The 72,089-nt window shown below is 45.3% G+C and overlaps 3 protein-coding genes across 4 annotated transcripts; all 3 read right to left on the minus strand.

Moving 5' to 3' along the window:
- Nucleotides 1–23,992: 23,992 nt before the first annotated feature.
- LOC123149171 (uncharacterized) lies at nucleotides 23,993–25,419 on the minus strand. Its single transcript, XM_044568731.1, has one exon. It carries the CDS (start codon nucleotides 25,175–25,177, stop codon nucleotides 24,260–24,262), a length of 918 nt encoding a protein of 305 aa, XP_044424666.1. The 5' UTR covers nucleotides 25,178–25,419; the 3' UTR covers nucleotides 23,993–24,259.
- Nucleotides 25,420–25,970: 551 nt separating this feature from the next.
- On the minus strand, nucleotides 25,971–27,579 carry LOC123149168 (metalloendoproteinase 2-MMP). Its single transcript, XM_044568728.1, has one exon. It carries the CDS (start codon nucleotides 27,295–27,297, stop codon nucleotides 26,194–26,196), a length of 1,104 nt encoding a protein of 367 aa, XP_044424663.1. The 5' UTR covers nucleotides 27,298–27,579; the 3' UTR covers nucleotides 25,971–26,193.
- A 285-nt stretch (nucleotides 27,580–27,864) lies between these two features.
- Nucleotides 27,865–38,193, minus strand: LOC123149170 (ribosomal RNA small subunit methyltransferase G). 2 transcript variants are annotated; one of them, XM_044568730.1, is made up of 8 exons: nucleotides 37,878–38,179; nucleotides 37,615–37,804; nucleotides 37,394–37,503; nucleotides 29,458–29,536; nucleotides 29,313–29,380; nucleotides 29,150–29,216; nucleotides 28,330–28,416; nucleotides 27,865–28,236 (listed from the first exon to the last, which is right to left on the minus strand). In XM_044568730.1, the coding sequence occupies exons 1-8, from the start codon at nucleotides 38,079–38,081 to the stop codon at nucleotides 28,211–28,213; spliced, it is 831 nt and encodes a 276-aa protein (XP_044424665.1). In that variant the 5' UTR covers nucleotides 38,082–38,179; the 3' UTR covers nucleotides 27,865–28,210. The 2 variants fall into 2 exon arrangements, with proteins under 2 accessions (XP_044424665.1, XP_044424664.1); XM_044568729.1 differs by lacking the exons at nucleotides 27,865–28,236; nucleotides 28,330–28,416; nucleotides 29,150–29,216; nucleotides 29,313–29,380; nucleotides 29,458–29,536 and adding an exon at nucleotides 32,093–36,272 and having other exon boundaries at nucleotides 37,878–38,193.
- Between the last annotated feature and the right edge of the window lie 33,896 nt (nucleotides 38,194–72,089).

The raw sequence follows: 72,089 nt of genomic DNA on the forward strand, positions 1-72,089 counted from the left end.
GAAACCAAGCGTGAGGAATAACTTTGAAAACCAGGGGTGTATAGGAGAGTTAGGTTTCGATCCTGTGGAGTTGTGGGTTATGGGCCCATCATGTGGGTTAGAGGTAGAAAGGGCGCTGACATCTTGTACGATCAGGTAAGAAAGGCAAGTCAGAGGATAGCCTACCAGTTATGTCAGCAACAACATCGGTACCGAGGGCGAGGGACGAAGAGAACCATTTTCCTGCTCGTTGAACGAGGCGGGCCATTAGGCAAAGTTCTCGTCCATCGGCGGTTATCGGAATGTCATCAACAGTACAAACAGGGTCTCACTGACAGAGTTGTACATCGAGGTGTTTACATAAGCAGTGAATTATTACTGCTTAGATTATATAGATCACAAGAAAAAGTCAAACAAACCAATGGAAAGGAAAATATGATTATCAGATTAAACAGAACAATGGAAAGGAAAATGTGTTGAAACACATATTTCAGGGGTATATCCTTCCCAAGGACAAGCAGAGCATGATATCCATGACAGGATATAACGTAGAAAACCCTTTTATGTAAGGGGAGACGAATTTCATGACATTACCCATACAACGGTGTTTGGATAATTGAGCAAGAATCATTTAGCATTGGGCTTCAAATGTTCTTGTTAAAAAAAATCAGAGTACCGCAGGCATGCTTCGAGATATCATTGACATGGTCTTCAAGCAAAGGTTGGACTTGGATATACAAAGGATTCATCAGGAACAACTTATAAAATAAGTCTTGCAATAGGTCCTCCAACTAGGTGTGCTAGGCATGACCTCACCTTACCGGGTCATATAAGACCAACGCTATAACTCTTGGATATATGTTCCAACCATCATATCTGACCAAGATTCAGATCTGATTGGTGTTAGGATAACTCAGATTCAGGATGCCTGAGAAGAAAGGTGCAACACAAATTGTCGAGATGACATTGTAAGGTTCTCAGGGAAATGAACTATGGAAACGAGTTCCAAACAAGGGTTCACCATTAAATCAAGGAGAGGTGAGGAGGTGACTGATTGACTCAGCGATAATTCAACGAGGTATCCAAAGAGATGCATCTTCCCAATTATGTGGATAAGGAGATAGCATTTGTCAGATCAAATGATATAATGAAGCATGCTCGAGGAAAACATACACAATTAAACATTGGTTGAAAGGTGCGCCTGAAATATGGGTTGGGCTGCACGACCAATGTCAGAATGGTGATTCAATAATCAATAGTCTAAGAATGAACGGCCGACCATTAACTTCAAAGCAATAGGGATGCTAGAAGGGCAGAATCCAAACAGCACCGTTAACTTGTTGGTACACCGGTTGGAATCAACAGGAGGATCAAGAAAGAATGGTGATGACGAGAAGCATCACTATACCAAGAATTATTAAGAGGTGGAGCAATTCTCACAACATCCACGACATAACAGATGGTGATACTCCAAGGTAGAACATATCATAAGCTAGATAGCAAGGAAATCAAGATACAACACAAAATATGAACAATTTTGTGTTGGGGGAAGGCAAGAATTGTTGTCGATGATAACACAATTCATTGAGGGGCAAGGATGGTACTTCTCATCCTGAATTTCGACACACAACTTGGAAGAAGTCAAATTGTTGACAATGATCACGACAAATTTGTCGAGAGGTTTTCAAGAAGATGTAATTGATTAATGATGACATCAAGTCAAAGGAATGATGAAAGCGAAAGGTTATTGGAACCACGGGTAGGACACAAACTCGAAATCAAGTTTGATGTTCAAGGAGAAGTGATATGACGAGGAAGATCGACGCAAGATTAGCTCACTGTCGAAATTTGTGCTCTAGGAAGAAGGACCAGGTAGCACAGTTAAAATTTAGCACGATAATGATATAGCCGATCATGCTTGGAATGACTTGAAGGATTATTAAACTCATAAGCAACGAAGATTAATTAGAGTTATCGAACCAGAGTGCGGAATCGGTTCACTTACCGGTGTTCTTGAGCGACTTAACAACTCAGAACCCATGAAAAATTAGAATTGGTGAGAAATAATAGCTGATGGAGACTCATAAGATGCAACACAGTTCTTAGATATACTCAAGATACCAGAGGGTAATACTCGACTGTAGATCAAGGTAGAGGTTGGACTGGTGTATTGACTTGCAAAAGACAAGTGCTTTAACTTGTCCGAGAAATGGGATCAAGAGAAAGTATGGTCGAAACCACGATTGTATAGGATCAGTTCACAGATACCAGATGATATTATATCAACAAAATAGTTATTATTACAAGAAGCTTCTATGGTAGGATCTACATCGTGTCCATGGGCATGAACACAAAGTTCAAGGTCGACTCCCACTTCTCCAATGCATAACCTTTCATTCACTTCTCGCCTTTGACGAAGTCGTAGTGTTCAAGTCTTATCTGACATAACAACAGTAGAGTATGACCTGTAATAGTTTCCGGGTTCACACAGATTCGAAAAGGCATAGGTTCAACCCTTAGGGGCATCTTGGGAACTTATACCACAAGATTCAATGGTAAATAACACAAGCTCGATAGTAGAGCATGGGTGACAAAACGAGAGGATACAATTTACCAAAGGCATTATGTATCCGAGGGAAGGCTCACAAGGTTATTGAATATGAAGGACGTTGTTGGATAACAGATGACAAAGGGTCTGGTGGTCCACAAGGGATCTGATGTGAGCATCGGTACCCAACCAGAGGGAGAAAGAATGCAAGGAGATCAGATTATAGAAACAACTGACTAATTCAAAGCTCAAATGTAAAGGAATTATGATTTCTCACCCAGGGACCAGAAGCAAACGCTCTGATTAAGAATGGATAAGTTGAATAGACTTAGGGGTACATTCAACGACAACTTGATTGGTCGAGATCCAACTCATGTTTAAAATGACGTCTAAGCCGAAAGGATAATTTTCAGGGAATAACTGATGATTGCGTGCATTCGCAACATATCGAATCAAGTGACTCAAAATGATAGTGACAAAGGATGCCGATAGAGATTACTAGAAGTATGGAATTAACCATAATGCAAGTAAGCAAGAATTTCAAGAGCAAAAGGCTCCTGAGGATTTTCGAAAGATCGAATGGTATTTCGATGACCATTGTGAAACACATTAACAACTAGGGGATGAGCGGATACTCGATAAGTGCGAGAATTATCCGTAGGGGTATTTAGGTGACAAAGAACAGCAAGGCAGTAAGCTCAAATGATTATCGAAACAACGACGAGTATTTCGGGGTATCTTGTAATAACAAGACCAACTGGGAATAAAAGTAAGAACGACAGGTGTAAGTATTTATCCATAGGGATTTTTCGGTGGTAGGGAGTTGCAAAAGCAATGGCACAAAGTTTCGGGAGAACATCGGAGAGTATTATCAGAATCTTCTGTTGAAGCAGTCGATCATCTGTAATGAAGGGCTCTCCGGGAGAAAGTGATAACGAGATCCTAATGTTAGATTTAGCAAAATTCATTTAACCCGAATAGAAGAGAGTTTAGAGTCCCAGAGTAAGGATCGAGGAGTAAAAGATCCTAATACCACCCAGATGGCGACCTGGGCCCGTAAGGCACACAGCCATGTTAGTAAAAGTTTAAGTAATGTCTAGACTCAACTTCGGCCAAGGAGTGTGGAAGGGGGATTCCTACAGGTAGTCGGCTCTAATACCAACTTGTGATGCCCCCGATTTGACCGTACACTAATCATACACGCAAACGTGTACGATCAAGATCAGGGACTCACGGGAAGATATCACAACACAACTCTACAAATAAAAATAAGTCATACAAGCATTATATTACAAGCCAGGGGCCTCGAGGGCTCGAATACAAGAGCTCGATCATAGAAGAGTCAGCGGAAGCAACAATATCTGAGTACAAACATAAGTTAAACAAGTTTGCCTTAAGAAGGCTAGCACAAACTGGGATACAGATCGAAAGAGGTGCAGGCCTCCTGCCTGGGATCCTCCTAAACTACTCCTGGTCGTCGTCAACGGCCTGCACGTAGTAGTAGGCACCTCCAGAGTAGTAGCAGTCATCATCGACGGTGGCGTCTGGCTCCTGGTCTCCATCGTCTGGCCGCAGCAATCGGATATAGAAAAGAAAAAAAAGGGAAGAAAAGCAACCGTGAGTACTCATCCAAAGTACTCGCAAGCAAGGAGCTACACTACATATGTATGCATTGGTATCAAATGGAATAAGGTTATCATATGTGGACTGAACTGCAGAATGCCGGAATAAGAGGGGGATAGCTAGTCCTGTCGAAGACTAAGCTTCTGGTAACCTCCATCTTGCAGCATGTAGAAGAGAGTAGACTGAAGTCCTCCAAGTAGCATCGCATAGCATAATCCTACCCGGCAATCCTCTCCTCGTCGCCCTGTTAGAGAGCGATCACCGGTTGTATCTGGCACTTGTAAGGGTGTGTTTTATTAAGTATCCGGTTCTAGTTGTCATAAGGTCAAGGTACAACTCCAAGTCATCCTGTTACCGAGGGACACGGCTATTCGAATAGATTAACTTCCCTGCAGGGGTGCACCACATAACCCAACACGCTCGATCCCATTTGGCTGGACACACTTTCCTGGGTCACGCCCGGCCTCGAAAGATCAACACGTCGTAGCCCTACCTAGGCACAACTGAGAGGTCAGCACGCCGGTCTAAATCCTATGGCGCAGGGGTCTGGGCCCATCGCCCATTGCACACCTGCACATTGCGTACGCGGCCGGTGAGCAGACCTAGCAACCTCCATTACAAAGGAAGCTGCGTTACGCGGTCCAACCCGGCGCGTGCCGCTCAGTCGCTGACGTCACGAAGGCTTCGGCTGATACCATGTTGTCGAGTGCCCATAATTGTCCCCGCATAGATGGTTAGTGCGTATAGGCCAGTAGCCAGACTCAGATCAAATACCAAGATCTCGTTAAACATGTTAAGTATCTGCGAACGCCGACCAGGGCCAGGCCCACCTCTCTCCTAGGTGGTCTCAACCTGCCCTGTCGCTCCGCCACAAAGTAGCAGTTGGGGGCCGTTGGGAACCCAGGTCCACCTCTACCGGGATGGAGCCACCTGCCCCTTTAGCCCCCATCTCCGTACAGTATCATGAGTAATGTAACAGTATAAAGTATATAGCATATGCCCGTGATCACCTCTCGAAGTGATCACGGCCCAGTAGTATAGCATGGCAGACGGACAAGAGTGTAAGGCCACTGATGGAACACTAGCATCCTATACTAAGCATTTAGGATTGCAGGTAAGGTATCAACAGTTGTAGCAGCAATGACAGGCTATGCATCAGAATAGGATTAACGGAAAGCAGTAACATGCTACACTACTCTAATGCAAGCAGTATAGAGGAGAGTAGGCGATATCTGGTGATCAAGGGGGGGGCTTGCCTGGTTGCTCTGGCAAGAGAGAGGGGTCGTCAACACTGTAGTCGTACTGGGTAGCAGTGGCGTCGGTCTCGACGTCTAGCGAGAGAAGAGGGGGAAGAAACAATAAATATAATGCAAACAAATGCATGACGATGCATGACATGACAAAGCACGATGCTAGGGTTGCCCTAACGCGGTATGTGGTGGTACCGGTGAAGGGGGGAAACATCCGGGAAAATATCCCCGGTGTTTCGTGTTTTTGGATAGATGAACTGGGGGGAAGTTGCATGTTCGCTATGCTAGGGACGTGTGGCGGACGGACGGAATGCGTATTCGGATTCATGTCGTCGTTCTGAGCAACTTTTATGTACAAAGTTTTCCCATCCGAGCTACGGTTTATTTTATATTAATTTTCAAAGTTTTATGTATTTTTTTGAATTTAATTTAATTCAAAAATAAATGTGAATTGCTAGGTGCACCCAACTCTGGTACACAGAAGTGTACTAGAGAGGCTGACATGTGGGACCAGGGGGACCCAGTTGACCAGTCAGACTTTGACTGGTCAACAGGGGTAGGACCCCCCTGTCATTGTCTGTCTAATATAACTAACAAATTAATTAGGCTAGTTTAGGTTTAGTTAATTAAATTAATTAACTAATTAATTAATGGGTCAATTCCATTTCTCCCCCTAACTTGAGCCACCACCTGGGATTTGCCCCTAGTTTTCATGTATGCTCAAAAATACCCCTCTTCCGTCTATGGCCCTTACAGAAATCCCCCTCCGGGCCGTTTTCGTCGGGTCAATGGTCTTTGACCGGTAACTGGGCGTCTGTTGGACATTTTGGCCCCTGGTTCTTACATGTGGGCCCGTATCAAAACGTTATCCACTCAGTCACTGTGTTTCTTCTCCCTCGCGACCACACACAGACTGGAGCAAGGTGATTCACCGGCGGCGCACGAACGACATCATTCTGGAGCTCAGGCAGTGAGGCCGCGTGGATGTGCACCTCACGCATGTCGTCCACAAGCTCTTCTGTCGCCATGGGGGTAGGTTATTCTTCTCTGATTTGTGTGCGCCCGCGGATTTATTGTTAGGGTTTGAACTAAAATTGGGGATTTGCTCTCCCATAGGTCGATGGAGTCGGCATAGTGCAGTTCTCCTCCGAGTTCTACATGCCGGATCCGAGTTATTGCGGCCTTGAGAAGCTTTCGAAGCATCGGTGCCCGGGGCACGGGCTCGTTCCCGCTCGCCGTGTCGCCTGGGGAGGAGCAAGCACGGGGAGACGTTTTCTTGGATGCACACTTGATGTAATTTGGTAGATTGTATCTGCTTTGCAACAAATTGGTGCCAAGATCGCATTTTGACGATATTTTTTATGTTGCAGATTCCTGATGAATGTGAATGGGCTGTGTGGGTTGACCCTCCTCCTCCAGATCTTGTTGGGCGTGCATTTGAGACACTACATGATGGACTAGAAGCAAGTTGGCTCAAAGCTCATCGTTTAGAGAAGAGGGTGACACATCTCAGAGAGAAAAATAAGAAGTTAAAGTTACAGTTGCAGAAGAAGCATGATTAGATGGAAACATGGGCATTTCTGATGATAATTGTTGGCATATGCATTCTATCATATTTGTTTGGTTCAAACAATGCATATTAGTCAGTGAAAATAAGCTAGTTTGGCACTAACTAGAAATTAGCTTGATGTTGTGAACTTTTTCATGATGCGAGTAGTTTCTGAGTTGTGTATCAGTTGGATCTTGTGAGACAAAGCAATTGAAAAGCATCAGTTGGATCTGTCTTATTGTTTGTGTTTGTACCTCTCCAATCCATATTACTCGTCGATCAAATGGTCCCAACGAAACATGATCGACGTCCATTTGAGCGACAAGTAATACATGCCGGAGGAAGTGATCGACAACATCAATGATCAATGATAATGCATCCTTGTGGTCACTCAAGATCAATGATCAATGATGAACAACAACAAGTTATGACCAGGATAAATTCCAAATAATACCAACAAAATGCCAACATCGACAACAAGGTATGACAATAGTAACATGAGACAACATGATCCATTACATAGGTTCACACAGCAACATGAGACAACATGATCCATTACATAGTTCACACAGCAACATCAACTAAATAATTCAAACAAACAGATGGTTCAAAGCTTCTGCTACATAGTTCAAACATGACTCAAATGACACGATCACACAGTGTTCACAGCAAGTTTCCCCTCTTGCTCCTAGTGTTGCATGCAGGATTAGAAGAGAGCCTGGACTTGCTCCTAGTTCTCCTAGTGCTCCTAGCATCAGTTGGCACCTTCTTAGGAGAGGCGGACCTGCTAAGCTGGTTGCTTCCAGTTACAGAACCACCAGTCATGAGCGTATCGCCTTTCGACTTCTTCTTTGGTGAAAGAGGTTGTCACCTCTTTCTGCTGGCCTTTTGTAATTTTTCCTTGGGCTGAAAAGTAACAACACAAGCTTTTATTAGTTAATAATGAAGTAATTTGATAGATAAATAGATTAGTTGTAGTTATAATAGCAGGTTACCTCACAGTAATTCCTGCAGCACTTGCTACAGTTGGTGCATCACTTCCAGGAATTGGTGCATCATCTTCAAGATCTGCTTGTGCTTCTGTTTCTTCTACTTCATCATCCTCATTTGTTGCTGCAGGTTCATCTGTATCAGACAATACATCATTGTGTTCAGGTGCATTGTCAGCACCCCAGTGCTCATCCTCTTCTCCAAAAGCTGGGTCAATTGACTCTTTGCACTTATTGCCATGGTGAGCAAGTCTGCCACATCTAGGGCATTTCTTTCTCCTGCCCCCAAGTCCTTTTCCTTCTGACGTTGCCCTAATCCTGGTCTTTCTAGGTCTACCAGGTGGCCTATTTTGAACTGGAGCACACAGTTTGAACCCAGGATCAACTACATCCCACTGTTGCTTCCCCTCCATTGCAGGCAAGTTGTCAGCATATGTTGCATTGAACATTTGTACTGAGTAATATGGGTGCACATATTGGTCAATCTCACTGGCTGGACCTCTCATTGATGTAATGAAGTATAGTGCATGTATGCAAGGTTGGCCTGTAATTTGCCACTTTCTGCAGCTACAAGTCCTAGCTTTCAAGTCTACAGGATATCTCCACTCCCTCTTTTCTCTGTCAACTGCAGTGACCTCTGCCTCATGTGTACTTCTTTTCACTACAGTCATGTCCAACCCCTTTGATTTTGCAAGCAACATTTTCATAACTTTTGGAATTATTACATGACCAACATATGTTGCTGCAGCAATGCTTTGCCTAATGTCAAATTTCTCCATTATGTATTGTCTTATTCTGTCAAGCAGATCAACAATGTGTAGCCCTTTCCACTTTCTAATCTTTGAATTAAAAGACTCTGCAAGATTATTGTTAACATAATCTAGCTTGCAAGTTTCATTGAAAAGAGCCCTTGCCCATAACTTAGTGTGGTGTTCCTCTATGTACTCTTGCACACCTTGCTTGCTATACAACTGAGTGAGATGGTACTTGTGCTTTTTCAAGCTGTAGGTCAAAGAACAGGGCCACAAGTTTTCATCAAAGAATTTTCCTCTAAACTTTTTACTAAAATTAGCTGCAAGATGCCTCATGCATTCCCTGTGCTCTACACCTGGGAAAACATCTTCTACAGCTGACTCAAGTCCCTTGCAGGCATCAGTGTGAATAACCAATCCATCTGGATGGCCTATTAGGTCTTTCAAGTTCTGGAAAAACCAAGTCCAACTCTCAATGTTCTCTGTCTCTAGCACTCCATATGCAACTGGAAAGATCCAGTTGCATGCATCTACAGCACAAGCACTAACAAGCTGTCCTCTAAACCTTCCATTTAGTGTTGTTGCATCTACTGCTAGATATGGTCTACAGCCAGCTAGAAAACCTTGCCAAGAGGCCTTAAATGATACAAAAACTCTCCTAAAGCACTCTTTGTACCTTTTCTGTCCATTGAGTTTAAACTCTACAGTGTGTCTATCAATATTAACCACACTACCAGGAGATGCCTTTTCTACTTCAGCTTTGAAAGTATACAAGAGTTGGAATGAATCAGTCCATTTACCATAGATGTTATCCAGTGCCATTTGCTTACCATAAAAAACTCTCATGTAAGGGAGTTGCACCCCATACTTCTTTTTCAAGTCTGTCTGCAGAGTTGGCACTGAAATATTTGAGTTCTCCCTCACCCAGTTCTTCACAGCATCTGCCACCCACCTACTCTTTGCAGACCTGAGCCTTTGCCTCCTTGTAACACTTGGGCATATGTGAGCTGTCTTGTTCACTTTGACCTGCAGCAAGTAATAGTTAGCAACAGTCCATACAATTATGAATGCACAGTTATTACTAAGCAAAGTTATTATTTACACTAACTATATTAGTCCTACAGTGTATTACCTGAAAAAGTGTGCTATTTCTCATTCTGGAGGCATGCATCCTCCACTTACACCTTTTGTAAGCACAGTGAACAGTTAGTCTACTGGGCTCACTCTTGTCAATTATAAATTCACTCTGGGTCTTGATTGAAAAGGTGGCAAGTGCATTCCTACAATCTATGACATCTGAAAATATAGTTCCTTCAGCTAAAGAAGGATCATCTCTGTTATACTGCACATCAGGCCTACCCTCATCCTCTGTCTCAGAATATCCCATGTCCCTGTCCTCCTCTCTTTCATCAGAGTCTGTCTCCTCAAATTGTGGGGGTGGAATGTAATCTTCACCATCATCATCATTCGGTGGTTTCCTAACAACAAACTCTGGGTGCATTCTTTCATCCTCATCGTCTGTGGGCACTTCATCAGGAAATTCTTCTTCTATGATTGGATCTGTTGTTGCTTTGCTATACTCAGGACATGGTTGACTAGGCAAGTTGGCACTTGGGGTTCCTGGTTGTTGTACTGTGCCGTGAGTTCCATTTCCTCTTCTAGCCTGACTGCTATCAGGCTCTGAAGTTGCAGCTGCTGATTTCCTTCCTCTAGATTCACACCTTTGAGACTGTGAACTAGTAGTTGCTGCCTTCCTTCTACTAGCTGCTGCTTTCCTTCTACTTGTTTGATTGCTTCTAGGTTGTGAAGGATTGAGTGCAGATCTTGCTACTCTGCTCTCTGTTTCCCCTCTTTTCCTTTGTATGACATTAATTTCCAGCTGCACTGAATTGCTCTCAGCATTTGTGGCAAACATAACCCCTAACTCATCATCATTTTGAACTGGCACCCATACAGTATTTTGCATGTCTCAATATCTAAATTCTACAGCATAAAAAATACCCCATGGATATTTATCACTTATAGCACCTCTAAATTGGACAAATTTTGATGTTTTGTCCACCACAAAAGGAAATGTGAAGCCTGTACCGGCTCCTTTTGTGCCACCATTGCCTATGATAGTGGTCTCCATTCTACAGTTGAGACGAAATGCTCTCTCTGGTTTCATCCTACGATAATTGCAATATAAATGACATTACAAGCATGTAGTAACCACTAAGAGCGCATTCAATCGGGGTAAATCTATGTACAATAACAGAACACAGATCTAGGTCAAGATTCAAAGAAACTTGGGACAAGAAACTTACCCTGCTGGAATTTGCATCCCTGTCGTCTGCGTCGTCTGCCTGGATGATTCTTTGGCACCACCACAATCACCGGCAGCCGCCATCGTCGACACGGCCTCCTTTGGCGCCGTAGCAGAGGGAAATAAACGATGGATAATCACCTCCCACCGCATCCCGACGCCCGCAGTCCTGCAGATCCGCCGCAGCTACTGGACCGACGGTGAGGGATTTAGGGTGACCTAGGTTTAGGGTTTCGGTCGCCAAGAGGGGAACGAGAGAAGAGGTGCGTCGCGAGGGAGAAGAAACAGAGTGAGCGAGTGGATAACATTTTGATACGGGCCCACATGTAAGAACCAGGGGCCAAAATGTCCAACAGACACCTAGTTACTGGTCAAAGACCATTGACCCGACGAAAACGGCCCGGAGGGGGATTTCTGTAAGGGCCACAGACGGAAGAGGGGTATTTTTGAGCATACCTGAAAACTAGGGGCAAATCCCAGGTGGTGGCTCAAGTTAGGGGGAGAAGTGTAATTGTCCCTTAATTAATTAGTTAATTATGCTTGAAATTATTATTATTATTTTAACAGGGACATGGCCCACTATTAGTGGCTAACTAGGAGGGGGTTAGTGCTAATCTAACTCCCAATTAGCGGGGGCCTGCCCAATCTGGCAGAGGCGCACCCGACAGCGGCTAGGCCCGCGCACAAACGCGGGGGGGGGGGGCGTTGCCGGTGCGGTAGGCCGGCCGACCGGAATGACGGCGAGCGGCGCGACATGGGAGCACAAAGGGCGGGCGCGGGGCTTCACGGTTGTGCAGGGATGGGCAAGCTCGCGCGGGGCTGTGGCCATGGCTGTCAGCGGCGGCAGCAGCGGTTGGGCGACAAGCACGAGCGAGTGCTAGCGGCTGTGTGAGAGCAGGCAACAGCGCAGGCGGAGGAAAAGGCCACGGCATCCTATGGAGGCAGCAGCAGTAGTAGCGCAAGAAGTTGTACAGCACGCAGAGCAAGCGGCGGCAGAAGCCGACAGCAACAGCAGCTCGTGGGTGCGTGCGCACAGGCAGGGCGGGGCCATCGCGCGGGCTGGGCACAGCCACAGGCAGAAACGAGAGGGGAGGGGGAGCGGCCAAGAGCGCGCGCGGAGCGCAGCACGCGTAGCCGGGCGTAGCCGGCGACGCGGGCAGGGGTCACGGCGGGAGCGGGCGAGTATGTGCGAGAGCGGAGCTCCGGCGGTTCGGCCACGACAGCCGAAGGGCGTGGCGGCGGCTAAACGGCGATGTAATGGTGAGTGAAAAGAGGGGAATCAAAGGAGGGGCTCACATAGAACGCGATGTTGAGCTCGAGGGAGCCGGGGATGCAGCGGTGGTGATGAATCGACGGTGAGGCAGTGGCGACCGAGGCGGAGGAGACGGCGATGGCGAGCGCACGGGCCGCGTCGTCTCTGTTTTGTGCTCAGGATGGATGAAGCTGGCCGTGGTGGATCTCCAGGATGTGTTCCCTCACGTCGGAGACGTCGGTGGCCGCGAAAACGCTGACGAGGTAGCGGTCACCGCATGATCTCATGAGATCGATTCGGTCCAGAGGGGAAGGGGGGCGATGGGGATCGAGGGGGGAATGTTTGAGACGGGGGTTAGGGTTTCGGTGGATGCCTTTATAGGCCGGGGGGAGGCGACGTGATGGCCATCCGGCCATGGCGCCATCGGATGGTTGCCACGCCATGGCCTCTGCCTCTTCCTGTACGTGAGGTGAGGTATAGAAAAGGCTGGTAGTGGGCTGGGCCACGTGCACTATGGCCACTAGGGTCCGGTGGCAACAGTGCAGTTTTCTGTTTTTTTTTAATTTATGTTTTATGCTGTCTCCTAAGTTTTGTATTTCCTTTTGCTATAAAATGATCTTTTTCTATATATGAAATTTGTCACATAAATGCTAGTCAACATTTTAGCTAGCACACAAGGTTTCAAGTCAATGTGAAAAACTAAAATATTTGTTTATTTTGCAAAGGCTATTTTATTTGTTGTTGGGTAACTTTATATTTTACTAGGGATTACTTGATGAGTCAAATGACTTTAGTTTCAACATGACAATTGATCAAGGGGATTTATGTTAAAATCCGAACATTTTAGTTTTATAGTTTGAGGAAAATTAGTAATTTGACTTGTCTTTTCAATTTGAATTTGAGGTTGGTTTCGAACAAAGTGATGATTAGCAAAAATTAATTATGATGATGTGGCATCATTACAGGAGTTTACTGTAGCATGACACCCGAGGTGTTACAGTGACTGATTACACAAACTCGGTGGGACCGATTTTGGTAATAAGCTAACCAGAGAGTTGGTCAGGCAAACTCGATGAGACCGATTACACAAACTCGGTGGGACCGATTTTGGTAATAAGCTAACCAGAGGGTTTGCATTGTAATCTCGGTAGTACAGATTGCTCAAACTCGGTGAGACCGATTTTGGTAATGGACATACACAGAGAGATTACAATCCCATCTCGGTGAGACCGAGATCCCTATCGGTGAAACCGATTTGCTAGGGTTTGTGGCAGTGTCTATGACATCTGAAACTCGGAGGCGCCGGATAGATAAAATCGGCGGGGCCGAGTTTGACTTTTGGTTTAGGTCATATGTGGATGTGGGAAGGTAGTTGAGGGTTTTGGAGCATATCACTAAGCACTTTGAGCAAGCAAGCCATTAAGCAACACCTCATCCCCTCTTGATAGTATTGGCTTTTCCTATAGACTCAATGTGATCTTGGATCACTAAAATAGAAAATGTAGAGTCTTGATCTTGAAGCTTGAGCCAATCCTTTGTCCTTAGCATCTTGAAGGGGTTCCACATCGTCTAGTCCTAATTACCAAAACCACCCAGGGAGCACTTGTGCTTTCAATCTCCCCCTTTTGGTAATTGATGACAACATACATCAAAGCTTTAGATAAAGATATAGAGAATAGCAAGTAAAGCTTTGGAAAGACATGTAACATGCATAGGCTCCCCCTACATGTATGCAATCATGTGAATATTGAATATAGGAGCATGTGAATGTGTAATCATGAAAGAGTAAGCAATGTGTTACATGTATCTTGGCTATATGCATCAGAGCAAATGATGTGAACGTGAGAAATGTACCTTCATGCTCATGAGTCCTTCTTGCAAACAGTATGTACATCAGCAAGAACTTCTCATTCACATGACTTTGATGCATATACTTACCTTGTGGTCTTGAGTTGGCTTAGGATGGGATGAACCTGCGCAAACAAGGTTAAATAACACAGATACACCTACTAACTAGAGCAAATCAGAGAAACCACAAGAGAACCAAGACTGGGATGACATGTAGAGTGAGTACTAAGTACCACATTAGATATAGACATGTCCCCAAAGGTAAAGATATGCAATAAAATCAGAGATTTCCTTCCCTTAGATGTCTTGCTCCCCCTGAATCTGCATGGGATATTGGGAGAAGATAGGAAATAGAAAATCAGAGCAACAAAAAAGAAACAACAGAGCTTGAGCTAAAGCAAGCAACCAAACATGTCTTTCCCCTCTTAAAGACATGTGACATCTCTCCTCTTGAATATCAAGCATCTGAGGTCTTTGATGATATTACTTTCTCCTAGTTGAGAAACTCTCTCCCCCTGAGTATTCTCTCTTTCTCCCCCTATAGGAAGGATTAAGCTTTGATGTGATCTCTCTCTCCCCCTTTGACATCAATTTCCAAGAAGGGCTCTTCTGGACATGTGATACAAATGGGTTGGTCCTCGAGTCACAGAGCAAAGCAGCATGTCTAATATGATGTTGGTAGAGGACAAGAATCATTGAGTGGAGCTGGAGCAAACAGAAATCAGGAATAAGTGGCAAGTTGGTTTTCCTGTGGTGGAATCGGTGACTCCGAGTTGTGTGCTTCGGTTGCATCGAAAGATTTCGGTTGGGCCGAAGAGAACAAACCGGTGTGACCGAGTTCATTAGAGTGAAACCACTTGTCACCTCAGCTCACTAGACAAGTAAGATCTCACAAGGATATGCAAGGAATTTATTGAAAGATTTGCAATGAATTGAATGCAGAAAATGCAGAACAAAAAGGAAAGAAAAGAAACTAAAAGTTCTAGATGAAGTTTTTTTTGAAAGGGGAAACAAATATGCAAGAGACAAAAGCACGGAGAGAAACACGAGAACTTCATCTAAAGATGGTCGGCGACAAAGTCAACTATGTTAGAGTATATTGACTTAGGAGTCAAGTGAGAGCACTTGATCATAGGTCATACTCATCGTTTAAGCTCAAAATGGGGTTACCATTTTTCATTTAAGCCTTTTGATGTATTCACATCTTGTCGAGTTGCTTTGACTCATGACTTGGAGTAAAGCTTCTCTAAGATGGAATAACATACCTTGGGTGGTGGTGTTGATCTTGCTCATGTAGTTGAACTTGTGCGGGTTGCTCAAGGTTGATGTAGTTCATCAAGGGTTGGGAGCACCACTTGGAGTTTGAGTCATCTACCTACATGGGTTAGCTTTGCAAGGAAGAGCACTTGTGTATCCAAAATGACAATCATGAGACTCAACATAGAATTTGCCAAAGGATATGTTTGAATGGTTTCGTGCTTCCTTGTCTTCAACCACCATTGTGTAGAGACTTGGTGATGTAGAGATTGCTCAAGATGTGAGTGAGTTGCAATCTCATAGATTTAGATTCAACCTAGTACCTACACAGGTTAGATAACATGCAAGGTACAAATATATCCAAGACATATGAATAGCATCATAAGAGAAATATCGAGGATTAGTCATAGGCTCATGCCCCGCATGTATCAAATGGAGTTCATACTCCAAGTTTGAAGCATCAATGATGTTCAATTCACCTCTCAACCTGCAAAACACTTTCTCATCAAGTGGTTTAGTGAATATATCCGCCAATTGCTTATCGGTGCGAACATGCTTAAGGTTAATGTCCCCTTTTGCAACATGATCTCGAATGAAATGATGACGAACTTCAATATGCTTAGTTCGAGAATGTTGCACGGGATTGTGAGCAATCTTAATAGCACTTTCATTGTCACATAGCAATGGAACATGTTTCACATATATCCCATAATCTTTAAGAGTTTGGGTCATCCAAAGTAATTGAGCACAACATGAACCAGCGGTAATGTATTCCGCTTCGGCGGTGGATAAGGATACCGAGTTTTGTTTCTTGGAAGACCAAGACACAAGAGATCTACCAAGGAATTGACAAGTACCCGAAGTGGATTTTCTATCAACCTTGTCTCCGGCATAGTCCGAATCAGAGTAGCCAACAAGATCAAAAGAGGACCTCTTAGGATACCAAATGCCAAAATTTGGTGTATGGATTAGGTATCTCACTATCCTTTTCACAGCCTTAAGATGACACTCTTTAGGAGCAGCTTGATATCGTGCACACATGCACACACTTAGCATAATATCGGGATGAGAGGCACATAGATATAACAATGAACCAATCATAGAGCGATAAACCTTTTGATCAACCGGTTCACCATCTTTGGTCAAATTAAGATGTCCACTAGTAGGCATGGGTGTAGTCATACCTTTGCATTCTTGCATATTGAACTTCTTGAATAAGTCCTTGGTGTACTTCGTTTGAGAGACAAAGGTACCTTCCTTAGTTTGCTTGATTTGCAACCCGAGAAAGAATTTGAGTTCACTCATCATAGACATCTTAAACTTCTCCAACATTAGCTTTCCAAACTTCTCACTAAAATGAGGGTTAGTTGAACCAAATATGATATCATCAACATAAATTTGGCACACAAATAGTTCTCCATTAACCCTTTTAGTAAAAAGAGTAGAATCAATTTTACCAATTTCAGAGCCTTTTTCAATAAGGAACTTGGTCAAGCATTTATACCATGCTCTAGGAGCTTGTTTAAAACCATAAAGGGCTTTGTGAAGTTTGTAAACATGATTAGGTTTCTTAGGATTGACGAAGCCGGGAGGTTGCTTAACATAAACTTCCTCCTCAATTTTGCCATTTAGAAAAGCACTTTTAATGTCCATTTGGTACAAGGTGATATCATGGTGATTAGCATAAGCAAGTAAGATGCGAATGGACTCAAGTCTAGCAACGGGAGCATATGTCTCACCATAGATCATACCTTCAACTTGTGTGTAGCCTTGGGCGACGAGACGTGCTTTGTTGTGAACCACTTGTCCATATTCATCTTGCTTGTTGCGAAACACCCATTTGGTACCAATGATGTTGTGGTTGTTGTCGGGCTTCTCGACCAATGTCCACACTTGATTTCTCTCAACGTTGTGTAGCTCTTCATGCATAGCGTTTATCCAGTCCGGATCCTCCAATGCTTCTTCAACCTTCATAGGTTCAATGCTAGAGATGAATGAGTAATGTTCACAAAAGTTAGCTAAACGAGTTTTAGAGCGAGTGATTCTCCCGGTTTGGATATCATTGTAGATTTGCTCGACGGGATGATCCTTAGCAATTCTTGCTCGAACTCGTGAAAGCTTTTGCTTGGTTCGGGGTGGAACATCCTCTTCATCTTGTGCTTCTTCATTGTTGACGTTGTCATTCTCTTGTCGTGGTGGAGAAGGAGGTTGTTGATGTTCATCTTGGTGCGCTTCCTTGTTTTCTTCATCTTGGCGTGTCCCACTTGTGGATGCTTTCGTATCAACTCTTGGTTCACCTTGTCATGAGGTAGAAGCTTCCACTTGGACGAACGAGGTACTCTCCTTCACTTCCGTTGGACGAATCTTGCCAATGGACAAGTCTTGAATTGCTTCCGAAGGGTCTTTGTCTCCTACATCAATTGGCAATTGCTCTACTTGCGAGCCGTTAGATTCATCAAACTTCACATCTACCGTCTCTTCAACCTTTCGGGTGAAATTGTTGTAGACACGGTAAGTGTGAGAGTTTGAGCCATAACCAAGTAGGAAACCTTCATGAGATTTAGGAGCAAATTTAGAACGACGATGCTTATCAAGAATGTAGCACTTTGAGCCGAATACTCGAAAGTATCCAACTTGGGGTTTGTTACCGGTGAGGAGCTCGTATGCCGTCTTGCCGAGTAGTTTGTGAAGATACAAGCGATTTGTTGCATGACAAGCTGTCTCAACCGCTTCCGCCCAAAAGTGCTTTGGCGTTTTGTACTCATCAAGCATCGTTCTTGCCATCTCGATAAGAGTCCGGTTCTTCCTTTCAACAACTCCATTTTGTTGAGGTGTGTACGTAGCCGAGAACTCGTGTGAAATCCCTTCTTTGTCAAGAAAGGTGTCCACATTTGCGTTCTTGAACTCCGTTCCATTGTCGCTCCGAACCTTCTTGATCTTCACGTCAAACTGATTTTGGGCCTTCCTAGCGAAGTTTTTGAAGATCTTTTGGACCTGCGATTTGTCATCAAGAAAGAACACCCACGTAAATCTTGAAAAATCATCAATTATGACTAGACCAAATGAGTTACCACCGAGACTCTTGTAGGCATTTGGACCAAAGATATCCATGTGAAGTAGCTCTAGTGGTCTTCTTGTGGTCATGATGTTCTTCGTGCGGTGACTTCCTCCAACTTGTTTCCTTGCTTGACAAGCACTACAAAGTCTATCCTTGTCAAATATGACATCTTTTATTCCAAGAATATGATCACCTTTAATAAGCTTATCAAGATTTCGCATACCAACATGACCTAGTCTTCTATGCCACAACCAGCCTTTAGAAGATTTGGTAATTAAGCAAGTTCTAGGTTGAGCCTTTTTAGTGAAATCAACAATGTAAAGATCTTCTCTACGTATACCATTAAAGACCATTTTATGATTGTCTATACGAAACACTTGGCAATCTACTTCAGTGAATAAGACATTGAAACCGAAATCCGCAAGTCTAGAAACTGAAAGTAAATTGTATCCAAGGGATTCAACGAGCATGACATTTTGTATGGAGCTATCATGTGAGATGGCCACCTTACCAAGGCCAACCACCTTACCCTTTGATCACCAAAAGTGACATATTTTCGAGGGCCATCGTTTTCAGCAAGCTCACGGAACATATCTTTATCTCCGGTCATATGATCAGTACATCCACTATCAAGGACCCATTCCTTTCCTCCAGCCATGTAGCCGCGAAGATTTGCCATAAGACCAAAATTCCTCATTGCATCATCAAGATCATAGTCACTATCATCATCTTCATCATAGTATCCATGTTTAACATCATCTTGTGATTGATCAATTCCTAGAGAGGGTAATTCATTAGATAAATGATCATCACAATGGTTACCTTTATGAATTCTAATAGCTTCGGATATGATATCGCTAATGATTCCAACATTTCCTTTAGCACGCATGAGATTGGTAAGCTCAAATAGACAATCACCAAAGCTAGGATCACTAGAGTTCATCTTACTCAAGGCAATAGACTTATGGAGAATTTCGTCTAAATTTTTCAAGGAATAATCTGGAAATCGTTCCTCAAGAAATCTCCATATGGTGTAGGCACACTTGAGAGTAGGCAAACATCTAATCAAGTTTCTAGGCAAGCCTCTAATGATGAGCTCAACAGTTCTAAGATTGAGAATCATGTCAATATCTTCATCTAGGGTAGGGTGCAAAGGATCAACATGAGGTGCACAATGGCTAGTAATGTACTTGTTCAAATGATATTCATTGAAAATCTCAAGCATTTCATTTTTTCACTCATGAAAATACTCTCCATCAAGAATAGGCACTCTATGTCTAAGACTTCCCAAAGTAGACACATCCATCTTCCTCCAATGGTGTTTAAACCAAGGCAATGGAGACCAAAGCTCTGATACCAATTAAAAGGATCGAGAAGAGGTGTCTAGAGGGGGGGTGATTAGACACTAAGTGCCAAAAGTTGCAGTTTTTAATATTCTTAAGTTTAAGTGGAGTTTAAGCACAAGTTTAACAAAAACAATACATATCAAGCAAGCATGCAATGAGTATATGAGCAGCGGAAAGTAAAACATGCAACTTGCAAGAATGTAAAGAGAAGGGTTTGGAGTATTCAAACGCAATTGGAGACACGAATATTTTTGTCGTGGTTCCGATAGGTGATGCTATCGTACATCCACGTTGATGGAGACTTCAACCCACGGAGGGTAACGGTTGCGCGAGTCCACGGAGGGCTCCACCCACGAAGGGTCCATGAAGAAGCAACCTTGTCTATTCCATCACGGCCGTCGCCCACGAAGGACTTGCCTCACTAGCGGTAGATTTTCACGAAGTAGGCGATCTCCTTGCCCTTACAAACTCCTTGGTTCAACTCCACAATCTTGTTGGAGGCTCCCAAGTGACACCTAGCCAATCTAGGAGACACCACTCTCCAAGAAGTAACAAATGGTGTGTTGATGATGAACCCCTTGCTCTTGTGCTTCAAATGATAGTCTCCCCAACACTCAACTCTCTCTCACAGGATTTAGATTTGGTGGAAAGAAGATTTGAGTGGAAGCAACTTGGGAAAGGCTAAAGATCAAGGTTCATATGGTTGGAATGGAATATCTTGACCTCAACACAAGTGTAGGTGGTTTTCTCTCAGAAAATGTGTATTGGAAGTGTAGGTATGTTCTGATGGCTCTCTCCACAAATGAAGAGTGGGTGGAGGGGTATATATAGCCTCCACACAAAACCTAACCGTTACACACAATTTGCCAAACTCGGTGGAACCGAATGGTTAAACTCGGTCGGACCGATTCAGCAAACCTAGTGACCGTTAGGATTTTCGATGGGACTGAGAAGCAACTCGGTAGGACCGATATGGTTAGGTTTAGGGCATAACGTAATCTCGGTGTGACTGATTACACAAACTCGGTGGGACCGATTTTGGTAATAAGCTAACCAGAGAGTTGGTCAGGCAAACTCGATGAGACCGATTACACAAACTCGGTGGGACCGATTTTGGTAATAAGCTAACCAGAGGGTTTGCATTGTAATCTCGGTAGTACAGATTGCTCAAAGTCGGTGAGACCGATTTTGGTAATGGACATACACAGAGAGATTACAATCCCATCTCGGTGAGACCGAGATCCCTATCGGTGAAACCGATTTGCTAGGGTTTGTGGCAGTGGCTATGACATCTGAAACTCGGAGGCGCCGGATAGATAGAATCGGTGGGGCCGAGTTTGACTTTTGGTTTAGGTCATATGTGGATGTGGGAAGGTAGTTGAGGGTTTTGGAGCATATCACTAAGCACTTTGAGCAAGCAAGCCATTAAGCAACACCTCATCCCCTCTTGATAGTATTGGCTTTTCCTATAGACTCAATGTGATCTTGGATCACTAAAATAGAAAATGTAGAATCTTGATCTTGAAGCTTGAGCCAATCCTTTGTCCTTAGCATCTTGAAGGGGTTCCACATCCTCTAGTCCATGCCACTCCATTGTTGAACTTATCTGAAACATACTAAGTAAAAGTGTTAGTCCAACAAGAGATATGTTGACATTAATTACCAAAACCACCCAGGAGCACTTGTCCTTTCACTAGGGTTTCCTCTCGTCTGCTCTTCCCCCCCCCCCCCCCCCCCCCCCCCCCCTTTGTAAAATTCTCTTGTGTGGCGTCTTGATTGATGCTTGTAATCATCGGGGCTTTCAGGCCCCTCTGGTTAATATATTAAGGTGGGGGAAACTTGTTGTTGAATATGAGGGTCGGAGGAAAAACTTGACTGTATGTGTGGAATTATAAACACCAAACATATCCCTAGTCAGGCATCTGGACTACATCATGTATTGTTGATGGTGCTTGTTAAGCGAGCTCAGCTCCATGTCTAGCTTGATTCCTGAAAAAATAAGTAAACAGGAGGTCACTTGAAAAACTAGTCATGTGAGAACAAGCTACTCAAGAAAAGTGGAATGGGTACTAATCTTTGATCAGCGTTGTCTCTCAATTCAGGTACACTAGCATTCTAGCCTGCTGATTTTCCAAAGAAGCTACTGTTGATACAGCTTGCTGTTTGACAAGTAAATTGTACCCATGAAAGCTCCACATCTAAAGGTGCCACCACACTGCAAAAAGGAAGGGTTTTCCCCATTTCTGCAGGTTTATCTCCATTTCACTTAACATTAAACGATCAAACTGTAGTAGGAGTCAGACAACCTTTGCAAGGCAACTTGCAAAAGACCACAGCAGATAAGCCACATGACATACATTATAACTTGAAATCCTATTTGTCGCAGGACAGCGATGGTACAATGATGTCCCTGTAATTTAGGGAAATGAACAACAGATAAGCCACATGACTCATGGTACAACTGGGGTATCCTTTATTTCTATTTGTCGCAGGTCAGCAATATTGGTATCATGATGTCCCTGAAATTTATGGAATGAACTATCTTGGCGGCGATGATGAAGCATCAGACCTTGTTTCTCGGCTTCGGTGGAGGAACACGCATTCTGGAAAGTGGGCGAGGAAGGAGCCAAGAAAGAAAAAGAAGATGCATCCACTACCATTATAGCAAGGCATTATATTACTGTGACAATCGCGGATTTGTTTATAGGAATTGCACAGGAATATCACATGGAACAGTTAACCTTTACATGAATTGAGAAAAAGAAAGTATATCTTACAAACGGGTCCTAGCTAATTCAAGGCAAGAGAAAGAATAAAGTGGCCAGATGTTTCATAATTACCTTATCTATGGAGTACTCTTATGGTCAGGTTTTTTTCTTAAGATAAAGAGTTACATGTGAGAAAATGAAACTGCTGGCATACTGGGAGGCAATGTGTAGCATATTTGTCTTTTTAGAAAGTACGAGGGTAACTCTGCCAAATTAAATATTGAACAGCTACTGTTCACTTGGCTAATTCAGAACAAAAAATGTGACCAAGCAACTGTTGAGGATAGAGCTATTGCCAATGTGCTGCAAGAGATGTTAACTTGGTTACCCTTCCTCAACACCCAAAAATAATGCCATGCAGTAACCCACTGGACCTTTAAGGTAAAACATTAATTGATACCAAGGAAAAAGGATCTGAGCTAGTACAGTGGTTGAGGTGGTCTATTTATTAACCTGAAGTTTTCCAGGAATAGCCCCAAAGCATGTCCAATGTGGGGGGTACAGTTTGTTCGTTCGAATAGAAGTAGAAAAATGTGGTACTTGTATATGATCATGCCTCCAACCTACTCTACTTCTGTAAGGCATATGCTGAATGCAAAGAACAGTGATGCCCAGAGGATCATGTCATGCAGCACTGATTAGAGTTCATCACTTCATTTAACAACCTTGTCGATAATAACAAAAATGCATAATCACTTCAGTTTTGGTCCAGATTTCTAATAATGGATAGCAAGGATTGAAAATCCAGATTCAAGCGATGAAGCACATCGACGAAAGTTTCAGCAAAATATCTCAAGGTAATCATATTTGAACGATTTCTCAAAACAACTTCATAAACGAGGAATCACATACATGGTAAAAGAGCATGAGGAGTGAGAAGATAAGTGTGAATACTAAAAGAACTCCAAACAGCAGAAGAAAACCAGTTTGCAGCCCACTTTGCTGTTTTTAAAAGTTTGGTTGATGAGACGACCAGAAATGGATGCTAGATTGATGATAAAGACAACTTCATGTACTATGACAAAAATATTATCATCATTTGCAACTGTAGGGCAAAGGTAATCACCTCAACTATGAACATTGCAGGCAGTTCTGCCACAAATCTTTGCTCGGCATAACTGAATTACCAGCATTCCTCCTGTATTGAGTCAACCACCAAAAAAGGAACAATTAACCAAACAGACAGACATAGCAGTTGAACTTTTAAATGGCTAGCAATTTGTACATCCCTCCACCTTGCAGTCCAACGCCCGATGGTTTTACTTCCCAACTAATCTCCGAAGGCAAAACCCATCAGGACAGAACCACAGAAGACCTACTTAAGATAACAGGATGCACACTGCAATGCATTATTCAGCTCAATTACCCAAAATGCTTCTGAAACCAAAATTCAAATAACTACGACCTGACATGCTTATGCCACAGCTCAAGGGTAGTAGATATCAACTGGTCATATAGACACAGTACAGTAACAAGAGTTAACTTTATTCCTCAGAAAACTATCTGAATCGACGGTATTACAATATTGTACAAAGGCTAACTTTGATGTATGCAAATCAAATTGTGCACGCTCCTACACACACCTAAGGTGATCTCAATCAAGTATCGAAAAGAGGGTACCATACTGAAATGCAGTGGAAACACACAAACATGATGCCGGATCACTCTTCAGTTTCACTGTGATATTCACCTCCAATGAGCTATTCTACATCAAAAGCACCAAACTCCATCCCCGTCACTTGGGATCATCAGGTGTCTGCTCGGAGATCTGGCGATGTGAGTTCACCCCACTCGCCACCGGTGGCTCTGCGGTTGCGATCCCTTCATCTTCCTTCTCCTCATCCGAATCCAGGGTGAACTGAGATGTCAATGGCATGCCCTCCATCTGCACTTCCTTGCCCAGCATCCTGTAGCCGCTCGGTGGACTGCCGTTCCCTCTGGAGATGACAGCAGCGTACGTGGCCGCCCCGGCGAGCACGAGCAGCGCGAGGTGGCCGTTGAACTGCAGCGTGGCGACGGAGCGCGCGCGGTGGTAGTCCTCGTGGGTGCGGCACTTGATGGTGTAGTCCGCCCGGCTCTGCGCGTGGAGCGCGCAGCCGGCGGCGATGGCGTCGGTGAAGAAGGAGAAGCCCATCTGCAGCATCCAGGTGCCCTGCAGGGCGATCCCCGCGGCGCGGGCGAGGCGGGGCGGCGCGGCCCCCGGGCGGTGCGCGGCGAGCAGGGTGGCGCCGAGGCAGACGACGACGGGGACGAGGAAGAGGTCGAAGTAGCGGTTCTCGATGCCGGCGGCGGTGGAGGGGCGGCGGTGCGCGAAGAGCAGCAGCTCCTGCCCGAAGGCCGCGGCGAGGAGGAGGTCGAGCAGCGGCGGCGGTGGCGGGGCGGCGAGCCGCGCGAACGCGAACGGGGCGAGGGAGTGGAGCAGGAAGAGCGCGGAGGCGGCGAGCGTGGGCAGCGCGAGGTGGTGCGCGGAGAGCAGCGCCGAGAGGAGGCAGAGCGCGGAGAGCAGCGCGGCGAGGAGGTGACGGTGGTGCCGCGGCGTGGAGAGGCGGCGCGGGAGGAGCGGGAGCGGCCGGAGGCGCGGCTGGAGGGCCTCGAGCGCCGCCAGGGCCAGGAGGCCCAGCCCGGCGCCCGAGTAGGCGAGGAGCCCCGGCATGCGTGCCTCGGCCGGCGGCGGATCTGAGCTGGGGGCGGGAGGGGCTGGCGGCGAGCGACTGGTTGGTGGTTGTGTTGCGGGGTGATCGGATCGGCGCGGGAGTCAGCGGCGGTTGGTTGGGTTGGGCTGGGCTTGGCGGGTGGCGGGTGGCGACTGGAGGCCGGCACGGTCGACGAGCTGTGCGGGGATGTGTCACTGTCGTCGCCTCACACAACTCGTCCGGTCGTCCGGCCGCGGGAGGTACAAATTCCATGCATGGGAAGAGCACCAATTTAGTAAACGAAACTGATATGCACAGGAATTTCAGACCAAGGGACTACTCTATAGAGAAATTATCCTTTGTGCCATTTTTAAAAAAGATGGCCATCTCAGATTTCTTCAAGGTTTGTATGGAACGGGCAATTATCCCATAGAAAATTTGAAGAAAACAAAACACGAGGTAATGAGACATCGTTTTTCTTGGGTCTACAAATCATGTATCATCCAGACGACATTTCTGTACCACATTTTCTGTTCCCGTGTTTTTGTTTCTTTCCCCGTGTTTTTGGTTCTGATGAGTGGCACGACAGACTCATCAGACTCTAAACGGGTCAAGACGTAGTCTCACGTGGACTTATTCCCCTCGTCTGGATCGATGCCGTGAACCTACCAAACAACGCGTATGACGCGAGAACTGCCGTCCAAATGCCACATGGAACCCCCGGGACAAATCATGTGGTTCTCGCCTGCTCCGCTAGCTTCGTAGTGAACTCCTAGTGCGAAAAACAACAACGCACGTTCTGCAAAACTCATATGATACCACATGGCCACATGGGCGCACCATTTTCGTGTATTTTTTAACAGATGTCCTATATGATCCGCTCTATACATGCACTAACAATCACGTATCTACACTATCTTGCACACCCAATGACTACTAATGTTTATACAACAACACAAATCCTAGAGCAAAGTGAATGCCCGTTAAAAAAGGTAAAAACCAAAAAATGGTCGTGAATCGATCGACCCAAGAAGAACTAGCACGACAGAGCTAGTGCGAGCGCAGCCGCCACGGCCAGGCCGCTCCACGGCCCGGAGAGCGCGCTGGGGGCGGCGCTGTGGGTCTCCTCGCTGCTGGTGGCCGGCGGCGTGACGCCCTTGAAGTTAGGGTTGCCGCCGTAGAGGCTCTGGATGCCGTCGACGTCGTCCTTGGCCAGCTCCACCTTCTGCGTGCGCGACGTGATGGTCGGGTACATGATGGCGCCCTCCACCGACGAGTGGCCGAGCCCCAGCAGGTGGCCGATCTCGTGCACCGCCACCGACTCCAGGTCGACGGCGGCGTCCAGCGCCGCGCGCGACACGTCGCCGCCGGCCACCCACGCCTCCGACGCGTCCAGGTGGAACCGCCCATCGGTGGGCGAGAAGGCGTGCGCCAGCGTGCCCAGCGGCCCGTCGAACGCCTCGCCGTCGCCGTGGTCGCCCGAGTGGAACCCGATGGTGATGTCGGCGTCGGACGCCGACGCCGTCTCCGTGAAGTTGAGCGTGGTGGCCGCCGACCAGCGCGCGAAGGCGCTCGCGAAGACCTTGCTCAGCGTGGCCCGATCGATGGTCGTCTCGGTGGCCGCCGTGATGGCGTACCTGAGGCTCTTCTTGGAGCGCGGCCACGAGGGCGACCCCGGGAAGTAGGAGTAGAGGTTCCGGCCGTGGACCGTCTTGCCCATGGCGGAGGTGCCGTTGATGATGTCGGCGACGCCGCAGCGCGGGGACATCATCTTGGCGACGGTGGCCGCGTCCAGCTGGCCCGTGGCCTCCAGCCCGAAGTTGTGCTGGTAGGTCCGGATGGCCGACTCCATGTCGGCGTCGAACACGTCGTTGAACTTGGCCGGCGGCGCGGGGAGGTAGCCGAAGCGGCTGAGGTAGTCCTTGAGCCTCGCGAGGCCCTGCCGCTGGTCCCCGAACTGGCAGCCGGAGAGGTTCTGGAACGCCGACCACGGGTTGGACAGCAGCGGCTTGATGTCCGGGAGGCCCTCCGGCAAGCTCCGGGCGGACACGGGCGCAGACATCAACACGGCGAGCACCGTGGCCGCGGCGGCGAGCAGAGCGAGGAGGGGGGAGACGCTTCTTCTGATGGTGGCGGCCATTGTAGCTCTCGGCGAGATGGGTGGATGAATGAGGCTAGGGAACAAAACCGGCTCGGGTTATAAAGCTTGACGAGTCCAATGGAGGACTACTCGGTCAGCCGGCGGGTAGGGCAGGGGGAAGGAAGCAGGCGCCCGGAGCCGGCCAACACGCTTGGATTTGGATCTTTCCTTCTAGTAGCAGTATACAAATTATTGCGTACTGTGGATAATAGTATAACTTGCCGTTATGAATGTGCAGTTGGAATGAGTCCCGTGATTGTTGCATGTTGTAATGGTCGTCAGCAGTCTGGACTCTGCATCTGCTCTGTGGGAAGAAGGTAGGAGGGGAGAAGTTTCCCTCTCCTCGGTTGGAATAGTCTAATGCTGGCCTTGGCAAGCTGGTGGAAGGATGTTTTCAGAAAGTGATATGTGGCCATGTGTACGTGTTGAAAAGCGAGGATACGATAATGTCCGTTTTGCTTGTCAGATCAGAAAAATAGTTTCTCTCAACCGTGTTTAACTGCGTAGCAAGAAACCAACGGGAAGAGTCATTCAAGTGTGACAAGGACAACTTATTTCTAAGTCGAGTTGTGGCAGTTGAAGACTTTAGCTCAATCTTGCAGTATTATACATTTCCCCGTCCGACATTCTGTATCTGTTCTACATAAGAAATGCCGACGAGAATACCATAAACAGGGCAGCATCATGTACGTAGTATTCTCTAATGGAACATCTGCGACTTTTTGTTACAGATACATGGAGTGAAGCACCAGTTTCCTTGCAGACAACAAATACCTGCTGTCAGGGTGGTAGATTAATCCTTTCATGCTTTGAGAACAATCGTCGTCTCCCACTGGGTGACCATTTGGAGGGAGAGCATCCACGGATCATCTTTTGATCATTGTGTGTCTACCATATAAAGTCAGCATGCTTCTCATAATGGTGTCTTAGAAGGGGTACCTGGATGACATGAAATGCATGCTTGAGCTCTGAAGAATCATAATAAACTTATCGAACGATGTGCCTTTCCTAAAGGCGGCTAAGGATGATTACCTGGCTGCCGAGGGTACTTTTTTGGAGTAGTGCGTTCCTTGAGGTACAGAACTGCCGTTCGTTGACCATGAGGTCCCATTGATTCGACTGCAAACGAAGAGAGGCTTAAGATATCGGGAGTTTTATCCTTCTATGCTTATCCCGTTCTCAGGAATTAGTAAAGGGATCAGCTCGAAATTGTGTTACTGTTTGATCAACATGGATATAGCACGTAGTCATCAGTTGGCAAAAGTTGCATCTACTTTTTTCTATTATCATGGACATACATGGTCATGAATTAGTTAAGGGAACAGGTCAAACATTATCCCGCAAAAAAAAAACAGGTCAAACATTGCATCTACACATAAGTACACAAGGATACCGCAGAACAAATCAATAAGTGTGTCTGTTGATAAGCATGGACCGCATTCCACAGTTTATTGCAGGAGCGCGCGAGAAATCAAAAACATGCAAATTGCTAAGCTGATAAAATAACAAATGATATATTTCAGAAAAGCTTTAGCAAGGTCATAAGGGGATGGTAGCAAGTAGAAAAATAAAGATCCAGCTACTAGCTCTTTTGAAGAGAGTTACTAACTGAATACCATGAAGAGAAATAGTACCATGTGCCAACAAGTAAAAATGAAAAGAAAAAATATACCTTGACATGTAAAATGAGAACTATTTGTTACCAACCCTCTTTTTTTTCTATTTTCAGAAAGATACTGACTGAATACCATGTAAACTGACAATAATATTTAGAAAACTGTGTACTAACCTATCAAAATCTTCAAAGCTAATCCATAAAATAAATTCTTCAGAGCTAAAGAAGATAGTTTACCATTGCACAAATCTAGCATGGAGGCACCCAGTTTACCAACTGCAGCTTTTGCACTTCTTATTTCTTCCTGCCGGAAAACATAAGAAATTGAAGAAATGTTAGTTGCAGAAAGTATGTTGGTGAATTTAGCGGAATGCACAATACTCCAATAGCAAAGACTTACATGAGGATCGTGCCCTTTAGCAGCTATAAATAAACCACCAACACGAACCAATGGGAGGCAGTACTCAGCTGCAAAGGAGAAAACTAGGATTAATTGATATATATTGTCTAGTAAACCCCCAAAAACATGTTACATGATTAAATACCTAAAATTTTAAGTTCTGCGACAGCTCTTGCAGCTGCTACATCAAATGACTCTCTGAAATCATGACTTTGGCCAGCACTCTGTCCTATAAGTGAACATAAGCAAAATAGTCAAAATATAACAGTGATGACATTCACTAGGTTGGGAAATCATAGGTAATTTTATGATGATGCTTCAAATGTGTTCAGGAACAAATCTCTTGCACCTTGAAGATCATAAAAATGTCTTCAATTGAGAAATTTCCATGTTGTGATTTATTTGGTAAATTAGCAACTAGGCATACACTAAGCATACAATTCCTGTTAGATTTATCTCTTCCCACCCATTGGACCCTTGACCCACGCCTTGATCGGGGGCGTCCAGCCCAAGCAAGGCTGGTGGGCCCCTGTCACGCAGTGCCATGTAGAGGAGGTGGGGACCACGTCACAAGGTGCGAGGTTCGCCGCCGGCACTGTTCCCCACTCCTAACCCTAGTTCGATCGAGAGGGCGGCGCTGAAGGGATGGGAAGCGCCACCAGCCACTTCACCGTCGACCTCTACGCCGAGCTCCCTTCCGTTCACCACCGGCACCGGGAGCTCCTCGAGACAAGGAGCTCCCTCAGTTTCTCCCTTCTCCTGCAACAGAGAACGAGAGAGAGAGAGCAAAGAGGCGCAGCGGCTTTCCTGATGCGGCGGGTTGGGGCCACGCCGGCGACGGCGTCGAGCCGCGCCGCGCGAGCCTGCGTTTCCTTTTGCCCCTTCCCCCCTCCTCTCATCCTCCTCCTCCTGTGATAGAGAGGGCGAGAGAGAGGCGTGGCCGAGCCCTCTACTCCCCTACACGCCCGCTCCTCCTCTGCTTCGCTTGGAGGCGACGACGGTGGCGCCGTTGCCATCCCCTTTGCCGGCTGTGCATTCGCCTTGCGGTGAGCGCGTCGCCGTCGAACGGTTTGGCGGCGGTGCCCTTTGCCCCGGTCGGGGTAGAGTCCTTCTTCCCGAAACCTCGGCATGCCGATGCGAGTCGGAATCGAGAGGAACGACGCGGCCGTTGCGGCGGCGCTCTTTGCCGGCGAGCCCAAGGCTCTGCTCCGGTGCTTTTCTTTGCCCTGTCTAGGGTTCTTTGTGATGGGAAATTCTTCTGTGATTTCTTTGCTACGCTTTCTTTCTACTCGAAAAAATCTACCCAAAACAGGCTCTAAAACCATTGTTAGATCCTCTGGATCAGGTAGGTCAGATGATTCACGGTAGTTTACCGTAAGAAAGAGAAGAGGCCAGTGCGGCGCGGTGGCGCTCGTCGCCGTCGCCGGCGACCGGGCACGGCGCGGTGGCCCGGCAACCTGGACAGGGGCCGCCACCGCAGAGCAAGAAAGAGAGCGGGGGCGCGCGAGGGGAAAGGGCGAATGTGCCTAGGGTTTTTGTCGGGGGGGGGGGGGGGGGGGTTGCTCCTCTGAGTTTTGATCTAGCAAAAAGATCGCAGGACCATCCGATGCAAACGAACGGCCTAGATGCAAACCCTAATCCCCGCACTGGGCCAGTGGGCCGAAAGAGAGAAGGGTCAGGCTGCAGCTGGCGCGCTAGGCCAAGGCCAGCCGTCAGACCAGGCCGCTGGGCCTTTTGGGCCGGGAAGCGTTGTTGCACAGTTTTTTTTTTTCTATTCAAATTATTCAAAGAAATTTTTTGTTCAGAAAACAAAAAAGTAAAAGAAATACTTCTGAAAAGTAAAAAGTTCATGAATTTTTTATTCATGTTTTTTCGCTGCAAAGTAAAAGTTTTATCCTCCAATTAAATTGGAACCAACGGGAAAATTTAATTGGAAGAACTGTTCTTAGCAATGTTTTTCCCCTGTGGGTGAAATCAGATTCAGATAGCTTCCGCTATGACAAAAGAAAGATATTTGTTTTAAAATTAAAATATGGCGTTGTTATTTTCTAACCAACGTTGATGATAACAGTGCTATAGTTCTATGGGTCTTATGTTCAAAGCTTAAATCTCTGATAAATTCAGTATCAAAGTGAACAATTTTCAGAGAACAAATAAAGATCAAGAAATGCTCTTGAGCTAGAGAAATGTATATTTCTTGTTCCCGCTGCAATAAAGTTGATGATGATGATTATTTCTTAGCAAAGTTGTTTAATAGAAATACTATCATCACATTGTTTATGAGTTATATGCATTATTTCCATTTCCACCTTATTTCTTAGCAAAGTTGTTTAATAGAAATACTATCATCACATTGTTTATGAGTTATATGCATTATTTCCATTTCCGCCCAACGGTGATATGGAATTAATATAGAAGGATGTTGTTTTATTCTAATTCTACCACAACGGTGATTTAGAATATATAGAAGAAAGTTTTGAAAGCTTAATGTGCATATTTTTTAAGCAGACCAACATGGGGATATTTTTATGCTCATTATTGTTGATTATTGGCTAATTTTTCTGAGACTAAAAGTTTTCCATGCTTTCATTCGTGAAAGCGAATGGCTGGGTACTTGTGACCCGAAAGATGACCAAGAAAGGTCATAACGTGAGGGAGTATGTTCTCTCTAAAGAATGGCTTCAAATGAAAAGAGATAGATCATTGAGAGTCTTGGTTCACGAATGTCTTTCATGTACTCTCTATGAAGAAGATTTTTCAGAGAACATGATTTGAGATGAAACAAGCAACATGCGTGTTTAATTTGACCAACGTCGTATCAAGCATGTGTGTCAAAGAGCATTCAGATTTACTCCTAAATTTGATGATTGAATATGCAATCAAGAGCCAATTCTGGCATTTATGTCCCTTACAGGGAATTACCCGCATGGCGGGAAAAGTCTGGAAAAATACCTGCGTAACGGGGTAAAGTTGACATAATATTATGTCAAAAATCCCGTATGGCGGGAGAAATTATGGCAAAGGACTTATCCTGTATGACAGGAGAAAGATATGATGACTCATGTGCTTAGAAAAGTATGGAGTAGCTATTATACTTTCCTTGTATCGACCGTACACCTTATGTGTAACGGTCATTAAGCACTCAATAAATCCAAAGATAATAAAAGTTACAGACGAAGCTAAAGATAAGAATGATATGCAAGTGTGACTTGCAAAAGTACTAATGATAAAGAACTCTGTTGAGTTTCTGAAATGAAATGAGGAAAAAGTACTCCCATACCAGTTAACATATAACTTCATTTTGTATGAAGTAATCAGATAAATGAAGTAGATAATAGAAGTTTCCTCAATCCACAAGAGTCATGAATGGTTTTTCAAAATTGTGGCAGAAAAGTTCTTGCCATATTTCGAGGGGGGGAAAGAAATATGAGATAAATTAAGAATGCTGAAACTCCTCTATACTTTAGATAATGTGATGCACATTATGCATCTAAAGTGATCCATTAATGAAGAATGTGATCATCAGAGGGAGTACGACGGTCATAATAATACCCCTAAAGAAAAGAAATAGATGTATTCCTGGATCTTTTACATTCCGAAAGCAGACAAAGGAATACTAAGACGGTGCTTAAAGTGCCATAAAGAAAAAAGTTTTAACAAAATAAACCCAAATAATAAAGTTTAAAGATACGCCAATTTTAGTGAAGATGGAGTAATCTGGGGAACATGGTATGAAAATACCTAAGACTCGAATAGATTGTATCTGGGGGAGCATGTTGTATGACCTATACAACACCTGTTGTTAGCTCTATAAAGGATGAATGAGTAAACATGCATCTTATGAAACAGGTCCCTGTAAAACCTATTGCCTCTTGGAAATGAAAGACTATAATTAATTTGCCTCTTGGCAATGACAGAGCAACAACAACCCCATATGAAAGAAGTGCCAGTACCTGAGACACAGATGGTCTCAACGAATAAGAAAACCAGATACTTATGATTACTATAAAGTCTATGTTAGTGAAATTCAAATGGAGGTTGATCCCACCTCATTTAAAGCGCTCAATCAAGTTTTGAGAAGTGTGTTTTTTGTCTAAATGATGAGAGACTATGTGAGATCAAATAAAATTGGTGAATCCCGACGATGTTTGGGACTCATAAGTAATTTCCAACGGAGCCAAAACAGTAGGCTGTAAAGGGTCTACAAGGCCAATGTGACTCCAAAGGAAATATGTAAAGGTGTAAAGCGCGACTTAAATCGAAAGATTTTGTGCAAAGAGAATGAATAGATTACAATGAGTGTTAGTGGCACATCATGATCTGAGTTACATCAGATGAAAGTAAAGAACACAAGGGATACTGCTTCAAGAAGTCTTTTATGGACTAGAGCAAGTCTCTAGACAGTGGCATTTCAAGTTAAAAGAATCAGATGTTATTTTGGGTTAAAGAAAATGAGAGGACAATTGTATTCATGCAAAGTTATAGAATAGGAAATTCATTCTAAAAGTTGCCTAAAAGATGTTCCGACACTCAGAGGTGACAACTACACTGAGTGGAGGAAGAAAGTAGACATGGCATTTGTCTGTGCTGAGGTGGACTGGGTTGTGGATGAATCACAGCCGGTCAGACCTACAGCCAGTCAGAGAGGCCACTGATGATGATGATGCGTGGAAGAAAAAGAAAAAAGGATCATGTTTCAGTGGAGATGTTATATTCCATTGAAAACCAAAAGTGGGTCAATGCAAACAAAAAGTGCATGGCATTTATAAAGAATACAATTGAGAACGCCATCGTGGGCTCAATTGCAGAGTGCACTTCCGTAGGGGAGTTGCTTACAAAGATAAAGAGTCAGTTCACTGGTTCTTCAAAGACATATGCCACTTAGTTGATAAAGCAACTGGTGACAGAGAACTACACTGGCGGTGGTCATGGAATAAGAGAGCACATCCTCAGGATGAGCAACATGGCAGCAAAGCTCAAGCCCATGGATGCGGATCTGTAGATCCAACCAGCGCTCCTGGTCCACCTGGTCATGGCTTCACTATCAAAGGAGTTTGAAACCTTTGTTGTAAACTACAATATGTCACCTGGACATGGGACATTGAAAAGACAATAGCAATGTGTGTCCAAGAAGAGGACAGACTCAAAGCCTCACATGGTGGTTCACTCAACTATGTGAAGGATAACAAGAAAACGAATTACAATCAAAATAGCAAAGGTTCTCCTTCTAAGCCACATGGAAAAGCTCAACATCAGCATCTCAGTGGACAAAGACACATGTCTCCATTGTAAGAAGACTGGGCACTATAAGAAAGATTGCCCTGAAGACCATAATGGCAAAGAGAGGTAACAACATTGTTTCCTTTGTAAATGAATCCTTGTATACACAGTTTTCGAAATCTACTTGGTGGATTGAATCAGGAGCAACTGTTCGTGTTGCAAATTCGTTACAGGGATTCCATTCGACGCGGACTACGCAAAGACGCATTGAAGTGGCAAACGGAGTTGAAACAGAAGTTGTAGTTGTCGGCGACATCTCCCTGGAGTTAGCTGATGGATTCAAGCTTCAGCTTAGAGATGTTTTATATGTTCCATCATGTCATAGAAACTTGATTAGTGTTTCATGTTTGGACAAAGATAATTATGAATGTTATTTTGGACATGGCAATTGTGTCATGTGGTTTAATAATGCTTACATGGGTGATGCTTTACTACACGATGAGCTTTATTTATTATCACTACGTGGAAAAGTGCATTCTGTGTGTAATGGGAATGAGCATGTCGCATCGAATAAAGAACAAAAGAAAAGAAAGAGAACTCACGACTCATCGAAATTATGGCACTGTCGCTTGGGCCATATTTCCAAGGGGAGAATAGAAAGATTAGTCAAAAGTGAAATTCTTCCTCAGCTAGAGTTCTCAGACTTAGAACAATGCATAGATTGCATTAAAGGAAAGTATGTAAAACAAATTAAAAAGGGTGCAAACGGTAGCACAACAACATTAGAAATCATTCACACTGACATTTGTGGACCATTTCCGGTGAAAAGTGTGGATGGATATGACTCGTTCATAACATTCACAGATGATTACTCTCGCTATGGTTATATTTATCCAATCAAAGAAAGATCTGAAGCGTTGGATAAATTTAAGATATTCAAAGCTGAAGTTGAAAATCAGCATGATAAAAGAATAAAGATAGTAAGATCCGACCGTGGGGGAGAGTACTACGGTCATGCAAATTTATAGAATAGGAAATTCATTCTAATCCTGTGCATATGGATGACGTCCTACTTGCGAGTGGTCATAGCGAGAGTAATCATCTGTGAATGTTATGAACGAATCATATCCATCCACACTTTTCACCGAAAATGGTCCGAAAATGTCGGTGTGAATGATTTCTAGTGTTGTTGTGCTACGGTTGGCACCTTTTTAATTTGTTTTACATACTTTCCTTAATGCAATCTATGCATTGTTCTAAGTATGAGAACTCTAGCGGAGGAAGAATTTCACTTTTGACTAATCTTTCTATTCTCCCCTTGGAAATATGGCCCAAGCGACAGTGCCATAATTTCGATGAGTCGTGAGTTCTCTTTCTTTTCTTTTGTTCTTTATTCGATGCGACATGCTCATTCCCATTACACACAGAATGCACTTTTCCACGTAGTGATAATAAATAAAGCTCATCGTGTAGTAAAGCATCACCCACATAAGCATTATTAAACCATATGGCACACTTGTCATGTCCAAAATAACATTCATAATTATCTCTGTCCAAACATGAAACACTAACCAAGTTTCTATGACATAATGGAGCATATAGAACATCTTTAAGCAGAAGCTTGAATCCATCAGCTAACTCCAGGGAGATGTTGCCGACAACTGCAACTTCTGCTTCAACTCCGTTTGCCACTTCAATGCGTCTTTCGCTTCTTTGCGTAGTCCGCGTCGAATGGAATCCCTGTAACGAATTTGCAACATGGACAGTTGCTCCTGAGTCAATCCACCAAGTAGATTCCGAAAATTGTGTATACAAGGATTCATTTTCAAAGGAAACAATATTGTTACCTCTCTTTGCCATTATGGACTTCAGCCAATCAGGGCAATCTTTCTTATAGTGCCAAGTCTTATTACAATGGAGACATGTGTCTTTGTTCACTGGAAAAGACTTATGCTGATGTTGAGTTTTTCCATGTGGCTTAGAAGGAGAAACTTTGCTATTTTGATTGTAATTCTTTTTCTTGTTATCCTTCACATAGTTGAGTGAACCACCATGTGAGGCTTTGAGTATGTTCTCTTCTTGGTCACACATTGCTATTGTCTTTTCAATGTCCCATGTTCCAGGTGACATATTGTAGTTTACAACAAAGGTTTCAAACTCCTTTGGCAGTGAAGCCATGACCAGGTGGACCAGGAGCGCTGGTTTGATCTCCAGATCCGCATCCATGGGCTTGAGCTTTGTTGCCATGTTGCTCATCCTGAGAATGTGCTCTCTTATTCCATGACCACCGCCATTGTAGTTCTCTGTCACTAGTTGCTTTATCAACTGGGTGGCGTATGTTTTTGAAGAACCAGTGAACTGGTTATCTTTGTAAGCAACTCCCCTACGGAAGTGCACTCTGCAATTGAGCCCACAATGGCATTCTCAATTGTATTCTTTATAAATGCTATGCACTTTTTGTTTGCATTGACCCACTTTTGGTTTTCAATGGAATATAACATCTCCACTGGAACATGATCCTTTTTTTTTTCTCCCACGCAACATCATCGTCGGTGGCCTCTCTGACTGGCTCTGTAGGTCTGACCGGCTATGGTTCATCCACAACCCAGTCCACCTCAGCACAGACAAATGCCAGGTCTACTTTCTTCCTCCACTCAGTGTAGTTGTCAACTCTTAGTGTCGGAACATCTTCTAAACTACCGCGGATCATCTAACCTACTCGATCCAGAGGATCTAACAATTCCAACTCTTCTAAAACAAGAAAACCAGATTGTCGCAAATCCAATCAAATACACGAGAAAGTCAATCAATCAGATTATCAGAATGCATTGCATTATCTTAGCTGCTCAAAGACAGCTTACCTCAGCTCGGTCACACACCACATCCACATTTGACAGCTCCATGACCTCAACTGCGTGCTCCAAGAACGTGCACCGCTTCCGCATCGACTCCAACAGCGTAAACTTCCAGCCTGAAACAGAAAATATTAATTCAAATTGCAACAGGAAAGGTAAAAAAAAAGCACATAGTGTTTTCAGTGATTTCATGAAACACTAATCGTTGAACAGAGATGATTGATTACTTGGCCGCGCAACTGCAAGGATCAGCCCGGGGAGCCCCGCACCAGAGCCGACATCGACAAGGCTGATGCCAGAAATGTCGCCGCCGCGGGAGGTGTATGCGTGCTCTAGTGGAGGAAGCACGGCGAGCGAGTCAACCACGTGGCGCGTCATGACCTCGGACTCGTCGGTGACGGCGGTCAGGTTCATCCTCTGAACAGCGAAGAGAACATGTAAGCAACTGGGGTTTAGGGTGGGAGCCGGTGGCTGAGGTTTAGAGAGCGACCTGGTTCCAGTCGAGGAGGGCTTCCACGTAGAGGGAGACCTGGCGCTGCTGCTGCGTCGAGAGAGATGTGGCGGAGGACGAGGCGGCGGCGGTCGCGGTGGTGCGAAGGTGGAGGAGGGGGCGCCGGGCCTGGCGGCCCTGGCCGAGGAGGAGGCGCGAGAGGAGGAGGCGACGGCTCCCCGCGCTGCAGCAGCAGAGCGACATCCTGCAGCGGCGGCGGCGGCGGCGGAGCTTCGCGCGCGCCCGAGGCGGGGATGGGGATGGGGTTGGAACGTTGGACCGTTTGGGGCTGTGATATGTAAATGTGGTTTACGTGTCTGGACATCGTAAACGTCTAGAGTAATTTCGTGTTCCAGTGCAGAAAACATAAACTCTGACCTGTCTTTCGGGAGTAATAATTCTGTTGCGCGGCTGGTTTGAGACCAGTGGACTGAAGACGAACAAGGCTTAGTCGATTCATTTTCAGCCATCCGATGCAAAACCAACGGCGAGATCACTTCGTCTACCTCCGCCCCTCTCTCCACTGTTCATCTTCTGCCTCAAACTGCTGAGATACCACCAGCCTAACCGCCTGCTGCCGTCGACCGCGCAACTGCACCCAATGGCGAAGTCGGAACTTTTGTGAAGTATGGGCAAAACTGAGGCTAAGAATGTGTTTTGTTCGCGTCCACATTGTTACACCTTGTCTGGACGGTGCTTGTGATCTGTCTTGTACTTGTTTGCTTGATGTTCTCGTAAAAAAATGTATGCCAGGCCTGGTCACCCCAGTAGTGTGATTAGTCTGGCCCAACTAACAACAACAACAAACAACAACAATAACAACAAAGCCTTTAGTCTCAAACAAATTGGGATAGGCTAGAGATGAAACCCATAAGATCTCGCAACAACTCATGGCTCGCACATGGATAGCAAGATACTCCAATCTTCAGGTCTCTCTTAACGGACTCCTCCCATGTCAAATTCGGTCTACCCCGCCCTTACTTGACATTCTCCGCACGCTTTAGCCGTCTGCTATGCACTGAAGCTTCTGGAGGCATGCGCTGAATATGCCCAAACCATCTCAGACGATGTTGGACAAGCTTCTCTTCAATTAGTGCTACCCATATCTCATATATCATCATTCCGGACTCGATCCTTCCTCGTGTGGCCACACATCCATCTCAACATACGCATATATGCTACACCTAACTGTTGAACATGTCGTCTTTTAGTTGGCTAACACTCGGCGCCATACAACATTGCGGGTCGAACCGTCATCCTGTAAACTTGCCTTTTAGCTTTTGTGGCACTCTCTTGTCATGGAGAATGCCAGAAGCTTGGCGCCACTTCATCCATCCGGCTTTGATTCGATGGTTTACATCTTCATCAATACCCCCATCCTCCTGCAGCATTGACCTCAAATACCGGAAAGTGTCCTTCTGGGGTATCATCTGGCCATCAAGACTAATCTCCTCCTCACACTTAGTAGTACTGAAACCGCACAGCATGTCCCTATATCTCCCCATAAGTTGTTGTACCAAGAAAATGGCTTCCATGGTCGACCTCCCATGCATGAAACCAAACTGATTTTTTGCCACGCTTGTCATTCTTCTTAAACGGTGCTCAATGACTCTCTCCCATAACTTCATTATATGGCTCATCAGCTTAATTCCACGATAATTAGTACAACTCTAAACACCCCCCTTGTTCTTGAAGATTGGTACTAATATACTCCATCTCCATTCTTCTGGCATTTTGTTTGCCCGAAAAATGAGGTTGAAAAGCTTGGTTTGAAGGAAATATGCCCTAGAGGCAATAATAAAGTTGTTATTTATATTTTCTTATACCATGATAAATGTTTATTATTCATGATATAATTGTATTAACCAGAAACTTGATACATGTGTGGATACATAGATAAAACAAAGTGTCCCTAGTATGCCTCTACTTGACTAGCTCGTTAATCAAAGATGGTTAAGTTTCCTGACCATAGACATGTGTTGTCATTTGATGAACAGGATCACATCATTAGAGAATGATGTGATGGACAAGACCCATCAGTTAGCTTAGCATAATGATCGTTTAGTTTTATTGCTCTTGCTTTCTTCATGACTTATACATGTCCCTCTGACTATGAGATTATGCAACTCCCAAATACCGGAGAAACACTTTGTGTGCTATCAAACATCACAACGTAACTGGGTGATTATAAAGATGCTCTACAAGTGTCTCCGATGGTGTTTGTTCAGTTGGCATAGATCAAGATTAGGATTTGTCACTCCATGTATCGAAGAGGTATCTCTGGGCCCTCTCGGTAATGCTCATCACTATAAGCCTTGAAAGCGATATAACTAATGAGTTAGTTGCGGGATGATGCATTACGGAACGAGTAAAGAGATTTGCCGGTAACGAGATTGAACTAGGTATGATGATACCGACGATTGAATCTCGGGCAAGTAACATACCAATGACAAAGGGAATAACGTATGTTGTTATGCGGTTTGACCGATAAAGATCTTCGTAGGATATGTAGGAGCCAATATGAGCATCCATGTTCCACTATTGGTTATTGACCGGAGATGTGTCTCGGTCATGTCAACATAGTTCTCGAACCCGTAGGGTCCGCACGCTTAACGTTTGATGACGATTTGTATTATGAGTTATGTGATTTGATGACTGAAGATTGTTCAGAGTCCCGGATGAGATCACGGACATGACGAGAAGTCTCGAAATGGTCGAGAGGTAAAGATCTATATATTGGAAGGTTATATTCGGACACCAGAATGGTTCCGAAGTGTTTCCGGTATTTTCTGGAGTACCGAGAGGTTACCGGAACCCTCCGGGGAGTAATGGGCCTTAATGGGCTTTAGTGAAAAGGAGATGAGGGCCTCAAGGGGTGGTCACACGCCCCCCATGGGCTGGTCCGAATTGAACTAGGAGGGGGCGGCGCCCCCCTCTTTCCTTCTCCCCCCTTCTCCCTTCCCTTCCTTCTCCTAGTTGGAATAGGAGGGGGGCGAATCCTACTTGCACTGGTGCGCGTCGGTTCTAAACAAACGGTTTAAAACCCCTTTCCCTGGCGGCATCTGGAACCGTCGCCAAGTGAGTGTGGGCGATAGGGGGGTCCTTCCCACACGACCCAGAAACCATCGGGGATATGCCCTCCTGGCACACACGTTCGGCAAAATGAGGTCGTGTGCGACCGTTAAGCACTCAAATACGGAAATACGTACAATACAGCTAAAAAATACAATTATACGATGAAATTGTTTCCGGTTGCAAGTACATCCCACACAGTCAGTCCCCGCTAAACGTTTCCGTTCGTATGTACATCCCACACAGTTGCTCCAAGGAAAACGTTTCCGTTCATAGGTAAATCACACACAATTTTCCCCGTTAAATCGTTTGTGATAGTGTTGCCATTGCACACGATATTAATAATTTTATCGTTTGCGTTATTGAATGCATCACACGCGGTGCGTAGAAAGAAACTGTGTAGCAAAGGTTGTCCATCACACACACTTTTTATGTGATAAACGTTTGCGCAATGTGGCGTAACGCAAACAGTTTTTAAGAGAAAGTCGTGTGTGAAGTGGAGATTGATCACACACGTAGTGGATCCTAGAAACGTTTCTGATCTCCATGTATATCGTAGACGTTTCGCTTTCGCAAACCGTGTGTAGTGTAATCCCTATTTAATCCATAATTAATCCAATTAATCTCTAATTTAAAAATCACATGTTATGAATTTGAAAGTAGGCAATCACTTATTTCATATCCAACCATGTTTATTACAAATATAGGTTCAACCACGAATCCACAATTCAATGCACGGGTACATATACTGAAGAACTATAGAAGCACCAAGTAAAGAATGATGAACCACAGTTGTACTAAAGACTGTAAAAAGAGAGGCGAAAGACATTCTGATTGCTGGAGAAGGTGAAGCGGAATGCCCATATTGTGCCCTCCTTCATGCGTAAGACGCGCACGACTCTAGGCCAACCCCTTGTGATGGCTACCCGTCCATCCTTCACTTTCTTCATTAGGACTTCTCGATGCTCATTGTAGTCTGGATGAAATAATTTAACCTTCATTGTGTGTCCACCAATCATGTACTTTGCGAGGTAATCTTGAGTGAACTGCTTCAGGAACCACTGGGAACGAAAAAGATTCAGACATTGTTGTCTAACAACTCATTATGGGCAGTAAAAAGAGGAGGCTGCAGAGTTTGTAGTTACCATCCTACAGCTCACTGTTGTGTTGGATAGAGCATAAACAAATAATTTGCTTGCCACCATTCATATCTTTTTGCTAATAATCCTTATCAGTTTCCTCACTTGATGCTTGTTCATTAATATCTGATTGCCCCATACGCAAAAAGGGTCGGTGCGTGGATCCTTGTCAAGGGCATATGTACCTACAAGCAACAAGTCAATATTAGAAGCTAACTAGTGTCCAGGCCTGGATCTATATGCACCACACTATGGAACGACGGGGGGAGTACAAGCCGGGGGATGAAGCTAACCTCGGCGAAAAATGGTGGCCACTCCCGTTGTTATCCTGCATAAGTAGTGGAAAGACATGATAAGTACCGCAATCTTAACATCAAACAAATATAGCAAAGGTAAACAACATCATCTCCAAATGATAGCTTGAATGTGTTGGTTTCAGCATGCTGTTAAAGCAGATATAAAATGGAAGGCAATGTTACCGACAACAGGCTTAACAACCATCAAATATTACAATTCAAACTGGTATTGTTAAAAATGAATAGAACATAGGTAATGCTTAAACATCACACTGGATAAATGTGTAAAACTGAAATAAAGGGCATGTGTTAACTACACCAGGAATAACTGGAACCAAATATAGCTGTTCAAACTGGTATTGATGTAGTCGAGCGGCACAATTCCAACTTGCACATAATGAACCACACATTGTGAATGACTGAAATAGACAAGGCATAAATGACCAGTATAACAAACAAATATAGCCATTGAAAACTAGACAGAGTCTCACTGCAACCAACCTAACAAGCAAATACAGATAAACAGGGCATATGCTTGAAAACTGGACAAATGCTCACTGCAACCAACCTAACAAGCAGATAAAGATAAACAAGGCATCTGCTTGATAACTGGAGAAATGCTAAAAAAGTAACCTAACAACCAAATACAGATAAACAAGGCATCTGCTTGGTAACTAGACAAATGCTAAAAAAAGCAACCTAACAACCAAATACAGATAAACAAGGCATCTGCTTGATAACCGGACAAATACTCACTGCAACCAAACTAAGAACCAAATATAGATAAACAAGGCATCTGCTCGATAACTGGAAAAATGCTCACTCCAACCAACCTAACAACCAAATACAGATAAACAAGGCATCTACTCACTATAAACAACCAAATATAGCCATTCGTGAAACTAAAGTGGACAGTTCATACTTAAACATCACATAGACCTATTGAACAATACATTTTTGCATAACTGAAATAATTAAACACGACACAGTTAAAGCACCGCACGGAAAATGCTACTACAACAAAGGGTACGGGTTGGCAAGCTAGAAAAGGTATTTTTTGCTGATAGAATGTTGCCTCACATTTCATGGATGGGATCCTTCCAGTTGGAAGAGCACAGACCCATGGTGCGCTCTCTGATGTCACGGATGGGGCGTTTCACCTTGGAAGAATCTTCGTGGGTGCCCTCCTCGTGGTCGTGGTCGTGGTCGATGAGATCTGACTTGGCAATTGAGGATCCCAAGCCGCCGCCGTAGAACGTGTTCTTCAAAAGTGACAAAATGGGCTCGATGGCGTATAAAGCTCGCAAATCCTTGACTGCTTGGCGGAGGAGATCAGCAGCAGGGCCGTCGAAGAGATCGACGACGGTTGAACCAGAGGGGTTGGGATGGACCACTTAACCCGTGACATGGCGCACGTGAAGCCGTCGGTGTGGACAAGCTTGATGTCGTAGCCAGCTTTCCCGAGATACAGTAATACACTAGCCTGCTGACATGAAGCCTTCGGCATGGCAATGTAGTTAACGTCTTCGCCGGCTTCCGCGACTATGTGTTGCTCCGGGGTCGATAGGTCGGGGCGAACGACGACCACCTCGCCAACGTCCGCCGGAGAGGCCATGATAAACCTCTTCTTGGTCGAACTCTCGTCGGGCTCCCTGGGATATGTGGTCGAGTTTAGGCTGCGACATTCTGGAGCAAGGGATGTGGATCTGGCGGGGAGGGACACCACGGGCCTCATCTTAAAACTCAGGGGAGTGGGGCGATGGTATGAGAATCGCTGGATAACCTGAGCTTTATTATCTAAGCTAGGAGGAACAGGCAGACCGGCAGGGTTGCACTACAAAAAAAGACACATCCGTGACATTTTGGGTCGAACGAATTTTTTCTGTCATACATATGACACTTCTATGACGATAATTGTGACAAAACCCGGTATCACCATAGATGTGGTGTGCTCCTACTTCTGTGACAAAAAATCATGAAAGAAAATGGGCTTTTCGTCCTGGGCGGCCGGAGACGCAACTGCATGACATTCTTTGGGCTGTCCATGACGGAAAAAAACCATGGTAGAAGCGAGGGCGAGGAAAATTTCGGGGAGTTCCCGGTTATGGTGGGAGGTCAGGGGCCGAGCGATGCGTGTTTCTCTCGTACACGTACGCGCGTGTGTGCGAGGCGTTGGCTCTAACTGAACCCGAGCGAGGCGTTGGGCTCTAACTGAACCCGAGCGATTGCACTGCAGGCTACACGTTACTGAACCCTAGCGATCGATCGATGGCTGTTAACTGAACCCGATCGAGTGATTCCTTCGCTATTGCTGTTAACTGAAGCCGATCGATGCTGCCTCTGGGATGAACAGTGAGCGTTGGGGGGGGGGGGTTGGATGAACAGTGAGCGGTGCTGTTGCCTCTAGATGAACAGGACTCCGTGGTGTGGTGGAGGGCTGGATGAACAGTAGACGGTGGAGGGGTGCCCGTGGAGTGGTGGTTAAACAGGACCCCGTGGTGTGGAGGGCTGGATGAACAATAGACGATGGAGGGGTGCCCGTGGAGGGGTGGTTGAACAGTAGCCGGTGAAGTAGCGCGCGGTGGAGGCTGGATAAACAGGAGCCCGTGGAGGCTGGAGGAGGTCGACGGTAGCCCGTGGAGGTTGGAGGAGGTCGACGGTGGAGATGAATAGTATCTCGTGGAGTCCCGTTTTGCGGTACGTCACACCCCTACTGATGAACAGGACCCCCATTTCGACCGCAGGAGGTCCGTTTCGTCCGTTCTGCGGTACGCCACACCCCTCCCGATCAACAGGACCCCTGTTTCGACCGTAGGAGGTCCGTTTCGTTCGTTTTGCGGTATGCCACACCCCTCCCGATCAACAGGAACCCCGTTTCGACCGTAGGATGTCCGTTTCCTCCGTTTTGTGGTACGCCACACCCCTTCGATCAACATGACCCCCGTTTCGACCGTAGGAGGTCTGTTTCCTCTGTTTTGCGGCACACCACACTCCTCTCGATCAACAAGACCCCCGTCTGTTTCCTCCGTTTTGCGGTACGCCACACCCCTCCCCATGAACACGCCGCATTCTGTTGCCTCCCCATGAACACGACGCATTCTGTTGCCTCCCCATGAACACGATGACAACGTTGTTTCTCCGTTCCGACCTAGCCATGTACACGAGCCCTCGCCGTACGTATGCGCGAGTAGGCATTCGAGACCCTGCCCGTATGTACGTACGTGGCCGTATTTTCTTTCTTGCACCCTAGCCGCTGTACGTACGTGTACATGCTACGTGCGCGCCTCTACTACGACACGTACACGCCTCTACTACGACACGTGCACGCCTCTACATCGACCAGTATATATGTGCGTACACGTTCGTGACCAGAATGACAACTCTACGTACGCTTCGACCAGGTGGGTCCCGACTGTCAGGCACTTCCTTGCCTGCGAAGATGTAGCTGGTGGGTCCCAGCAGTCAGGGGGCGAATCGTTTTGGTTTTTTTTGCCCGGACGCACTTCCTTGTGTGCAAAGACGTAGCTGGTGGGTCCCAGCAGTCAGGGGGGCGAATCATTTTTTTGCTCGAACGCACTTCCTTGTGTGCGAAGGTGTAGCTGGTGGGTCCGAGTAGTCAGCGGGGAAATGTTTTTTTCACGAAATATGGTGGCCCGTCCGGTGGGTCCCTGCTGTTAGGTGGAGGAATCATTATTTTCCGCGTAATAAGGAGGCACTTCCTTGCTGCCGCCGTGGACCCAGCTGTCAGCCTCTCCACGTACAGTCCACGTCCGATGGAAGTCGTTCCTTGACCACGTTGACCACGCCGCGCCGAGAGCACCAGGGCGGTGGATGACAGCGAGGCCTAGGAAGGGGACGACACGGATCCGGTGAAGACGCGGCAGTGGATGCCCACGCGGAGAGGAGTATGAGGGTTCACTCATTCGACTGTGGTGTGAGGCTGCCATCGCCGCAGGGCCTGGCCAGCGGTGGGAATAGTAGGGGCGGTGAGGCCTCCGCGGCAGCACAGCCGGCCACGGGAGGCAGGAGCAGGCGGCACGACCGACGCTGCTTTGGGCGGCTGGAGCAAGAAGACCAGAGGTTGAAGAAGCACTACGGCCATTGGATGGACACCGTACGGTCACTGGAGCTAGAATCGCTCATATTGACTAAGTTGACAAAGCCCTCCTTCCCCGTCTGAAGGAAATATGCCCTAGAGGCAATAATAAAGTTATTATTTATTTCCTTATATCATGATAAATGTTTATTATTCATGCTAGAATTGTATTAACCGGAAACATAATACATGTGTGAATACATAGACAAACAGAGTGTCACAAGTATGCCTCTACTTGACTAGCTCATTGATCAAAGATGGTTATGTTTCCTAACCATAGACATGAGTTGTCATTTGATTAACGGGATCACATCATTGGGAGAATGATGTGATTGACATGACCCATTCTGTTAGCTTACCGCACGATCGTTTAGTTTGTTGCTACTGCTTTCTTCATGACTTATACATGTTCCTATGACTATGAGATTATGCAACTCCCGTTTACCGGAGGAACACTTTGTGTGCTACCAAACGTCACAACGTAACTGGGTGATTATAAAGGTGCTCTATAGGTGTCTCCGAAGGTACTTGTTGGGTTGGCGTATTTCGAGATTAGGATTTGTCACTCCGATTGTCGGAGAGGTATCTCTGGACCCTCTTAGTAATGCACATCACTTAAGCCTTGCAAGCATTGCAACTAATGAGTTAGTTGCGGGATGATGTATTACGGAACGAGTAAAGAGACTTGCCGGTAACGAGATTGAACTAGGTATTGAGATACCGGCGATCGAATCTCGGGCAAGTAACATACCGATGACAAAGGGAACAACGTATGTTGTTATGCGGTCTGGCCGATAAAGATCTTCGTAGAATATGTGGGAGCCAATATGAGCATCCAGGTTCCGCTATTGGTTATTGACCGGAGACGTGTCTCGGTCATGTCTACATAGTTCTCAAACCCGTAGGGTCCGCACGCTTAACGTTACGATGACAGTTTTATTACGAGTTTATGTGTTTTGATGTACCGAAGGTTGTTCGGAGTCCCGGATGTGATCACGAACAAGACGAGGAGTCTCGAAATGGTCGAGACATAAAGATTGATATATTAGACGACTATATTCAGACACCGGAAGTGTTCCAGAGAAGTTTTGGATAAAAATGGAGTGCCGGATGGTTATCGGAACCACCGGGGGAACTAACGGGCCTCGATGGGCCTTAGTGGAGAGAGAGAGAGAGGGGCGGCCAGGGCAGGCTGCGCGCCCCTCCCCCTTGAGTCCGAATTGGACAAGGAAGGGGGGGCGGCGCCCCCCTTTCCTTCTCCCTCTCCCTCTCCTTCCTTCCCCCTCTCTCCCTTTTGGCGGAAACCTACTAGGACTTGGAGTCCTAGTAGGATTCCCCTCTTGGGGGCGCGCCATAGAGGGCCGGCCGGCCTCCCCCTTGCTCCTTTATATACGGGGGCACGAGGGCACCCTAGAGACACAACAATTGATCATTGATCTCTTAGCCGTGTGCGGTGCCCCCCTCCACCATAGTCCACCTCGATAATACTGTAGCGGTGCTTAGGCGAAGCCCTGCGTCGGTAGAACATCAACATCGTCACCACGCCATCGTGCTGACGAAACTCTCCCTCAACACTCGGCTGGATCGGAGTTCGAGGGACGTCATCGGGCTGAACGTGTGCTGAACTCGGAGGTGCCGTGCGTTTGGTACTTGATTGGTCGGATCGTGAAGACGTACGACTACATCAACCGCGTTGTTCTAACGCTTCCGCTATCGGTCTACAAGGGTACGTAGATCACACTCTCCCCTCTCGTTGCTATGCATCACCATGATCTTGCGTGTGCGTAGGATTTTTTTTTGAAATTACTACGTTCCCCAACAGTGGCATCCAAGCCTAGGTTTTATGTGTTGATGTTATATGCACGAGTAGAACACAAGTGAGTTATGGGCGATATAAGTCATACTGCTTACCAGCATGTCATACTTTGGTTCGGCGGTATTGTTGGACGAAGCGTCCCGGACCGACATTACGCGTACGCTTACGCGAGACCGGTTCTCCCAACGTGCTTTGCACAAAGGTGGCTAGCGGGTGACATTTTCTCCAACTTTAGTTGAACCGAGTGTGGCTACGCCCGGTCCTTGCGAAGGTTAAAACAGCACCAACTTGACAAACTATCGTTGTGGTTTTGATGCGTAGGTAAGATTGGTTCTTGCTTAAGCCCGTAGCAGCCACGTAAAACTTGCAACAACAAAGTAGAGGACGTCTAACTTGTTTTTGCAGGGCATGTTGTGATGTGATATGGTCAAGACATGATGCTAAATTTTATTGTATGAGATGATCATGTTTTGTAACCGAGTTATCGGCAACTGGCAGGAGCCATATGGTTGTCGCTTTATTGTATGCAATGCAATCGCCCTGTAATGCTTTACTTTATCACTAAGCGGTAGCGATAGTCGTGGAAGCATAAGATTGGCGAGACGGCAACGATGCTACGATGGAGATCAAGGTGTCGCGCCAGTGACGATGGTGATCATGAAGGTGCTTCGGACATGGAGATCACAAGCACAAGATGATGATGGCCATATCATATCACTTATATTGATTGCATGTGATGCTTATCTTTTATGCATCTTATCTTGCTTTGATTGACAGTAGCATTATAAGATGATCTCTCACTAAATTTCAAGATAAAAGTGTTCTCCCTGAGTATGCACCGTTGCCAAAGTTCATCGTGCCCAGACACCATGTGATGATCGGGTGTGATAAGCTCACCGTCCATCTACAAAGGGTGCAAGCCAATTTTGCACACGCAGAATACCCGGGTTAAACTTGACGAGCCTAGCATATGAAGATATGGCCTCGGAACACTGAGACCGAAAGGTCGAGCGTGAATCATATAGTAGATATGATCAACATAGTGATGTTCACCATTGAAAACTACTCCATTTCACGTGATGATCGGTTATGGTTTAGTTGATTTGGATCACGTGATCACTTAGAAGATTAGAGGGATGTCTTTCTAAGTGGGGGTTCTTAAGTAATATGATCAATTGAACTTAAATTTATCATGAACTTAGTACCTGATAGTATCTTGCTTGTCTATGTTTGATTGTAGATAGATGGCATGTGCTGTTGTTCCATTGAATTTTAATGCGTTCCTTGAGAAAGCAAAGTTGAAAGATGATGGTAGCAATTACACGGACTGGGTCCGTAACTTGAGGATTATCCTCATTGCTGCACAGAAGAATTACGTCCTGGAAGCACCGCTGGGTGCCAGGCCTGCTGCAGGAGCAACGCCGGATGTTATGAACGTCTGGCAGAGCAAAGCTGATGACTACTCGATAGTTCAGTGTGCCATGCTTTACGGCTTAGAATCGGGACTTCAACGACGTTTTGAACGTCATGGAGCATATGAGATGTTCCAGGAGTTGAAGTTAATATTTCAAGCAAATGCCCGGATTGAGAGATATGAAGTCTCCAATAAGTTCTATAGCTGCAAGATGGAGGAGAATAGTTCTGTTAGTGAACATATACTCAAAATGTCTGGGTATCATAATCACTTGACTCAACTGGGAGTTAATCTTCCTGTTGATAGTGTCATTGACAGAGTTCTTCAATCACTGCCACCAAGCTACAAGAGCTTCATGATGAACTATAACATGCAAGGGATGGATAAGACGATTCCCGAGCTCTTCGCAATGCTAAAGGCTGCGGAGGTAGAAATCAAGAAGGAGCATCAAGTGTTGATGGTCAATAAGACCGCCAGTTTCAAGAAAAAGGGCAAAGGGAAGAAGAAGGGGAACTTCAAGAAGAACAACAAGCAAGTTGCTGCTCAGGAGAAGAAACCCAAGTCTGGACCTAAGCCTGAAACTGAGTGCTTCTACTGCAAGCAGACTGGTCACTGGAAGCGGAACTGCCCCAAGTATTTGGCGGATAAGAAGGATGACAAGGTGAACAAAGGTATAAGTGATATACATGTTATTGATGTGTACCTTACTAGAGCTTGCAGTAGCACCTGGGTATTTGATACTGGTTCTGTTGCTAATATTTGCAACTCGAAACAGGGACTACGGATTAAGCGAACACTGGCCAAGGACGAGGTGACGATGCGCGTGGGAAATGGTTCGAAAGTCGATGTGATCGTGGTCGGCACGCTACCTCTACATCTACCTTCGGGATTAGTTTTAGACCTAAATAATTGTTATTTGGTGCCAGCGTTGAGCATGAACATTATATCTGGATCTTGTTTGATGCGAGACGGTTATTCATTTAAATCAGAGAATAATGGTTGTTCTATTTATATGAGTAATATCTTTTATGGTCATGCACCCTTGAAGAGTGGTCTATTTTTAATGAATCTCGATAGTAGTGATACACATATTCATAATGTTGTAGCCAAAAGATGCAGAGTTGATAATGATAGTGCAACTTATTTGTGGCACTGCCCTTTAGGTCATATCGGTGTAAAGTGCATGAAGAAACTCCATACTAATGGACTTTTGGAACCACTTGATTATGAATCACTTGGTACTTGCGAACCGTGCCTCATGGGCAAGATGACTAAAACGCCGTTCTCCGGTACTATGGAGAGAGCAACAGATTTGTTGGAAATCATACATACAGATGTATGTGGTCCGATGAATGTTGAGGCTCGTGGCGGATATCGTTATTTTCTCACCTTCACATATGATTTATGCAGATATGGGTATATCTACTTGATGAAGCATAAGTCTGAAACATTTGAAAAGTTCAAAGAATTTCAGAGTGAAGTTGAAAATCATCGTAACAAGAAAATAAAGTTTCTACGATCTGATCGTGGAGGAGAATATTTGAGTTACGAGTTTGGTCTACATTTGAAACAATGCGGAATAGTTTCGCAACTCACGCCACCCGGAACACCACAGCGTAATGGTGTGTCCGAACGTCATAATCGTACTTTACTAGATATGGTGCGATCTATGATGTCTCTTATTGATTTACCGCTATCGTTTTGGGGTTATGCTTTAGAGACAGCCGCATTCACGTTAAATAGGGCACCATCAAAATCCGTTGAGACGACGCCTTATGAACTGTGGTTTGGCAACAACCCAAAGTTGTCGTTTCTTAAAGTTTGGGGCTGCGATGCTTATGTGAAAAAGCTTCAACCTGATAAGCTCGAACCCAAATCGGAGAAATGTGTCTTCATAGGATACCCAAAGGAGACTTTTGGGTACACCTTCTATCACAGATCCGAAGTCAAGACATTCGTTGCTAAGAATTGATCCTTTCTAGAGAAGGAGTTTCTCTCGAAAGAAGTGAGTGGGAGGAAAGTAGAACTTGATGAGGTAACTGTACCTGCTCCCTTATTGGAAAGTAACTCATCACAGAAATCTGTTCCTGTGACGTCTATACCAATTAGTGAGGAAATTAATGATGATGATCATGGAACTTCAGATCAAGTTGTTACTGAACCTCGTAGATCAACCAGAGTAAGATCTGCACCAGAGTGGTACGGTAATCCTGTTCTGGAAGTCATGCTACTAGATCATGATGAACCTACGAACTATGAAGAAGCGATGGTGAGCCCAGATTCCACAAAATGGCTTGAAGCCATTAAATCTGAGATGGGATCCATGTATGAGAACAAAGTGTGGACTTTGGTTGACTTGCTGAATGATCGGCAAGCAATTGAGAATAAATGGATCTTCAAGAAGAAGACTGACGCTGATGGTAATGTTACTGTCTACAAAGCTCGACTTGTTGCGAAAGGTTTTCGACAAGTTCAAGGGATTGACTACGATGAGGCCTTCTCACCAGTAGCGATGCTTAAGTCTGTCCGAATCATGTTAGCAATTGCCGCATTTTATGATTATGAATTTTGGCAAATGGATGTCAAAACTGCATTCCTGAATGGATTTCTGGAAGAAGAGTTGTATATGATGCAACCAGAAGGTTTTGTCGATCCAAAGGGAACTAACAAAGTGTGCAAGCTCCAGCGATCCATTTATGGACTGGTGCAAACCTCTCGGAGTTGGAATAAACGCTTTGATAGTGTGATCAAAGCATTTGGTTTTGTACAGACTTTTGGAGAAGCCTGTATTTACAAGAAAGTGAGTGGGAGCTCTGTAGCATTTCTGATATTATATGTGGATGACATATTACTGATTGGAAATTATATAGAATTTCTGGATAGCATAAAGGGATACTTGAATAAGAGTTTTTCAATGAAAGACCTCGGTGAAGCTGCTTATATATTAGGCATCAAAATCTATAGAGATAGATCAAGACGCTTAATTGGACTTTCACAAAGCACATACCTTGACAAAGTTTTGAAGAAGTTCAAAATGGATCAAGCAAAGAAAGGGTTCTTGCCTGTGTTACAAGGTGTGAAGTTGAGTAAGACTCAATGCCCGACCATTGTAAAAGATAGAGAGAAAATGAAAGATGTTCCCTATGCTTCAGCCATAGGATCTATCATGTATGCAATGCTGTGTACCAGACCTGATGTGTGCCTTGCTATAAGTTTAGCAGGGAGGTACCAAAGTAATCCAGGAGTGGATCACTGGACAGCGGTTAAGAACATCCTGAAATACCTGAAAAGGACTAAGGATATGTTTCTCGTTTATGGAGGTGACAAAGAGCTCATCGTAAATGGTTACGTTGATGCAAGCTTTGACACTGATCCGGACGATTCTAAATCGCAAACCGGGTACGTGTTTATATTGAATGGTGAAGCTTTCAGTTGGTGCATTTCTAAACAAAGTGTCGTGGCGGGATCTACGTGTGAAGCAGAGTACATAGCTGCTTCGGAAGCAGCAAATGAAGGAGTCTGGATGAAGGAGTTCATATCCGATCTAGGTGTCATACCTAGTGCATCGGGTCCAATGAAAATCTTTCGTGACAATACTGGAGCAATTGCCTTAGCGAAGGAATCCAGATTTCACAAGAGAACCAAGCACATCAAGAGATGCTTCAATTCCATCCGAGATTTAGTCTAGGTGGGAGACATAGAAATTTGCAAGATACATACGGATCTGAATGTTGCAGACCCGTTGACTAAGCGTCTTCCACGAGCAAAAAATGATCAGCACCAAGGCTCCATGGGTGTTAGAATCATTATAGTGTAATCTAGATTATTGACTCTAGTGCAAGTGGGAGACTGAAGGAAATATGCCCTAGAGGCAATAATAAAGTTATTATTTATTTCCTTATATCATGATAAATGTTTATTATTCATGCTAGAATTGTATTAACCGGAAACATAATACATGTGTGGATACATAGACAAACAGAGTGTCACTAGTATGCCTCTAATTGACTAGCTCGTTGATCAAAGATGGTTATGTTTCCTAACCATAGACATGAGTTGTCATTTGATTAACGGGATCACATCATTGGGAGAATGATGTGATTGACATGACCCATTCCGTTAGCTTAGCACACGATCATTTAGTTTGTTGCTATTGCTTTCTTCATGACTTATACATGTTCCTATGACTATGAGATTATGCAACTCCCGTTTACCGGAGGAACACTTTGTGTGCTACCAAACTTCATAACGTATCTGGGTGATTATAAAGGTGCTCTACAGGTGTCTCCAAAGGTACTTGTTGGGTTGGCGTATTTCGAGATTAGGATTTGTCACTCCGATTGTTGGAGAGGTATCTCTGGGCCCTCTCGGTAATGCACATCACTTAAGCCTTGCAAGCATTGCAACTAATGAGTTAGTTGCGGGATGATGTATTACGGAACGAGTAAAGAGACTTTCCTGTAACAAGATTGAACTAGGTATTGAGATACCGACGATCGAATCTCGGGCAAGTAACATACCGATGACAAAGGGAACAATGTATGTTGTTATGCGGTCTGGCCGATAAAGATCTTCGTAGAATATGTGGGAGCCAATATGAGCATCCAAGTTCCGCTATTGGTTATTGACCGGAGACGTGTCTCGGTCATGTCTACATAGTTCTCGAACCCGTAGGGTCCGCACGCTTAACATTACGATGACAGTTTTATTATGAGTTTATGTGTTTTGATGTACCGAAGGTTGTTCGGAGTCCCGGATGTGATCACGGACAAGACGAGGAGTCTCGATAATGGTCGAGACATAAAGATTGATATATTGGACGACTATATTCGGACACCGGAAGTGTTCCGGGGAAGTTTCGGATAAAACTGAGTGCCGGAGGGTTATCGGAACCACCGGGGGAACTAATGGGCCTCGATGGGCCTTAGTGGAGAGAGAGAGGGGCGGCCAAGGCAGGCCGCGCGCCCCCTCCCCCTTGAGTCCGAATTGGACAAGGAAGGGGGGGGGCCTCCCTTTCCTTCTCCTTCTCCCTCTCCTTCCTTCCCCCTCTCTCCCTTTTGGTGGAAACCTACTAGGACTTGGAGTCCTAGTAGGATTCCCCTCTTGGGGGCGCGCCATAGAGGGCCGGCCGGCCTCCCCCTTGCTCCTTTATATACGGGGGCAGGGGGGCACCCTAGAGACACAACAAGTGATCATTGATCTCTTAGCCATGTGCGGTGCCCCCCTCCACCATAGTCCACCTCGATAATACTATAGCGGTGCTTAGGCAAAGCCCTGCATCGGTAGAACATCAACATCATCACCACGCTTTCGTGCTGACGAAACTCTCCCTCAACACTCGGCTGTATCAGAGTTCGAGGGACGTCATCGGGCTGAAGGTGTGCTGAACTCGGAGGTGCCGTGCGTTCGGTACTTGATCGGTCGGATCGTGAAGACGTACGACTACATCAACCGCGTTGTGCTAACACTTCCGCTTTCGGTCTACGAGGGTACGTGGACAACACTCTCCCCTCTCGTTGCTATGCATCACCATGATCTTGCGTGTGCGTAGGTAATTTTTTGAAATTACTACGTTCCCCAACACCGTCAACTTATTAGGCCCACAAGTCTGCCTCCCACCAAGGTGGGTCCCAGCTAGCAGGGGGAGTATTCATTTCTTTGTGCATAATAAGGAGGCACTTCCGGTGGGTCCGAGCTGACAGCGGGAGGAACCTTTTTTCGCGAAATACGGTGGCCCATCCGGTGGGTCCCAGCAATCAGGGGGGAAACATTTTTTTGCAAAATAAGGTGGCCCGTCCGGTGGGTCCCTGCTGTCAGGTGGAGGAATAATTATTTTGCGCGTAATAAGAAGGCACTTCCTTGCGGCCGCCGTGGACCCAGCTGTCAGCCTCTCCACGTACAGTACTCTTCCGATGGAAGTCGATCGTTGACCATGTTGACCACGCCGCGCCGAGAGCACCAGGGCAGTGGACGACGGCGAGGCCTAGGAAGGGGACGACGCGGAGCCCGGGAAGACGCAGCGGTGGAAGCCCGCGCGGAGAGGAGTAGGAGGGTTCACTGGTTCGGCTGCGGTGTGAGGCTGCCATCGCCACAGAATAACAGGGGGTGTGGGTGAGTGGAGGGATGGCCTGGCCAGCGGTGGGAGTAGTATGGGGGCGGTGAGGCCTCCGCAGTAGCATAGCCGGCCACGGGAGGCAGGAGCAGGCGGCACGACCGGCGCTGCTTTGGGCGGCTGGACCAAGAAGACCAGAGGTTGAAGAAGCACTACGGCCGTTGGATGGACATCGTATGGTCACTGAAGCTAGAATTGTTTATATTGACTAAGTTGACAAAGCCCTTGGTACGCAACAACTTAGTAGGCCCACAGGTCAGCCTCCGAAACGGCGCGCCCCAGATGTCAGGGGGAGGAATCATTTTTTGGGCGGCCGAAGCTAAGAATATCCGAGATTAAAGAAGAAGCACGACATCCGTTGGATAGACATCCAACGGCCACTGCTGCTAGAACCGTGTGTTGACTATAATAAGTTGACAAAGCCTTGCATACGCGTCAACTTATTTTTTTCAGGGGACGCGTCATTTAGTACGCCCACAAGTGTGTGGCAGAGAACTTATAGCCCATTTGCGTTTTGTAAGAATGTACCGCCCATTTTTGAATTCTAATGGAATTTACAACAGCCCATTTACAGTTTGTTAAAAGTACAACCATTTTCTAGCTAGGACAATGATTAATAATTTCAACCAACCGTTAAAGACAGAATTCAATAAAATTTCCCACATTTTGATGGGATCCGAAATATTTTTATCCCGAAATTTCTAGTCAGATTAAACATAAATTTGTATTACGTAAAAATCCAACGAAACATTGGGCGCGCAACAATGAAAATTTAAGATTTTCAAAATCCATAATTAATATTTTATAAACTAATTTCGTGTTTGGTGCATTTTTTATAGTTACTGCCCAGTTTTTATAATTACATCCCATTTATTATTTTTTAAACCAATTTTCCTGTTAAGCCTAATGCATCCCTCCTAGGAAAGATTTGCAGCCCAGCGGGGCAAAGAATAACAAGTTGACCTTTCCTGGGTATTCCTCAAAAAGACGTATAGCTGGGCTAGCCATTTTCATCTTGAAAAAATTAGTATCTGGGCTGGATATCTGGCCTGGGCTAGATGGGCCATAGCCCGCCTAGTTAATACCCTGCTCTCCTCTGAACAACAACGAAACTATCGCCAAGAAAAACTCTGCAGTGCTCACGCCTCAAAAACACAAATACTGCTCGAGCTGCTTGGTCCCAGTTGTCCACCACACTTTGTGCAATTCTCTAATCTATATTGACTACATAGGTTGACAATGGTGTGGGACCATGATGTCAGGAAACCAGGAGAAAGCAAAAAAAAAATAGTTGTACATAATAAGGAGGCAATTGTGTACGTACGGCTATGGCCCTAGTGGGTCCCTAGTGTCATCCAGTCAAAATAAAGTCATCTCCTGAATCCTCATGTTCGTTGACGATGTTAACAATTCTTGGCGCCACGGCGAGCGCAACAACTCGAAGGACAACGGAGAGGGCCTCGCGGGCCCTACGGATGGTCTGATACAGCGCCCGCTGCTCATTCAGGAAGCCAGGATCATCGGACACCTATGAGCACCTTCGAGAAACTGAGACGACATGAAACAGTAAGGCCGCGCTTGGGAGCTCTGGTTTATTTCAAACATTTATTAACATACAAGTGTAATTTACTCGTCATCGGAAACAACGCATAAAATACAGACATAATGAAACCGAGGGCCCGAGGTCTGTAAGTAAAACCGGCGGGTTACGCGTGTAATTTGAGAGACCAGTGTATATTTTACGAGCACTGCTATATGGACGGCATTACCAGATGATACATGCACGACGTGCGTATCATGCCATCCATGGGCAAGGCTGAAACAACAGCTAACGGCTGGATTAGCAATCGTTCGAGTGTCGTTCAGCGTTTTTATCGTGTGTGAAGTACTTTCGATATTTTACTAGTCGAAATCGACCAACCAAGCGCCTTCGCCCAAGACCATATGCTTTAATTTATAAGCGTCAATTTTACAAGCGGTTTTGGTTGGAAAACGACGATCCAATCACGGCCTAATATCATGAGTTGGTCGGAAGATCATATGGTTTCATGTCTAACCTACCCGACTTGTCGTATAGGCTATGAATGAAACATCAGACGATGAACTTCTTAAGCACGGAAACAACAGAAGAGGATGATCTTCTTAACAAGCAAATCACTGGCATTAGATCAACATGCAAAATAATACGAAGCATTATTCTCAGGAGGCATGGTGAACAGCTCGTGATGCCGCATGCCACAACATTCCAAGCTCAACTTTGCAATCAAACACAAGGCCTGGCATTACATAGACAATATTCAGAACAAACTCTTAACACAGGAATATCTCAGCAGAGTAACTATTTACTTCTAAACTGAACACAGGAATAGGAAAAAACACTCGACGCTGCTCACAACAAGGGCGTCCCACTCAAAAATATCAAATGCATGTCTTTTGGCTAACATCAATGAGAAAATTTTGACAAGGTTGTCCAATTCCAATATATTAAACTAACATCTTCTTGCTAACATCAATGATTAAACTTTGACAAGCTTTTCCCATTCAAAATATGTAATGCCTATGATCGTGGAGTCCTGTCGTAGCTTCTTGTACTTGTTTGGGCACTTTTTGCCCAGGGCACTCCATGTGTTGTTAAATTGCCAATGGTCTCTGCAGACTAGTCATGTCACTGGTGTCTAATAATACTATGTAAAGCTTCTCGGTCATTCCTTCTGTAATGTAGCGCAAACAGTGACTGCTTCTTTCTGCAAAGTGGAACGACCAACTGGACCCAGTAATGCAGCAGTTTGCCTTGGACACATTGGCTCCTTTTGTGCAGTTCAACTAAAATCGAAGTCGGAATAAAACCGAGCTTTAATTTTGATATCCCTGTAAGCAACAATAGGTATAAGGGAAACAATTACTGAGAAATAACAGTTGATGACTTGTACTCCCAGAAGAAAAGCATCTACTGATCTACTTTATCTTAATGGGAAACAAAGCAGGAGAGTAGCAATTCTCCATCAGTGTGATTCATTCATATTGACTGAGACATTATCTTAACAATGCCTTGTTTCAACATGTATAAAGAACGACAAAGCAGAAAAGTACCATTCCTAAAACAATGCAACTGATTCATTTTAACAGAGACATTATCTTAATAATACCTTGGTTAAACATGTAGAAAGAACTACAAAGCAGGATAGTACCATTCCTAACAAGTGTTGCAGTTTTGAACTAAGATTCAGTAGTTAATTAATTCTGAGAGTGACATTGCTTAATTTTACCAGTGGCATTAGATTAACGAAAAGCATAAACAGTTCCAAGGGAGAGTGGGCGCAACAACAGTATGTGGTTCCATCTACTTATAAAGGGGGTGATGCAGAGTTTGTTGTAACAAAGCAACAAGCATCATGTCTGGGTTGGTCCCATTTTTGTTCACTACTTAATGGGAAAAGACAGCAATACAATAGCTTCAATTCAACATTTATTTAAAACAGTACCAATACAAGTAGCACAACATCTCAAAGCACACTGCACAATCATGTGGATGAAGGCCTGTACTGACCTTTCATGAGACGGACAAGATAAAATACGAATCTGCCAACACGAATAGGAAATCCAATCTCGTTTTGTGCAGTTGCACTGAAATCAAGCAAAGTGTTTCGCGTAGGGAAGCAAAATGTCGCAATAGCAACAAGTTGAATAGATATCCCTGTTTAAACAGAGGCAAAAAAGGAATCAATTACTGGCTAATAAAGAAGGATGAAACATGCGGCCACAAAAATGGTAATCCCGCCAATCCCTAACAAGTGTTGCAGTTTTGAAATAAGATTCAGTAGTTAATTCTGAGAGTGGCATCAATTACTGGCTTATAAAGGGGGTGATGCTGAATTTGTTGTAACAAAGCAAGAAGCATCATGTCTGGGTTGGTCCCATTTTTGTTCACTACTTAATGGGAAAAGACAGCAATACAATAACTTCAATTCAACATTTATTTAAAATAGTACCAAAACAAGTAGCACAACATCTCAAAGCACATTGAACATCATGTGGTTGAGACCAAGATTTGAAACAACTCGCCACGAAGACTGGAAACAAATCTCAATCTCCTTTTGTGCAGTTCCACCAAAATTAAGCAAAGTCACCGTTGTGACATTCAAGTTGAACTGCACAAAACACTCTTAAAACATAAGTGTTTCGAGTAGCGAAGCAAAATGTCGCAATAGCAACAAGTTGAATCGATACCCCTATTTTAACAGAGGCAAAAAGGAAACAATTACTTGCCGATAAAGGAGGACGAAACAAACGGTGATAGAAAGAAGCATCTAACTTATCTTGGATGGAAAACAAAGTAGGACAGTAGAATTTCTAAAACGGTTGCATTGGTTCATATTAACAGAGACATTCTCTTGAAACAATATTCGTTAAAAAATGTAATTTACTTTTAATAGTGGCATTGCTTTAATTTTCCGGCGGCATTCTTAGATTAACAACAACAAAATAGCTGTATGGGACATGCGAGCACCATGTGCGTCCACACGTATAAATGGGTGATGCAGAGTATGTAGCCAAGCAGCATATATGCGCTGGTCCCATATTTGTTCTCTTTGAACCTTCTTCCTATGTGAGGGCAGCAAATCTAGTCCTGCACAAACTACCTGACCCCCAGTTTCTTTCCCTTTTCAACAAAGAGATTGGTTCCTTACAGATGTGTGTACTAGGTTACCCCCTTTTCCCCTTTTCGACCTACAAAGCGGCTGGATAGCCAGTCTATACTACTTTTCGCCCCTCCTTTCCTCATTGAACCACATCCTAGATTCTTGCTCCATCCCACCGCACCCTTCTTTCCTCTTTGAACCAAGACCTAGATTCGACTATAGATTGAAAAAGATCCACATGCAGCTAGAGCAACGACGGTTTCAAAGAAACTTATACCTTAGGGTCGTCGGGATGTGGCAAGGCGTGCGGCAGGAGGCCGGATCTGCCCACACTACGTACGGCAGCGAGGAAGAAGGGGTCGGTGGCCCTCCCGCACAGGCGCTGGGTGAAAGAGAACAACGCAGCCGGCAGTGGATTGCCTCCCTCGCCGAAGGCGATAGAGTGAGTGCTGCACCTCCTCCCCTTCCCGGTGCCATGGGGGACACCTCCTTCACCAGCTGTGAGGGGGGAGAGAGAGACAAGAGGCCAACACAGTCTTGTTTAGATCTCCTCACCTCCCGCAACGGACGGGATTCGGCCGGATCTGTGACCACCGGTGAGGAGAGAGATAGAGTGGACACTGTCATCTTGTTTTGATATGGAGAGGGTGAGAGAGCGAGACGCGAGAAACTCTATCAAACAAGAGGCTATAATGGAGTAAAAAAATCTCTCCATAGCAGTGGTTTTAAATAGAATACGCGCGTTCTTGAAAAAAAAACGAAAACTGGCGGACAATTTTTTAAGGGTTTGTCTAGGACACATCTAGATGTGACATAGTTATGTCACATCTAAGTTGATGTCCACTCTGTTTGTGGTCTATTTTTTTCCTAGTTTTTTTTTGTTTCTTGTTGCTACATTATATACTTGTGGGAGCTTAGATGTGATATCCTTAAATAACATCTAGATGTGGATTAGACAAACTGATTTTCTAACATACCAAGAAAGAAAACTCGATCAAAAACACGCCCTCGCTTCCAGGCCGCGAGAGTCGGCGCGCACACACACATAGACATAGACATGCATATCCGTGTTTATGTAAAATTCAATTTCCATCTCCATCTCCAATCATATTTGTCCAACTGGCACATTATTTACGTTGTTAATTATGTACGCAGCAATATTAACATACATCATCTCTTGTTTGCGCACGTCCGGACTGCTGCCACGGCCGGTCCTGACCAACCCGAACCCTCTTCATCACCTGCGCGTGCTTCCCGCCCAAAACGGTCAGTGCCGCATTCATGCCCGGCCAGAGCGGACGCGACCTCTCACTGGCGCCCGCAGAGAGAGCGTCGCCCACGCCGCTTCCGGGTGCACGCGGCTGCTTCGCGTTCAAAGGTCACAATAGCCGGCTACAACATGCATGTAAAAAGTTCTTGGGAGTCCATGCTACAGCTAGCTGTCCTCCCCCAACTCGTCAATCTCTTCCAATAGTGCTAGTACTCCATGGCACCCTCGGATCATACGATGCTTTTGTGCAGTTTCACTAAAATCGACCTGAGCATCCCTGATGGCAAAGATATTGAAGAAGTGTGATTAGAATAATAGTACTGGCACTAGTTCATGAGACATAAACTCATCACAAGTAGAAGTTGGTAGAAGTAGAGAAAGATCGACATGGAGATGGAGCTACGACAGTGGAGCAAGCCGGCTTCAAAAGGAAGATGGACTACCTAGGACGTCGGGCTGTAGCTAGAAGGGCGGTTGGGACGCATCATCGGCCCATACCACAGTGACCCCCGATTGGGACGCACCGACTGTGGGTTTTCTCCCTCGCCGATGTCGACCGCGTCTATGCAGAACATTGTTCCCTTCCCCCAGCTGCGAGATCAGGCCCGTCGTTCTATGCTTGTGAAGAGAGCAACCTAAGCAAGCAGGCTTGTAGCTTAGGCTCCTGCTAGTGTATATATAGTGGTTTTCTTTTTCTCTCCATATCAACCATTTTATATTGCATACGTGTCATTCAAGAGTGAAATGATGGTTGCTTCTTCCGACTAACTTACTGTGTGATTTGACTGCTCCTTAGTGGCCCCTACACATACTCCCCCTATGTGTATGCAACAGTCACACGTACACATGGATGCAATAACGCGCGCGACGCCCTAATGCATGCATGTCCAAGCACACAACGGAACACACACGGTCACACTCAAGTGCTCAACCTACATGTGCATGCACACACATACTCAGTCAGGGTGAGCTAGTGACCGTATAAACGCCGAAATATATATATATATATATATATATATATATATATATATATATATATATATATTGAGCGCAATGAGCGCATTATGAAGTCCACTGACCGTATTTTTACAAATATATAGTGACAGGCAGTGTATTTATCTCATTTGAAATTAAGCCATATTAACTGGAGAGGAGGCAGTATGGACTAGCATTACTTTGCTGTGTCCCGTCAACTTGCCGAATGAGGAGAAGGTTGTAGGACGGGAGAAGCTTGCGCGCGGTGGCTCGCAGGACAAGGAGAAACTTTTGACTAATGCAAGCTCTCCCTCGCTCAGGCGGTGGACGTGCAACAGTTAATTCGGTGTTAGATTGCCAGAAGCATACACTATACTACTAGTGCTATTATTGTTCGACTTCCCGAATAGGCTAAAGCACAAAGTTTACTAGTACTACTACTATAGTCTATAAAGGTACGTACTATAATAGTACTAGGAACCAGATGGAGGAGCGTCTGCACTCTTATTATAATTTTAAAATGTGATAAAGCAATCTTCAACACATTTGGTTCTCTTCGAGGGTTCTCGCATGTGATAATGGAAGTTGATTGCATGGAACACTCGCCACAATTCTCGCTTAATGCTGGCTCATATCCTGTTACAAATAGTAGCGCTCGGCAATATTTCCTCTTTTTTTGTTATTCAGCATGTAAACAGGCCAGCAAACCTTGCGGCGCATCTTCGTGCAAACCGTGCTTGCTGCACTTTGAATGTGGCCGAGAGCTGGCTTGATGAAACACCTCGCTTCCTACTTCTTTTTTTGTGGGGTACCTTGCTTCCTAGTGATCAGTGTCTTGGCTGATCGTCCTAAGAATGCTTATATATGAATAAAGCTCTCTCATTTACCCGCAAAAAAGATTAAGCCATATTAACCGGAAAGGAGGGAGTATGGACTAGCACTACTTTTTGGTGTGTCCCGTCAACTCGCAGAACAAGGAGAAGCTTGCAGGACAAGGTGAAGCTCGTTTACGCCTTTTGACTAATGCAACCTACCCTCGGTGGACATGCATCAGTCCATTCGGTGTCAGATTGTTAGAGGCATACACTTTAGTACCCAACATGCGGAGTACCATCATTGTTCGACTTCACGAAGAGGCGAAGAGCCAAGCGCAGTAGTACGAGTAGTACTACTACTAGAACCGCATGGTGGAGCGTTTGTACTCTTATTTTTTTATCTCTGATAAAGTACACGTTTATTCCGGAGAAGGGCGGAAAACGGCAGCCCAACATGTAATGAATGATATCGATCAACCAACCATGCTCGAATATATCTTGGCCTCCGTGCGAGCCCGTCTGTGTGTTCTCGCTCATCGTCTCTCTCAAGAAACGGCGGCTTGGCTCTTTGCTGTCAATTGAGATCAGTTTGCTCACACTCCTATCCCACATGTCAGTGATATGCCAAGAGGAGGTGCGTTGACCGACTGGCCATACGCGTACTTGGTTTTGCACCTTCATACTACTCCTCCCTCCGTCACAGTTTACAAGGCGCGCTTCATTATGATGTATTTCTCTCAATGCATTTCCACCACCAGAGAGACTTTAGACGCTCTTGGTGTAATGCTCAATTAATTAGGGCGTGGTAACCGCAATCAAGTCCACAATTTTCTCTCCATGTACTGTACTACTACGGAGTGGAGTAAGTGCATGCATGGGTGTACCCGGGGTGGAAGCACTGCATGCATGTGTGTACGCATTATTCCCTCTAGTAATAGACGCCGTGCTATAACTAGCAATGCTATTTTTCAGGCTGATCGCTAGTCGCCTTGGTCCCACAGATTTTTTTCTTTTTCTGAAGCGCGCTGTATAAACAGTGACAGATGGAGTAGTATGAGCGGATTCAAAGAAGAGCGTATTGATGGTTGCTTCTTCAGAGAAACTTACAGTGGGAAAGGTGGGGCTTATGATTTGACTGCTCATTACTCACTATTAATGCGGCACAACGACCGGGCTGAGTCTCCCATGCGGTTGTGCACTACCTCCTCGGTTCTTAAATATACTCCAGAGTATTTGTCTTTCTAGAGATTTCAACGAGTGACTACTCAAATATTTGTCTTTTTAGAGATTTCAGATGGACTGGCACATACGGATGTATATAGACATATTTTAGAGTGTAGATTCACTCATTTTGCTCCGTATGTAGTCACTTGTTGAAATCTCTAGAAAGACGAATAGAATATTTAGGAACGGAGGGAGTACACATACGAAGCAAAATGAGTGAATCTACACTCTAAAATATGCCCGTTTGAAATTTGTAAAAAGACAAATATTTAGGAACGAAGGAGTATAATTTTGTGCATGGCACATGGACCCGGATGACGAAGAGGCTTCTGGCAATGCTATCAAGCTTCCATCATTTGTTTACATAATTGACGTACTATACAAATAATTTTCCAGTGACATGAAATTGTACAATGGTGTGAGCTTTCAGCTTTTGTTTCGCGTGTCTTGCCATCGATGCTCTTTCGGAAATAATAAAAAACTAACTTCCTTGCTAATGCATGTCAATTATTATCAGATCAGAGCTAATAATTACATCACAACTGAAGACAGAGTTGTGAGAAGGTGTTAAATTAAAATTGATCCATGCTTTCATTGGCAGCAACGTCCCCCCAGCTCTGTCTAAATCAACAAGGCATGTTGGGAAAAAAGTAGCTGTCTGGAGCATGCAACATTCCGATCATTTTGTGCAGTTCCACTAAAATAGAGCTGAGCGTCCTTGTTCCAAAGATATTAAGTGTGACTACGATAATAAAGGACTGCTGATGAAACAATAAACACACAAATAGAAGCCGGTCACCTTTGCAGTCTCTCTTAAGACTAACTAGTTGGAGAAGATTAGGCTCGGAGTTGGATGAGGAGGATAGAGCAAAACCAATCTCCCTTTGTGAAGTCGCACTGAAATGTAGAGACGTTGCCCGTGTGACATTTTAGTACAACTGCACAAAACACTCTTAAGAAAAAAGTGATTTGTGCAGTTCACCAAAAGGTCGCAATAGCAACAAGGTGAAATGGATAGCCATGTTTGCAAAAAAGAGGTAGAAAGGAAACAATTACTGGCCAATAATAGTTGATGACACATGCGACGACAAAAAAGAAGCATATTCCTTGTCCTAAGGGAAGATAACAACACGGTTGTGTTTGTCTAAAACGGTGTGAGGATGAGAATGCAATATGGAAAGTACGCCGGACGAGCTACGTTTTGGGAAAAGAACTATGGAAGATCCACATGCAGCGACGTGGGAAGGCGGGCAGTGGAGCAAGGCCAGAGGGGATACCTGGAGGTCGTCGGGATGTAACTAGGTGAGCGGCGGCGGGCGGAATCTGCGAGCAGGTGGCGTAGGCCCTGCCGCGCCGGAGCTTGGTCAGAGAGAACGGCGTGTACCGCAGATCGGGACGTGCTGCCTCGGCGCTGTCGAAAGGAGAAACGATGCACTTCCTCCCTTTCCCCCGGCGGACGGGATGCGGCCGGATCAGTGACCAACGGTGAGAGAGAGAGGCCACCGCACTCCCTTTCCCCCGGCGGACGGGATGCGGCCGGATCAGTGACCAACGGTGAGAGAGAGAGAGAGAGAGGCCATCGCAGCCTTGTGTGAGATACTCTGAAGAGCGATAAACCAGGCAGACAGGCTCCATTGTATATAGTGAGAGGACTACCTTTTTCTCCATAAAAATCATTTTATATTCTATGTACGTGCCATCAAGCGCTATAACTTTATTTAAAAATAATGCGGCAACGTGTCAAGTCGAACTTTGTTTCGTGCACGTGTGGTACACGACCTCCCTAGGTAAACAACCGCTAGCGTTCAAATTAGCACGTGGGCTGCCATTTCATAAAGAAATGAGCTCCACCTTGTACCCGCGCAGGTGTGGTTGGGCATGAAGCGTGAGTACATGCATGGTGCACCTATTCTCTTCTTGTATACGTACACCACCTACGTGGGGTTGTGTGAGAGAGATACAAACCTAGAGAGATATAGTGTGTGGGTTCTTGAGAGTTTTTTTAGGGGGGGTCAATCAAAAAATGTAACATATGCAATGTGTGTGAAATAGAGTCCTGGATATAACATATATATAGAGGGGGCGATCCACGAGAAGAGAGTGGGGGTATCATCGGCTTGAGGTGTCCATAGAATCGAAGAGAGGGATGGTGTGTGTGTGTGCGCGCGTGCGATCGATAAAGAGTGCCATCGAATTTGTGTGTGCCCACGTCAAAGATATAGAGTGGCTGGCCTACTGGAACGTGAGATGGGACATGTGCAGTTTGTCTCTGTGGCATGGATACCTACCTGCAGCGCTCGACTATCGGTGTGTGGTGGGGGAAGAGGGAGGCCCAATTAACTATAGAGGTTCAATGGCTGGTATATGTGTGGAGGAGGAGAGAGGCCTACCTCATGTATTAAGGAGATCGATCTGCCTCATGTATTAAGGGAGATTGATCGGCATCCATGCATATGTGCAGGAGAGGAATAAGGTTGGGAGAGAGACAGAGCTAGAGTGTTGGAGGGGGTGGTAGTGGAGTTGCTTCTAACAAATGGTGGGATAGGCTTGCTAGACAAACGGAGGGCATGCCCGCAATATCAATAAGAGAGGAGATGGCTGCTTGTTGTCTGTGCACGTGCGTGTGAGAGATAGGTCAGGAGGCATGCACGAATGATGAAGGGGGACGATGTGGCTGTGGTAAGCAGACGTAACTACATAGGAAGATCAATCGCCCTTTGTTAGAGAAAGGAGAGACATAACTTGTGAGGTATGTCGATCGATGGGGGGGTAGTTAAAGTCGATCTAGGTATATGTTGGGAGATCGATCGGTATACATGCATGTGTGTGTTAGAAGCAAATGAGGCACAAGGAGAAGGATAGAGAGAGGGGGATGCATGTAGGAGGTGGTACGAGAGGCATACTATATTGAGGGGGGAGGAGTGTGCGAGTACGAGAACGATGAAAAGAGTGGTGGGAGTGAGGCATGGAAGGTGACAAGAGAAGAGGGGAAGCTTGTGTTTGTGCTAGGCACACCTGGCTAGAGAGGCATATCGATCGATGTGTGCCGTAAAGAAGGAGCTGGGGGGCCTACACACGGTGAACGACCTAAAGTGAAAAGACGAATTTGCGCGATGGAGCTAGAGAATGCTGAGGGAGGGTGAGAGGGATGCGGGCGTGTGCATGCACAAGAGAAAGTTAGCGCTAGCTACAAAGATAAGAGGGTTGTGTGGGTGTAAAAGACGAATAGAGATCATATATACTTCATTATAAAAAGAGAATTCAGATATTTGAAGAATTTATCATAGTGTTTCAAACCGACGCATGTGTGAATATATATAACGGTGATACACATGGTGTGGTTATGAACATGTTATACTACATTTAATATATTTTATCTCTACTCTTATAAAAAAAGGAGTTGTTGATGATGGTGTGCCTGCCATCCAACATTATAGGCCGTCCGATTTATATCTGGCGGATAGCAAGGAAACTATGATGGTTGAAGTTGGCAACAATCATGATTGTAGATTCTTATTAAAATAGAGAAACAAATTCAAATTTAGTTCGAATTGCAACGGTAGTATAGACATTTGGAACACACTAAAATGTTGGTATGAGTAGGTTACATGCATTATACAGCAAGCGAAAAAATTTAATCGGACATAACATGGATTCATACTCCCTCCTTCCATCTATATAGGGCGTAATGAGATTTTTAAGACCGCATTTGACTATTGATAAGATTAATAGTACATGACATGCACAATGTGAAAATTATATCATTGAAAGAACCTTTCACAGACGAATTTAACGGTGCGCTTTGTGTAAGTTGCATGTCATACATCATTGCTCTAATATTTGGTCAAAGTTAGCATCGAAAAACGCATTAGGCCCTATATAGATGGAAGGAGGGAGTAGCTTTGAATAGCATTTGTATAGTAAAACGGGGCAAGACTCTCTCTTTGTGTGGTGTGAATAGTTTTATTTTTTTCATTTTCTTTTTGGTTGAGGGAAGTGCGAATTGATTTGGTACGTACAAGTACAATATTACTACACATTAGGCTTGTCCCTAAAATTCAACCCACGTCTTGTTATATCCCGAAAATTCAGATATCGTGCTCTTAAAACCGGCGCCTTCACGACCCGCGCCTTGCTATCCCGAAATTACAACGCGCGCGAAAACTCCCTCCAGCTGCCAAATCCCGACACGCGAAATCCCCCTTCTAACCCTGAGCCGAAAGGGCCGCTAGTTCAAATCGGTGGGGGGTACTTTTGTAACACACCCTACATTTTGGACAAGCGCGTCCCTAAGTCATGCTTCACCCCCTCCCATCGCCCCCTTTTCGCCATTCAAAATCCCAGGCCGCCATAACCTCTCCGCTCCAGCCGCGAAACCCCACCCTCCCCCATCCGCCACGTCACCGCTGCCTAGCCGGAGCCTCTTCCCCGACGATGGCGTCCACCGCAACAGCTCGACGTCCCTCGTCCACCTCCCCGGATGAGGATCCGTCGTCCATCTCGCCGTCCCGCCGGTTCAGCCGCCCCGTCCTCCACCTCCAAGGAGCTGCTCCGACGATCGCCTCGTCTATCGCGGATGCTCCATCCCCACAGCGTCGCCTTAACCTGCTCCACCAGAACCGTATCATCCTCACCGACTCCTTGGACGAAGCCGAGGCCTACTCGGCGCCACCAAAGAGGTTGTACACTCATCGCATCGCACCTTCTCCTTAACTCGACCTCCCGGCGCCGATAGTGCTCCATCCCGCACCCCCATGGAGCGGCTACCTTGAAGCCGGTGATGAAGCTATGTACCTGGGGTAGGGTCATAGGCCTGACCTAGACACCCTCCCCTAGGACATCACCCTAAAGCCAGGATCATTCAAAGGGTACCATCATCCACTCGACCAGAGACGTTCCACTCGGAAGAATCAATGTCACTCGACCGTCGCAGAAGTGACTCCACGGGCAGAAGAGCTAAAGCCACTCTGCACGAACAACGATTAAGCATTTACTTATAGGCTTAATTATCATTTATAGCACTTTAGTGTGGGCATTACCAGTAACATCCCCTCTTCAATGTACCTTAAACCCTCTGTAACGTGGGCTGGCTGGGGTCCTGGCGCACTCTATATAAGCCCCCCCCTCCACATGCACAAGGGTTCGCATCTTTTGTAAACTCAAACACACATAATCCAGTCGACCGCCTCAGGGCACCGAGACGTAGGGCTGTTACTTCCTCCGAGAAGGGCCTGAACTCGTAAAACTCGTGTGTACAACTACTCCATAGCTAGGATCTTGCCTCCTCATACCTACCCCCACTCTACTGTTAGTCTTAGATCCACGACAGTTGGCGTCCACCGTGGGGCATGTGTCTTAGCAGTTTATTGGAGAAGTTGCAATTCTTCCGATTCCCATCATTATGGTTTCCAGTGGAGGATTGGCTGATGGCCGCGAGATCCGTCTCGGCGCGCTCGTCTTCATCACCGACGACTCCGCTTGGCTCCACGAGGCTCCACTCGACATCGAGGCGCTCCCCGTCTGCGGGGCGACGCACTTCCGCGCATGTGTTCGCGACGTCTTTCTTCGGCAACCGTCGACTCCGTATCAGCCGGCTTCTACGACAACCTCCCTTTCCGTTGTTCGCCGACGTCAGCGATCCGGTCAGTCGCGGCTTCAGCGGTGGGTGAGGCACGCGGTGGCCCGCCAATCGGTCACCCCACAAATCGCGGCGATCGAGCCCGATGAAACTCTCTACGGCCTGTTCGATCTGTGGACTGGCTCTGTCGAGACTGCGTCCGAATGCGACATCAGCGACCCCGTGGCGGAAGTTTTGATGGTCAATGGACCACGCAATCCTCTGATAACCCACAAGTATAGGGGATCGCAACAGTTTTCGAGGGTAAAGTATTCAACCCAAATTTATTGATTCGACACAAGGGGAGCCAAAGAATACTCTCAAGTATTAGCAGCTGAGTTGTCAATTCAACCACACCTGGAAACTTAATATCTGCAGCAAAGTGTTTAGTAGCAAGGTAATATGATAGTAGTGGTAATGGTAGCAAAAAGTAATAGTAGTAAAAGTAATGTTTTTGGTATTTTGTAGTGATGATAGCAATAGCAACAGGAAAGTAAATAAGCGAAGAACAATATATGGAAAGCTCGTAGGCAATGGATCGGTGATAGAGAATTATGCCGGATGCGGTTCATCATGTAACAGTCATAACCTAGGGTGACACAGAACTAGCTCCGGTTTATTGATATAATGTAGGCATGTATACCGAATATAGTCATACATGCTTATGGAAAAGAACTTGCATGCCATCTTTTGTCCTACCCTCCCATGGCAGCGGGGTCCTTACGGAAACTAAGGGATATTAAGGCCTTCTTTTAATAGAGAACCGGAACAAAGCATTAACACATAGTGAATACATGAACTCCTCAAACTACGGTCATCACCGGTAAGTATCCCGATTACTGTCACCTCGGGGTTAACGGATCATAACACATAATAGGTGACTATAGACTTGCAAGATAGGATCAAGAACACTCATATATTGATGAAAACATAATAGGTTCAGATCTGAAATCATGGCACTCGGGCCCTAGTGACAAGCATTAAGCATAGCAAAGTCATAGCAACATCAATCTCAGAACATAGTGGACACTAGGGATCAAACCCTAACAAAACTAACTCGATTACATGATAGATCCCATCCAACCCATCACCGTCCATCAAGCCTACGATGGAATTACTCACGCATGGCAGTGAGCATCATGAAATTGGTGATGGAGGATGGTTGATGATGACGATGGCGACGGATTCCCCTCTCCGGAGCCCCGAACGGACTCCAGATCAGCCCTCCCGAGAGGTTTTAGGGCTTGGCGGCGGCTCCGTATCGTAAAACGCGATGATTTATTCTCTCTTATTTTTTTCTCCCTGAAACTCAATATATGGAGGTGGAGTTGGAGTCGGAGAGGTAACAGGGGGGCCATGAGGTAGGGGGGCACGCCCTAGGGGGCAGGCGTGCCCCCAACCCTTGTGGCAAGGTGGTGGGCTCCCTGGCCTTCATCTTTGGCAGGTATTTTTCTTATTTTCTGAAAAGTGTCTCCGTGAAGTTTCAGGTCATTCCAAGAATGTTTGCTCCTGCACATAAATAACACCATGGTAGTTCTGCTGAAAACAGCATCAGTCCGGGTTAGTTCCATTTAAATCATGCAAGTTAGAGTCCAAAACAAGGGCAAAAGTGTTTGGAAAAGTAGATACGTTGGAGACGTATCAACTCCCCCAAGCTTAAACCTTTGCTTGTCCTCAAGCAATTTAGTTGACAAACTGAAAGTGATAAGAAAAACTTTTACAAACT

This window comes from Triticum aestivum, chromosome 7A (assembly GCF_018294505.1).
Source record: "Triticum aestivum cultivar Chinese Spring chromosome 7A, IWGSC CS RefSeq v2.1, whole genome shotgun sequence".
Lineage (NCBI taxonomy): Eukaryota > Viridiplantae > Streptophyta > Magnoliopsida > Poales > Poaceae > Triticum > Triticum aestivum.

What these genes read in the sequence shown, in the direction of transcription:
- LOC123149171 (XM_044568731.1), bottom strand. Translation starts at nt 25,177, where the DNA reads ATGCCGGGGCTCCTCGCCTACTCGGGCGCCGGGCTGGGCCTCCTGGCC.
- LOC123149168 (XM_044568728.1), bottom strand. Translation starts at nt 27,297, where the DNA reads ATGGCCGCCACCATCAGAAGAAGCGTCTCCCCCCTCCTCGCTCTGCTC.
- LOC123149170 (XM_044568729.1), bottom strand. Translation starts at nt 38,081, where the DNA reads ATGTCGCTCTGCTGCTGCAGCGCGGGGAGCCGTCGCCTCCTCCTCTCG. An exon ending in CCTTGCAGTTGCGCGGCCAA is followed by an intron (nt 37,504 to 37,614) that starts GTAATCAATCAT and finishes TTTCTGTTTCAG; the next exon opens with GCTGGAAGTTTACGCTGTTG. An exon ending in TGGTGTGTGACCGAGCTGAG is followed by an intron (nt 36,273 to 37,393) that starts GTAAGCTGTCTT and finishes AATTCGTTACAG; the next exon opens with GGATTCCATTCGACGCGGAC.